This window comes from Salvelinus namaycush, chromosome 11, assembly GCF_016432855.1.
Source record: "Salvelinus namaycush isolate Seneca chromosome 11, SaNama_1.0, whole genome shotgun sequence".
NCBI lineage: Eukaryota > Metazoa > Chordata > Actinopteri > Salmoniformes > Salmonidae > Salvelinus > Salvelinus namaycush.
In genome coordinates, this window is record NC_052317.1 from 43,442,762 (window position 1) to 43,493,394 (window position 50,633).

The window sequence follows — 50,633 nt, forward strand, 5'->3', positions numbered from 1 at the left end:
TGTGTGTGTGTGTGTGTGTGTGTGTGTCTGTGTGTGTGTGGCCTCGCCTACAGCATGTAGGTGTGTGTATGAGTGATGTGTGTACGAGTGGTGTGTGTATAAGTGGTGTGAGAGACTTGATAAACTTGCTCTTCAGCATAACGAGCATTTGAAGATCCAGTGTTAGCAGTTCAAAAGCATGACAGACTAAGCTGTATGCAGTCGGTATAAGTGCAATTCTATTAGGATAACTAAACTGATAAAATAAAGGTTAAATTAAATAAAACAAATCTCTATCCTGCTGAGAAGTCTGTGCAACCTCTCAAAACAATCAACCCCAAGACTTGCTGGCAAGTTATCAGCATATACCTGTTGTACCCAATGAAACTCTCCTGACCTGGCCCCAATCTCATCTATTTAGAATGTGTTATATGCTACACAGCAATGTTTCTTATGGGATCTTCAAGTTCTGACATAACCCACCAGTTACGTCTGCAACATTGTTTCAAGATCTAAAGCAGTCGAATGTATGTGGCTTCATCAATAATGTACATTGTATCACGTCTGAACTTGACGTGCGAGGGGAGGAGTTAGATCGCTTCAGTAAACTCCTGAAACCTTCTCAAAAAGTATGGGGGAGCAGCGAGCTCACTTCACTCTCTTCCTTCCCTGCTGCTGACAAACGCCGAGCTTTTGAAAGCACCTGTGTGTTTTGGCCAACTTCTCAATTTATGCAAACAATACTAACTTAGCCTGTCAGTTTGCTAGCAGCTATCTACATTTTATTAACAGCTAGCTACTGCCTAACGTTCTGCAACAGTGGCAGTGCAAGTAGACAGGCTCCTACTTTTTCAGGCAGTCAGTTTACTTAGTTTACTTACTAGTTTTCAACCCCCCAAACTGAGATGTTTGCATTAGTAAATGCCATTATTGTCGAGAATGACTCTTTGTTTTATTCTTCTGATTATTGCATATTTTGCTGACACACTTGACACCTTGAAGCTGCATGAGGATAACGTGATTTACTCACTCATCCTATAGTTGAAATTCATTATTGAAATCTCATTGGTCCACAGACGGGTATTATGGGCGTGGCTATCTTTGAACCTGTTCCGCTGATTGGCTACTGGACTAACAAAACAGAGTCGACTCATCGAAGTTTGCCAAAAGTTTATTGCTAGTTATGTTAGGAAAGTGGCGAATTTATAAGCACATATGGCAATAAATATAACGTTTTATTATGAAGTTGTAGAATAAAACTGAAATTGTATTTACCGTCCGAGTCGAAGTATCGAAACGGGGAATAAAATGCATTGTTCGAACTGGACTGCCTAACGTAAGTGGACTAGCTGACGTTAGCCAGCTGAGCTAACGTTAGCTACGGTTACAGGTTATAAAGGTTCTCTGGTTGTGTACCCATAGCATAGCCCTCTAGCTATAAGCTAAATAAATAGCTATATGGTTGTGGTTGTAGCTTGCACATTTGTTAGAACTGGCTTGTTGGCTACCTAGTTAGTTTTCTCAGTTGATTTGCTGATCAAATCTCTCAGTTCACTATTTGGGGAACGCCTTAGCTGTATTCGTCAAAATAAATATAATTTGTTAAATCAAAGACAGTATGTTATAGGCCTATAGCCATATCTCGTGTGTGCACAATATCTACAGTTTACTAATTTAGTTAGTTTGTTACTGTAAAATTGCTGTGTTAAATTGTCCAGTGTATTTTTCTGGGAAATCATGGTATGACTTAATCTCTTCTGGGAAATGAATAAGGGAACTAGGCAACAAAATGTGAAAGAAAACAGTAGAAGGACATTCAACTATTGATAGTAATCTATATCACGTGTATCTTAAAATCTTCGGGCTTCTCAGAGTCCCAATCCTGCTTGCTCGCCAATCTCCACACTGAATCATTTCAGGTGAGGGGTGCCTCTTTCTAGATCTGTCCCCTCTGTTTTGATGGTGATTTTCTGGCTGCATTACTGCTCTCATGCATTATTATGCTTTGGTGTTTCCGGGTTTGCTTGGTTAATGAGAGGCTGTGGACTGGTTAATGAGAGGCTGTGGACACAGAGTGAATAGACCACCCTGTGAGTACATTAAAGATGAGCTAATGATAACAGTTCTGTGTGTGTGATGTGGGAGCCAGCCTCCTGTCAAGCTGTTCTTTCAAATGACTGCTTTTGTTGCCACAGCTGCACTGTAGTCCTATATCACTTGTCCTATTAACCACTACGTCATAGTCGCAGACAGACAGCTTTGTCACCGGCTCAGACACATACAGTTGAAGTCGGCAGTTTACATACACCTTAGCCAAATAGGAGCAGACTCCTTTCTGAGAATGTAGGCTCCTCCTTTACGCCGGTGAAAAGAATCTGGGAAAAGGATCTCTGTCTATCAGTGATGAGTTTTGGGCGGATGTTTGCGACAAGGTACAGTTGAAGTCGGAAGTTTACATACACCTTAGCCAAATACATTTAAACTCAGTTTTTCACAATTCCTGACATTTAATCCTAGTAAAAATTCCCTGTTTTAGGTCAATTAGGATCACCACTTTATTTTAAGAATGTGAAATGTCAGAATAATAGTAGAGAGAATGATTTATTTCAGATTTGATTTCTTTCATCACATTCCCAGTTGGTCAGAAGTTTACATACACTCAATTAGTATTTGGTAGCATTGCCTTTAAATTGTGTAACTGGTGTAACAGAGTCAGGTTTGTATGCCTCCTTGCTCGCACATGCTTTTTCAGTTCTGCCCACACATTTTCTATGGGATTGAGGTCAAGGCTTTGTGATGGTGACTCCAATACCTTGACTTTGTTGTCCTTAAGCCATTTTGCCACAACTTTGAAGGATGCTTGGAGTCATTGTCCATTTGGAAGACCCATTTGCAACCAAGCTTTAACTTCCTGACTGATGTCCTGAGATGTTGCTTCAATATATCCACATAATTTTACTTCCTCATGGTGCCATCTATTTTGTGAAGTGCACCAGTCCCTCCTGCAGCAAAGCACCCCCACAACATGATGCTGCCACCCCTGTGCTTCACGGTTGGGATGGTGTTCCTTAGCTTGCAAGCGTCCCCCTTTTTCCTCCAAACATAACGATGGTCATTATGGCCAAATAGTTCTGTTTTTGTTTCATCAGACCAGAGGACATTTCTCTAAAAAATACAATCTTTGTCCCCATGTGCAGTTGCAAACCGTAGTCTGGCTTTTTTATGGCGGTTTTGGAGCAGTGGCTTCTTCCTTGCTGAGCGGCCTTTCAGGTTATGTCGATATAGGAATTGTTTTACTGTGGATATAGATACTTTTGTACCGGTTTTCTCCAGCATCTTCACAAGGTCCTTTGCTGTTCTGATTTGCACTTTTCGCACCAAAGTACGTTCATCTCTAGGAGACAGAACGCGAGTCCTTCCTGAGTGGTATGACGGCTATGTGGTCCCATGGTGTTTATACTTGCGTACTATTGTATGTACAAATGAACGTGGTACCTTCAGGCATTTGGAAATTGTTCCCAAGGATGAACCAGATTTGTGAAGGTCTACAATTTTTTTTCTGATGTCTTGACTGATTTCTTTTGATTTTCCCATGATGTCAAGCAAAGAGGCACTGAGTTTGAAGGTAGGCCTTGAAATACATCCACAGGTAAACCTCCAATTGACTGAAATGATGTCAATTATCCTATCAGAAGCTTCTAAAGCCATGACATCATTTTCTGGAATTTTCCAAGCTGTTTAAAGGCACAGTCAACTTAGTGTATGTAAACCTCTGACCCACTGGAATTGTGATACAGTGAATTATCAGTGAAATAATCTGTTTGTAAACAATTGTTGGATTTTTTGTTGTTGTCATGCACGAAGTAGATCTCTTAACTTCTCTGCGCTACGGATCCCTTTAGCGGGATCATTTTCATGAGCAACCGCTGAATTGCAGGGCGCAAAATATTACTAACAATATTTATAATCATGCAATCACAAGTGAAATATACCAAAACACAGCTTAGCTTGTTGTTAATCCACCTATCGTGTCAGATTTTGAAAATATGCTTTGCAGCGAAAGCAATCCAAGCTTTTGTGAGTGTATCAATCAATGCTACAACAGCTAGCCCCAAATTAGCATGGTCAAGAAAGTCAGAAAAGCAATAAAATGAATCGCTTACCTTTGATTATCTTCGGATGTTTGCACTCACGAGACTCCCAGTTACAAAACAAATGTTATTTTTGTTCGATAAATATTACTTTTATAACAAAAAAATGCCATTTGGGTTGCGCGTTATGTTCAGAAAACCAAAGCCTCGTTCCGTTCGACGAAAATTCCAAAAAGTATCCGTAATGTTCGTAGAAACATGCCAAATGTTTTTTTATAATCAATCCTCAGGTTGTTTTTAACAAACATAATCGATTAATATTTCAACCGGACCGTAACCTATTCAATAAAAGAGAGAAAGAAAATGGAGAGCTACCCCTCTCGCGCGCAGGAACTATTCAGAGGACACCTGACTAGTTTTGAAAAATCTCGCTAATTTTTCAAAATAAAAGCCTGAAACTGTCTAAAGCCTGGTCACAGCCTGAGGAAGCCATTGGAAAAGGTTTCTGGTTGATACCCCTTTTAAATGGAAGAAAGACGGGCCAGGAAACACAGATAAAATCACTTCCCGGGTTAGATTTTCTCAGGTTTTCGCCTGCAGAATCAGTTTTGTTATACTCACAGACAATATTTTGACAGTTTTGGAAACTTTGGAGTGTTTTCTATCCTAATCTGTAAATTATATGCATATTCTACGATCTGGACCTGAGAAATAGTCTGTTTACCTTGGGAACGTTATTTTAAAAACAAATAATCTGACCCCTAGCGTCAAGAGGTTAACCGACTTGCCAAAACTATATTTTGTTAACCTTTTACGGCTAGGGGTTCCGCTAGCGGAACGTTTCGACAACATCCGGTGAAATGGCAGAGAGCGAAATTCAAAAATAATTATTAGAAATATTTAACTTTCATACATTCACAAGTGCAATACACCAAATTAAAGCTTAACTTCTTGTTAATCTAGCCACCGTGTCAGATTTCAAAAAGGCTTTACGGCGATAGCAAACCATGCTATTATCTGAGGACAGTACCCCATCAAAGGTAAGGCATGAATTATATCGTTATTTCCGAGTTGTGTGTCACGCCTGGCGGGTTGAATTATGATTGTCAAAGCTTAACTTCTTGTTAATCTAGCCACCGTGTCAGATTTCAAAAAGGCTTTACGGCGATAGCAAACCATGCTATTATCTGAGGACAGTACCCCATCAAACAAGATTTGAAGATCTTCTTCTGTTGGCACTCCAATATGTCCCATAAACATCATAAATGGTCCTTTTGTTCGATAAATTCCGTCGTTATATCTCCAAAATGTCCATTTATTTGGCACGTTTGATAAAAAAAAAACACCGGCTCCAACTCGCGCAACATGACTACAAAATATCTAATAAGTTACCTGTAATCTTGATCCAAACATTTCAAACGACTTTCCTAATACAACTTTAGGTATTTTTTAACGTAAATAATCGATCAAATTTAAGACGGGATAAACTGTGTTCAATACCGGACGAAAACAAAGTGGAGCGAGCTTTCAGGTCGTGTGCCCCAACCACAACAGTACACTAGACTCGACCCTCGTTCTGAACAGCCATACTTCTTCATTACTCAAAAGAAAAACATCAACCAATTTCTAAAGACTGTTGACATCCAGTGGAAGCAATAGGAACTGCAAGCAAGTGCCTTAGTTTTCTATGTGGATCTAGATTTCTAATTGAAAACACTGTCACCTCCAAAAAAGAAATTTCCTGGATGGTTTTCGCCTGCCATTTCAGTTCTGTTATACTCAGACATTATTTTAACAGTTTAAGAAACTTTGGAGTGTTTTCTATCCAAATCTACTAATTATATGCATATCCTAGCTTCTGGGCCTGAGTAAATAGAAACAGAAACAGAAATAGCAATACAATTAATCACTTACCTTTGATGATCTTCGTATGGTTGCACTCACAAGAGTCTATGTTACACAATAAATGTTTTGTTAGATAAAGTCCCTCTTTATATCCAAAAACCTCCATTTTGTTGGCGCGTTTTGTTCAGTAATCCAATGGCTCAAGTGCGATCACAGGAGGCAGACAAATTCCAAATAGTATCCGTAAAGTTCGTAGAAACATGTCAAACAATGTTTATAATTAATCCTCAAGTTGTTTTTAGCCTAAATAATCGATAATATTTCAACCGGACAAAAGCTTCGTCAATATAAAAAGAAAAAAAGGCGTGCTCTCGGTCGTGCGCAGTAACCAGCTCTGAGGACATCACAGGGTCCACTCACTCAATGTTGTCATTATCCCTCATTTTTCAGAATAAAAGCCTGAAACAATGTCTAAAGACTGTTCACAACTAGTGGAAGCCATAGGGAATGGAATCTGGGTCCTATCCCTTTAAATGGTGGATAGGCTTTCATTGGAAAAACAGCCATTTCAAAGTAATGGCACTAACTGGATGGATTTTCCTCAGGTTTTAGCCTGCCATTTCAGTTCTGTTATATTCACAGACATTATTTTAACAGTTTTAGAAACTTGAGTTTTCTATCCAAATCTATATGCATATCATAGCTTCTGGGCCTGAGTAGCAGGCAGTTTACTTTGGGCATGCTTTTCATCCGGAAGTGAAAATAGTGCCCCCAACCCTAGTGAGGTTAAAGACTTCACACAGACTTACATGGCAGCTAAACAGCAGAGCAGATGGCCTAGTGATAACCAGTGTTTTGGTTACAATTCTGCTCATTGGCTTGGACGGACGGCTGCTAGCCGGGCCCAGCATTTAGGTCATCCACAAAGTGAGCTCTCAAACACACTTTGTGACGTCATCATGTTGTAACTGCAGTGAAATGTCCCATTGGATCTATTACTGTTAGAGGTGGCTCAGATTCTATTTTAACTTAACATAATAAATAAATAAAATCAATTTAGTCTCAAATAATGAAACATGTTCAATTTGGTTTAAATAATGCAAAAACAGTGTTTAGGAAGAAAGTAAAAGTGCAATATGTGCCATGTAAAAAAGCTAACATTTAAGTTCCTTGCTCAGAACATGAGAACATATGAAAGCTGGTGGTTCCTTTTAACATGAGTCTTCAATATTCCCAGTTAAGAAGTTTTAGGTTGTAGTTATTATAGGACTATTTCTCTCTATACCATTTGTATTTCATATACCTTTGACTATTGGATGTTCTTATAGGCACTATAGTATTGCCAGTCTAATCTCGGGAGTTGATAGGCTTCAAGTCATAAACAGCACTGTGCTTCAAGCATTGCAAAGTGCTGCTGGTAAACGCAGTAAAGTGCTGTTTGAATGAATGCTTACGAGCCTGCTGCTGCCTACCACCGCTCAGTCAGACTGCTCTATCAAATCATAGACTTAATTATAATATAATAAACACACAGAAATACGAGCCTTTGGTCGTTTATATGGTCAAATCCGGAAACGATCATTTTGAAAACAAAATGTTTATTCTTTCAGTGAAATACGGAACCGTTCCGTATTTTATCGAACGGATGGCAACCCCTAAGTCTAAATAATGCTGTTACATTGCACAACCTTCAATGTTATGTCATAATTTTGTAAAATTCTGGCAAATTAATTATGGTCTTTGTTAGGAAGAAATGGTCTTCACACAGTTTGCAACGAGCCAGGTGGCCCAAACTGCTGCATATACCCTGACGCGAATGCGCTTTTGTTAAATCATCACCAGTTTGGCGAAGTAGGCTGTGAATTGATGATAATTTAACAGGCACCGCATTGATTATATGCAATGCAGGACAAGCTAGTTAAACTAGTAATATCATCAACCATGTGTAGTTAACTAGTGATTATGTTAAGATAGTTTTTTTTATAAGATAAGTTTAATGCTAGCTAGCAACTTACCTTGGCTCCTTGCTGCACTCACGTAACAGGTGGTCAGCCTGCCACGCAGTCTCCTCGTGGATTGCAATGTAAAAGGCCATAATCGGCGTCCAAAAATACGGATTGTTATGAAACTTGAAATCGGCTCAAATTAATCGGCCATGCCGATTTATCGGTCGACCTCTAATACAATCACCTTTCGGCGAAATTCGCCATTTTGAATCCAAAAAAGGTGACTCGTGTAGATCCAATGAGAAAAGTGAGGGGGGGGGGGCTTTGGATCACTACTGGCTGTATGCGACCGAGTGATGCGTGTTTGGAGCAATACTGTCTGTATCCAAGGCTCAGCCAATCGGTCACATAACAGAATGCAGCACGCGACTGAAGAGACACCAATGTGCTAGTTGTAGCATCAGCGCGTGCTGAAAGGGAGTGGAATGAAAGTTTACCAGCTACAGCAGCGCATCCCCTGAACGATAATGAAGAGGTAGGTGAGAAGCCTGACCACGGAGACGGGGGTGAGAAGTTGATGAAGCGTACTTCATGAGCTGTAACCGAAAAACAACTGGCATTTGGAAAGTTTGAGGTGAGGGAGAAAGTGTGGTGGAACAAGTATTGTTAAGTATCTTGCTACAGTAGTTGGGTGTCGAATTCTCCGTTAGCTGGCCAGAGAAATGTTGTGCGACAATATCCAACTGAACTGATCAAATAATTGAGTTTATGGTGTGAAAATTAGCTGGCTAATGAGGTCAGACAGCTAATGTTAGCTAGCTAACGTTACAACATCAGATGAGCAAACGTTAGTAATCTAACCATTCGCTATAGTATTAACTGGTGTACGACTCCTTGCTGTTCCTCAAGTTATAACGCATTAGTTGCTTACTGGATTCTGGCAATCTAACTAGAGTATCTGTGAAGTAATGTTTTCCCTCTACAGTATGTGGTTAATTTTCAGAATGAGAGAATTAGGTGAAAACGTGGCGTTGCTTGTTAACTTCTTTGATATAGGGGGCAGCATTTTCACTTTTGGATGAATTGCGTGCCCATAGTGAACTACCTCCTACTCTGTCCCAGATGCTAATATATGCATATTATTATTACTATTGGATAGAAAACTCTGAAGTTTCTAAAACTGTTTGAATGATGTCTGTGTAAAACAGAACTCATATGGCAGGCAAGAACCTGAGAAAAAATCTAAACAGGAAGTGAAAATTCTGAGTGTGGTCGTTGTTAAAGTCATCACCTATTCAATTCCCAGTAATATATGGATCTGTTTGCACTTCATACGCCTTCCACTAGATGTCAACAGTCAGTAGAACGTGGAATAAAGCTTATGCTGTGTTGTGGGACCGGATGGGAGGGGAATGAGTCAGTGGTCTGGCAGATTGCCAGTTCTTGGTCACGCGCTTTCCTCATGTTGTCGCCTTGCGTTCCATTACTTATACAGACATGAAAGAATGCTTCGGTTGGAACGTTATTGGATATAAATGATAACAACATCCTGAAGATTGATTCTCTACAAAGTTTGACCAGTTTATTTGACCTGGAATATAATTTTTTGAAGTTTTCGTCCGACGTTTGCCTGCATCTGCGCGAGCGTTTGGACACGTACTACACATGCTAGCAAAATTAGCTAATTGGACATAAGTAATGGACATTATCGAACAAAACAACTATTTATTGTGGAACTAGGATTCCTGGCACTGCATTCTGATGAAGATAATCAAAGGTAAGGGAATATTTATGATGTAATTTTGTATTTCTGTTTACTCCAACATGGCGGAGAAATGTTGTTAAATCTGAGCGCCGTCTCAGATTATTGCATGGTGTGCTTTTTACGTAAAGTTTTTTTTAAATCTGACACAGCGGTTGCATTAAGAACAAGTGTATCTTTAATTATATGTAAAACATGTATCTTTCATCAAAGTTTATGATGAGAATTTCTGTTATTTGACGTGGCTCTCTGTAATTACTCCGGATATTTTGGAGGCATTTCTGAACATGGCGCCAATGTAAACCGAGATTTGTGGATATAAATATGCACATTATCGAACAAAACAAATGTATTGTGTAACATTATGTCCTATGAGTGTCATCTGATGAAGATGTTCAAAGGTTAGTGATTAATTTTATCTCTATTTCTGGTTTTTGTTACTACTATCTTTTGCTGGGAAAATGGCTGTGTTTTTCTGTGGCTATGTACTGAGCTAACATAATTGTTTGGTGTGCTTTCCCCGTAAATCCTTTTTGAAATCAGACATGTTGGCTGGATTCACAACATGTGTAGCTTTAATTTGGTGTCTTTCATGTGTGCTTTCATGAAAGATTGATTTTTATAGTAATATATTTGAATTTGGCGCGCTACATTTTTTCAGGATTTTGGCCAAGTGGGACGCTACCGTCCCACCTATCCTAGAGAAGTTAAACAAGTGGATTCAGGGCTCAAGTGTAGCTGGAGCTGGCTTAACCCTTGTGTTGTCTTAACCTCTCTGGGATATGTGGGACGCTTGCGTCCCACTTGGCCAATAGCCAGGGAAAATGTAGAGCGCCAAATTTAAAAAAATGATATAAAATCAAACTTTCATTAAATCACACATGTAAGATACCAAATTAAAGCTACACTCGTTGTGAATCTAGCCAACATGTCAGATTTCAAAAAGGCTTTTCGGCAAAAGCATAAGATGCTATTATCTGATGATAGCACAACAGTAAACAAAGAGTGTAGCATATTTCAACCCTGCAGGCGCAACACAAAACGCATAAATAAAATATAAACCTTTGACGAACTTCTTTTGTTGGCACTCCAATATGTCCCATAAACATCACAAATGGTCCTTTTGTTCGATTAATTCCGTCCATATATATCCAAATTGTCCATTTATTTGGCGCGTTTGATCCAGAAAAAAACAGCTTCCAATTTGCGCAACGTCACTACAAAATATCTAAAGAATTACTTCTAAACTTTGCCAAAACATTTCAAACTACTTTTGTAATACAACTTTAGGTATTTTTAAACGTTAATAATCGATCAAATTGAAGACGGGTCTATCTGTTTTCAATACAGGAGGACAACAGACTACTTTTCTAGTCTTGCGCAACTCTCAAACAGTACACATAATGTTACACTGATTCCAGATGGCCGTAGTTCTTCATTGCACAAAGGAATAACCTCAACCTATTTCCAAAGACTGGTGACATCCAGTGGAAGCGGTAGGAACTGCAAACAGGTTGATTAGAAATCTAGTATCCCAATGAAAACTAATTGAACAGACAGTGACTTAAAAAAAAAAAATCTGAATGGTTAGTCCTCGGGGTTTTGCCTGCTACATAAGTTCTGTTATACTCACAGACATGATTCAAACAGTTTTAGAAACTTCAGAGTGTTTTCTATCCAAATCTACTAATAATATGCACATCTTATATTCTGGGGATGAGTAGAAGGATGTTGAAATTGGGCACGCTATTTATCCAAAAGTGAAAATGCTGCCCCCTATCCTAGATAAGTTAAGGGTAAAAAATTACCCGATACAATGTTTAACAGCAGAGAACCGCCTAAATTATATTTTTTCAACTTGAAATTGGATGACTTCCTAGAGTGACCTCAACATTTAGAAAAAGTGAAACATCACCTTTGTTCATATTTCCATGAAAGCTGTACACCACCAGGGTACAAAGCGTACAACAAATTTTTGGCCCGGCAGTTATTATGAGAAATTGAGATTGTGTGCTACTGATTGAACTCAGCCAGCAGCTCCTGAAGAGGAAGATCACCATGGCTGGCACAGTTAGAAAGAACAAGCCTGAGCTCCCCCCTGTACTCCTCGCAACAAGGGGGAGGAGGCCTTCTCATCAAAGTTTGCCTTCACCCCCACCACCACTAGTTTCTTACCTCCCAAAGAGGAACAAGAATGTGGTCCTCCTGAGCACACTGCACAAAACAGCTGAGATCAGTGATCGTGAGGACAGGAAGCCAGCCATCATCCTGGACTACAACCACAACAAAGGAGGCGTGGTCAACCTGGACAAGGTGATTGGAACTTACAGCTGCAGGAGGATGACTGCCCACTGGCCCCTGGTCATCTTCCATAACATCATTGAAGTGTCCTCATACAATGTCTTCGTGATATGGAACAAGATCAACCCTACCTGGATGCCTGATAAGCGGAACAAGCGGAGGGTGTTCCTGGAGCAGCTGGGAAAGGCACACATTCAAAGAAGGGAGCGCCTCCTTCGCACAGCAGCCTCTGCAGCACATGTGAAAGCTGTTCAGGGGGCTGAATCTTGCCCTGATCCATCTGAGGCTGCAGCTGGGGCAGGCAAGAGGAGGAGATGCCAATTCTGCCTCCCAAAGAAGGACTGGAAAACATACTATGTGCTGAAAATGTAAATGTGAGATCTGCAAAGTCCATGCACACACACTTGCAACTCTAATTAGAGTTGATTGATTTGTTTTTCACATTTTTGTTTTGTGTCCATCTTATTTGTTTATACACCTTGTGGGTGGGGGCTATGGTTTAAAAAAATGGGAGGAGACTAGTATTTTGTAGTTGAATTCCTCATTGTACAGTATATAAGAATATATCATTATGTTGCCAAAAAATGGTTGTTTCCCTTCAATACAATGCATTCAAAACGACTCTGCACATTTCTGCTACTTTCTTAGGCTATACAAGTGCGATCTCTTGCAAAACATTTTTTTTTTTCCACCTATGCAGTACCTTTAGTAATAATAAACCTCTACTTTAGTAAAGAAAACAATTGACGTGTGTTGTAATAAAAACTAGTGTTGTCCACTGATTTAAATGCAGTCTTTCTGCATTGTGAAGAGGGAAAACCAAGATATTCAAAGTTTGATGAATGACAGGTTGTTTCTAAATGCAAAATATATTTTGGGTTTAAAATTCAATTAAGCTGCTTTATTTTAGGGGTTTAGTGAATGCGGGTCATTTTTTACCCTTAGGACAAGGAGTATACAGAATGTTAAGACTATATACAAGGGTTAAGCTGGAAGCCACTAGAGTTGAAAGGAACACCACACACTTTCCCTCTTTCTCACTTTTTCAATACAGTGGATAAAAAGGGCTATGCCAGGTGTACTCTCTGCCTGAAAGAGAGCAATTATACCAACAAAGGGTATGGTATCATGCTGTATTCACAACGCAACAAGCAGCTCGACAAAGAGGTCTGTGGTGAACCATCCCCAGGTTGAAAGTAGATTACTCCTGGATTAGAAAAGTGATGATTCACAACAACCAAGTCTTTGAATAATCTTTGTGAATGTCATTTAGTTACAGGCGTTGCGATACTACCTACCATCAGAATATGCCTCTTTCTATTATCCACCAATGAATATTAATATGCACCTGCAGCATACATTTGAATACCGCTTACTGTTTTTTATATTTGTAATAATTATGCTCTTGACACTTAGCTGGTAGTGTAATTTGGTTTCAGGAATAACCTGTTAATTAGGCCTACTCCTTCCTACTAAAACGTGACCTGTTAATTAGGCAAACTCCTTCATACTAAAACGTGACCTGTTAATTAGGCCTACTCCTTCCTACTAAAACGTGACCTGTTAATTAGGCCTACTCCTTCCTACTAAAACGTGACCTGTTAATTAGGCCTACCCCTTCCTACTAAAACGTGACCTGTTAATTAGGCCTACTCCTTCCTACTAAAACGTGCGTCTGGAAAGAGGCGGCCTACTTTATCATGTGGGAAGGAGGCAGCGTTTGGCCTTGCGCTGGTGGCGCTCCTCATCTACGACTACTAGGCTTTCTTATCACTGTACTAACAATGGATTTTCCACGCAGTCGTAACTGTGCAGGTCTTTTTTCAAACTTCTTTCATCAGCCAGGCTACTTTACCTACTGCTTGCTAAATAATAAAAGTTTAATCAATTTGCAATTATAATTATCTTTGCTATGGTGGATACATGTTCTCTTTTGTCTACCAATGATTTGCATACAGTATATTACATGTATCTCTGGTGATTGGGAAAAATCCTCTCCTGTTTGTCTGCTTGCCTAGGCTAGCTGTATCTTCACACTTAAGTAGACCCTGAGCACTGATGATTGAGTCATTGATTGACAGCTTGCGTGTGGTGAGGGGTGAACATATCCACTCCTGTCCTGCCCTGCGTGTGCACGCTGTTTAGTGGGTGTTGCCATGTTGTCGCGTGGCCAGAATGAAGCTTCACACACAGCATCTTGTGTTCTCTTCACAGAAGGCTGCCGAGGAGAGCTGTGGTGGCACTGACAAGGCAAGCCAAACTCAAACAGTAGGAGAAATGCAGCCTCGTGGACTGACTGGCAACTCTGTCTGAGGATCTCTGTCTGGGGCTGTGGTCATGTCTCTAGACAGACTAACAGTCGAAGGACAAACAACCTTACAAAAAAAGGGAATATTAGGATTTTCCAACAATTCTTGTTGTGAAGGTTCAGACCACTCCTAGGTCCATCAGATGTTTTTTGACTTTTAGTTTTTTCATTATCACAATTTTTCGGATTAACTGGGATCGTCCCACTTATGATCTTAAATGGATTCCGTTGGCTCTTTGGTTAGCATTCAAGATGAGGACCAGTCCTATCGTGTCCGATACAGGTAGGCAATACCCTCCTCATACCCCCCCCCCCCCCCCCCCAGCATTATACTGTCACTGTCTCAATCGTTGGTCAACATATTTTGTTTCATGTACGGCCTAGATTGGGTGCTTTAAACTTCCCTTCATTGAAGTGAATTTTTTTTTTTTTTGAATTGGAACAAGAATTTAACAACAATGATCATTGTGGTATTTGACACAGTAGACCATGTAGTCTAGATCTCATCCTAATGTCTCAAAAGTCTGCATGTGGGATGAGATCAGGTTTTCCAGAGCTTTCAGGTGTGAATTGGTAGGCTACATTTCTCTTCTTCCATTTTAAGTGGAGTTGTGAGAGGAAGTTCCATGTAAGTGGAGTTGAGACAGAGGGATGGTTGGACTATAGACGGACTAGTTGAGTGGTTCCTGTTCCCATGTTTGTGGCAGACTGGCAGGTCACTGACTTTCATAGGTGTCACCAAGCACCTGGCCCAAAGTAAAGGGCACCGGCAGGTGTGACCTGGGAAAAAACAGCAAAAACTGCTCCAGGCTTCTCAATCAATATTTAACAAGCCTCTGAAACATTCATGATGATTTGCTTTGTATTTCTAGTTTCCAAATTAGATGATTCAACTTCTTTTGAAAGGAGTGGAGGGACATCTGTTTGGTAGAAGGCACCATGGTTGTATGTTCAACCATGTTCATCTCCGCCTATAGGATTTATAGGCATTTTCCTGGTCAACCATTTTTAAAATGCATTTGAGCATTAACGCGGAGGTGACAATTATGGCATATGTTCTCAAACGATTCAATGTTAGTGTTGAAGGTAGGCCTAACTCCTAGTCAAACCTTGTACGTTTTAATTGAATAACTTAAACCTCCCATTAGAGCTGGCACGATAAACTGAAAATGATCGACAACGACCATACTGAGCACTTATCGCAAGTATTTTGTTGATATTGTTCATTAGGATAAGTAGCCTATACTAGAGAAGTGTGAAATGACAAGTTTGCTAATATGGGTGATTGTTAATGGGACAATTGATGGCTACAACCATGAACTAGAAGTAGTAGTTTTAAAGGAAATGTTTGTTATAAACCCTATCGTTCTATTTATGGTTATTACATCAATTCAAGCAAATGATCGCGATATGGATTTTTATCGCTATATCCATTTTGCCCAGTTTTACCTCCTAGCCAGCTGAATCTCAGACAAAGCTCTCTGATGCTGCCCAGCAGCTTTGTAGACAGGGCCTGTATAATCACTGTAGGACCCACTGTAGTAATTCCAGCCAGGTGATGAGGCCAGAGAGAGACAAGTAGATTACCTCATGTAACGCTGACAGTAGATTTTCCCCTTTTATCCTTAGGGTTAGCCTACTTTATTGCAACCGTAGTGTGCGGCATGCAAAGAAATATGGTCGTTGGTGACTTGTGGGAATGGAAGGAGATCTTTTTCAATGTTTTGGTAAAATAATCTCAGTGAGACATTGAAGAGTGTAGGCTACCTCAGCCCTTGTGTTTAGCTCTCGACTGTTACACAGGAATCCTCTTTAAACCCAGTGGAAGCCTCTTTAGATGCCACTCAGATGTACCATGTGCTGTTGTAGGAGAAAGAAACCCAGGTATGGTTGGTGTGTGTGGTTAAAATAACCACATTAGGTCAAATTCAGTATCTGTCACTGTACAGTACAATCATTTGTCATTTTACCTGCAAGACTGACACCAGCTCATTGTAACATTGTTCAGTCTGTAAACAGTAAAACACATTTGATTTAAATACAGTAAACAAAAACAAAACTATAGATGTTTTCCCTTCAGTATCAATGTTATAACCCTTTATAAAGTTTCATAATGCATAAAACGTGTTTTAGTAGGTCAGGTGTAATGTCAGTCAGTATTCTGTGAGAGCTTTCTAAACAGAACACTGGGTGGGTGGGGAGCACTTGATATAAGAGGGGAAACTTGAAGTAAAAAAACATGAATACAGTTCATCTCTAACAAAGTGATGGGTGTTTTTGCAGGAGAAAACATGCATGAATACAGTTCATATCTAACAAAGTGATGGGTGTTTTTGCAGGAGAAAACATGCATGAATACAGTTCATATCTAACAAAGTGATGGGTGTTTTTGCAGGAGAAAACATGCATGAATACAGTTCATCTCTAACAAAGTGATGGGTGTTTTTGCAGGAGAACACACAAGATGGTAAAGAGACTGTGTAACAATTGAAGCCAGGCTGCATGAATATCACTAATCTGCTCCTAATCTGTTAATCCACCTGCATCTGTGGATGCTCCTCTCTGACCCTGTCTGGGGTTAAAGTGACCGAAACACCCAGAATGTTACAGCACCCTGAGTGTGGCAGATCCAATGTCTTGCTCAATCCCTATTCTACACAGCAGAGAACCATGCCTGTAGACAATACACTTCTGTCTGAATGTTCTGTAAACATTGAGCCCACTGAATAGCCCAGTCCTCAGCGGAGCTGTCTGCCAGATTGCTGCATATTGTACTGTAGTGACCACGTAGAGAGGAAGTCAGCCCTAACCATAACAAACAAACCCTGATAAACCAAGGCTATTGTCCTCAGGACTATGAAGGAAGTAGCCAAACAAACTCCACATTCACAGTCTGATGGCGAGTGAGAGGGATGCTAGTCATACGTTTTTTCTGCTTCTATAACTTGAACATTTAGGCTAATGGGTGGCTTTGGTTTCTGGTTGATTTGAACTGTGGCAACTTTGGGACGTTTAGGCTCAATAAACTTGGGTTGTTTTGAAAAATACTATTTTCTCCCGTCTGGGCCTACTGAACGCCACCGTGGACCTCTAATCCTATCTTCTACCTAAACCGTTTCTGCTGCCCCCTGTAGGATGGAGGCGTCTTGTCTGGAGCTGGCCCTGGAGGGGGAGCGGCTCTGTAAGGTGGACGACTACAGCGCAGGGGTGTCCTTCTTCGAGGCGGCCATCCAGGTTGGCACTGAGGACCTGCAGGTGCTGAGTGCCATCTATAGCCAGCTGGGCAACGCCTACTTCCACCTGCATGATTACGGCAAGGCCTTGGAGTTCCACCATCATGACCTCACCTTGACCAGGTAGGAACACCCCTATCACCAGGCAGGAAAGAATACGCCCTTCACCAGGCAGGAAAGAATACGCCCTTCACCAGGCAGGAAAGACTACGCCCTTCACCAGGCAGGAAAGACTACGCCCTTCACCAGGCAGGAAAGACTACGCCCTTCACCAGGCAGGAAAGAATACGCCCGTCACCAGGCAGGAAAGAATACGCCCGTCACCAGGCAGGAAAGAATACGCCCTTCACCAGGCAGGAAAGAATACGCCCTTCCCCAGGCAGGAAAGACTACGCCCTTCCCCAGGCAGGAAAGACTACGCCCTTCCCCAGGCAGGAAAGACTACGCCCTTCACCAGGCAGGAAAGACTACGCCCTTCACCAGGCAGGAAAGACTACGCCCGTCACCAGGCAGGAAAGAATACGCCCGTCACCAGGCAGGAAAGAATACGCCCTTCACCAGGCAGGAAAGAATACGCCCTTCACCAGGCAGGAAAGAATACGCCCTTCACCAGGCAGGAAAGAATACGCCCGTCACCAGGCAGGAAAGAATACGCCCTTCACCAGGCAGGAAAGAATACGCCCGTCACCAGGCAGGAAAGAATACGCCCGTCACCAGGCAGGAAAGAATACGCCCGTCACCAGGCAGGAAAGAATACGCCCGTCACCAGGCAGGAAAGAATACGCCCGTCACCAGGCAGGAAAGAATACGCCCGTCACCAGGCAGGAAAGAATACGCCCGTCACCAGGCAGGAAAGAATACGCCCGTCACCAGGCAGGAAAGAATACGCCCGTCACCAGGCAGGAAAGAATACGCCCGTCACCAGGCAGGAAAGAATACGCCCGTCACCAGGCAGGAAAGAATACGCCCTTCACCAGGCAGGAAAGAATACGCCCTTCACCAGGCAGGAAAGAATACGCCCTTCACCAGGCAGGAAAGAATACGCCCTTCACCAGGCAGGAAAGAATACGCCCTTCACCAGGCAGGAAAGAATACGCCCTTCACCAGGCAGGAAAGAATACGCCCTTCACCAGGCAGGAAAGAATACGCCCTTCACCAGGCAGGAAAGAATACGCCCGTCACCAGGCAGGAAAGAATACGCCCGTCACCAGGCAGGAAAGACTACGCCCGTCACCAGGCAGGAAAGAATACGCCCGTCACCAGGCAGGAAAGAATACGCCCGTCACCAGGCAGGAAAGAATACGCCCGTCACCAGGCAGGAAAGACTACGCCCGTCCCCAGGCAGGAAAGACTACGCCCGTCCCCAGGCAGGAAAGACTACGCCCGTCCCCAGGCAGGAAAGACTACGCCCGTCCCCAGGCAGGAAAGACTACGCCCGTCCCCAGGCAGGAAAGACTACGCCCGTCCCCAGGCAGGAAAGACTACGCCCGTCCCCAGGCAGGAAAGACTACGCCCGTCCCCAGGCAGGAAAGACTACGCCCGTCCCCAGGCAGGAAAGACTACGCCCGTCCCCAGGCAGGAAAGACTACGCCCGTCCCCAGGCAGGAAAGACTACGCCCGTCCCCAGGCAGGAAAGACTACGCCCGTCCCCAGGCAGGAAAGACTACGCCCGTCCCCAGGCAGGAAAGACTACGCCCGTCCCCAGGCAGGAAAGACTACGCCCGTCCCCAGGCAGGAAAGACTACGCCCGTCCCCAGGCAGGAAAGACTACGCCCGTCCCCAGGCAGGAAAGACTACGCCCGTCCCCAGGCAGGAAAGACTACGCCCGTCCCCAGGCAGGAAAGACTACGCCCGTCCCCAGGCAGGAAAGACTACGCCCGTCCCCAGGCAGGAAAGACTACGCCCGTCCCCAGGCAGGAAAGACTACGCCCGTCCCCAGGCAGGAAAGACTACGCCCGTCCCCAGGCAGGAAAGACTACGCCCGTCCCCAGGCAGGAAAGACTACGCCCGTCCCCAGGCAGGAAAGACTACGCCCGTCCCCAGGCAGGAAAGACTACGCCCGTCCCCAGGCAGGAAAGACTACGCCCGTCCCCAGGCAGGAAAGACTACGCCCGTCCCCAGGCAGGAAAGACTACGCCCGTCCCCAGGCAGGAAAGACTACGCCCGTCCCCAGGCAGGAAAGACTACGCCCGTCCCCAGGCAGGAAAGACTACGCCCGTCCCCAGGCAGGAAAGACTACGCCCGTCCCCAGGCAGGAAAGACTACGCCCGTCCCCAGGCAGGAAAGACTACGCCCGTCCCCAGGCAGGAAAGACTACGCCCGTCCCCAGGCAGGAAAGACTACGCCCGTCCCCAGGCAGGAAAGACTACGCCCGTCCCCAGGCAGGAAAGAATACGCCCGTCACCAGGCAGGAAAGAATACGCCCGTCACCAGGCAGGAAAGAATACGCCCGTCACCAGGCAGGAAAGAATACGCCCTTCACCAGGCAGGAAAGAATACGCCCTTCACCAGGCAGGAAAGAATACGCCCGTCACCAGGCAGGAAAGAATACGCCCGTCACCAGGCAGGAAAGAATACGCCCGTCACCAGGCAGGAAAGAATACGCCCTTCACCAGGCAGGAAAGACTACGCCCTTCACCAGGCAGGAAAGACTACGCCCGTCACCAGGCAGGAAAGAATACGCCCGTCACCAGGCAGGAAAGAATACGCCCGTCACCAGGCAGGAAAGAATACGCCCGTCCCCAGGCAGGAAAGAATACGCCCGTCCCCAGGCAGGAAAGACTACGCCCGTCCCCAGGCAGGAAAGACTACGCCCGTCCCCAGGCAGGAAAGACTACGCCCGTCCCCAGGCAGGAAAGACTACGCCCGTCCCCAGGCAGGAAAGACTACGCCCGTCCCCAGGCAGGAAAGACTACGCCCGTCCCCAGGCAGGAAAGACTACGCCCGTCCCCAGGCAGGAAAGACTACGCCCGTCACCAGGCAGGAAAGAATACGCCCGTCACCAGGCAGGAAAGAATACGCCCGTCACCAGGCAGGAAAGAATACGCCCGTCACCAGGCAGGAAAGAATACGCCCTTCACCAGGCAGGAAAGAATACGCCCTTCACCAGGCAGGAAAGAATACGCCCTTCACCAGGGCCGTATTAATAAAGCTTCTCGGAGTAAGACCAGGTCATTGTTCCCTTTATCAGCATGACCTCGCCACATAATTCCGCTGTTTGGACGTAAGCATTTTGCAATTTAAAGTAGATGGGCTTTTCCTTCCCATGATGACATTTTACTCTCCCATTCTCAGGACCATCAGGGACCAGCAGGGAGAGGCGAAAGCCAGTGGTAATCTAGGCAACACGCTAAAGGTGTTGGGTAGATTTGATGAGGCTTTGGTCTGCTGTCAGAGGCACTTAGACATCGCCGTGGACCTGCACGACAAGGTGAGATTAACTCATTTGCGCTTTTTTCCGGTATTTAAATTCAGCGTTTTTTAACGGTTTTGGAATTGACATTACCTCTGTTCTTCTGTCTCTTCGTTAGGTGGGGCAGGCGAGGGCGCTGTATAACTTTGGGAACGTGTATCATGCCAAAGGCAAGGCCATCTGTTGGAGTGGAGCGGAGCCCGGAGAGTTCCCTGAGGAGGTCATGACTGCACTTAGGAAAGCAGCGGAATACTATGAGTGAGTTGGTGTGTTCATGTGCCTTACATCTAGTACTGTAGAGTAGAAATAAAGGGCATATTGTCATACTATATATATATATATATACAGTGGGGAGAACAACTATTTGAATACACTGCCGATTTTGCAGGTTTTCCTACTTACAAAGCATGTAGAGGTCTGTAATTTTTATCATAGGTACACTTCAACTGTGAGAGACGGAATCTAAAACAAAAATCCAGAAAATCACATTGTATGATTTTTAAGTAATTAATTTGCATTTTATTTCATATATATATTATACACACACATTTCAATTAACAGGTATGCTATCACTATTTTACAATGTAGAAAATAGTTAAAATAAAGAAAAACCCTTGAATGAGTTGGTGTCAACTTTTGAATGGTACTGTATTTTTAAACAATGTTTATTTTCAACGGTTTGTCTGTATTGTCAGAGCAAACTTATCCATAGTGAAGGAGCTTGGAGATTGTGCCGCCCAGGGCCGAACATACGGTAACCTTGGCAACACACACTACCTGTTAGGAGACTTCCGGAATGCAGTGGCCTCACATGAACAGGTAATTATAATCGGATCAAAGTTTATAACCTATCATTAAGTGCTGGATTCAATCAAAACTCTACTGCTGTAGCATATAAAACACACACTTACCCTATGGCCAAACAGAATAGTGTGGGTTTACGTACTGTAGTAGAAATACCAGTTAGACTCCCTTCACTGGAAGATGAGCAGTAGTTTGTACACAAAGGAACTCCAGAAACATTACTAAGGCAGTTTTGATTAAGTCCAGCCATTAGCCTTTTGTCAGATATATTTCTGTTTTCAATGGTGCTCTGCAGTTCATTATAATGTCCTGTATAGCTCATTTCAATCCAGAATGACTGGAGGTAAACATATGACACAATGGAAGACTAGAGTCGCTGGATGTACTGAGACCAAGGTGTTGTAATTGTGTGTGTGTGTTCACCCATTTCTTTCCCAGCGCCTCCAGATTGCCAAGGAGTTTGGCGACCGCTCGGCAGAGAGAAGGGCCTACTGCAACCTGGGGAACGCCTATGTCTTTCTGGGGGAATTTGAAGTGGCAGCCGAGCATTACAAGTGAGCCAAACCCCCAGCCCAACCATTCATCTTCTCTTAATGAAGTTCACTCCCCCTGAGAAAACAACACTTCTTTCAGTCTGGAGGGTGTAACACTGTTAGAACGCCGTAGGGTTTCAGGAGAGAGATGGCAGCAGCCATGCCTCAAAGGACACAATGTCAAGAGAGCCAGAAAACAGATTAGTTTGTGTGTGTCTGCATGTGTGCATTCATATACTAAACAAAATTTCAGGAACAGAGTAGCCTTTGGGGTGTGTGTCACTATGAATGAGAGCCAGTGATCTGTTGTGGTTGTCAGGAGGACTCTGCAGCTGGCCAGACTGCTGAAGGACCGGGCTGTAGAGGCTCAGGCCTGTTACAGTCTGGGAAACACCTACACATTGCTCCAGGACTACGATAGGGCCATAGACTACCACCTCAAACACCTCATCATCGCACAGGACCTCAGCGACAGGATCGGTGAGGGCCGGGCGTGTTGGAGTTTAGGGAACGCTCACACAGCCCTGGGGAACCATGACCAAGCCATGCACTTTGCTGAGAAACACCTGGAGATCTCCAAAGAGGTAGACTACATTATCATAAAGTATCATGAGTAGGGCTGTTGCGGTGACCGTATGACCGCCCCCCCCGGCAGTCACGAGTCATGAAGGCAGTCAAATTCCATGTGACCGTTTAGTCAAGGTAATTAGGCTTCTCCAAGCTCTGGTGCTGCTGATGGTCATTAGTAGCATACCAAACTTGCTAACTGCCTGGTACTCAGAACTCTATTGTCCCTCTAATCATTCTGACATCAATGCAAAAACTTTTTTTTCTAATAAAACACTAAATGAGAGTCCATGAGCTCAGGTTGCGCAACATTTCTATAGGCTATGCAATTGGCGAGAAAACAGTAATGGCCTCTACTAAAAAGAGGAGGATTCCATGATTTCTATAGGCTAGGCCTACTATATTTATTTCTCAACTTTCCTAATATTAAGCACATTGCTTCTCTTTACAACAGAAGCCTACCTGGCTTGCATGAAAATGAACTATTTAAGTGCATAGATGACATGTATTTTCTCTCACTGCTCCTGTTTTGAGACCGGTGCATGATAATGGTCCATTCTACACTGCTCAAAAAAATAAAGGGAACACTTAAACAACACAATGTAACTCCAAGTCAATCACACTTCTGTGAAATCAAACTGTCCAATTAGGAAGCAACACTGATTGACAATAAATTTCACATGCTGTTGTGCAAATGGAATAGACAAAAGGTGGAAATTATAGGCAATTAGCAAGACACCCCCAAAAAAGGAGTGATTCTGCAGGTGGTGACCACAGACAACTTCTCAGTTCCTATGCTTCCTGGCTGATGTTTTGGTCACTTTTGAATGCTGGCGGTGCTCTCACTCTAGTGGTAGCATGAGACGGAGTCTACAACCCACACAAGTGGCTCAGGTAGTGCAGTTCATCCAGGATGGCACATCAATGCGAGCTGTGGCAAAAAGGTTTGCTGTGTCTGTCAGCGTAGTGTCCAGAGCATGGAGGCGCTACCAGGAGACAGGCCAGTACATCAGGAGACGTGGAGGAGGCCGTAGGAGGGCAACAACCCAGCAGCAGGACCGCTACCTCCGTCTTTGTGCCAGGAGGTGCACTGCCAGAGCCCTGCAAAATGACCTCCAGCAGGCCACAAATGTGCATATGTCTGCTCAAACGGTCAGAAACAGACTCCATGAGGGTGGTATGAGGGCCCGACGTCCACAGGTGGGGGTTGTGCTTACAGCCCAGCACCGTGCAGGACGTTTGGCATTTGCCAGAGAACACCAAGATTGGCAAATTCGCCACTGGCGCCCTGTGCTCTTCACAGATGAAAGCAGGTTCACACTGAGCACATGAGCACATGTGACAGACGTGACAGAGTCTGGAGACGCCGTGGAGAACGTTCTGCTGCCTGCAACATCCTCCAGCATGACCGGTTTGGCGGTGGGTCAGTCATGGTGTGGGGTGGCATTTCTTTGTGGGGCGGCACAGCCCTCCATGTGCTCGCCAGAGGTAGCCTGACTGCCATTAGGTACCGAGATGAGATCCTCAGACCCCTTGTGAGACCATATGCTGACACATGCACATTTGTGGCCTGCTGGAGGTCATTTTGCAGGGCTCTGGCAGTGCACCTCCTTGCACAAAGACGGAGGTAGCGGTCCTGCTGCTGGGTTGTTGCCCTCCTACGGCCTCCTCCACGTCTCCTGATGTACTGGCCTGTCTCCTGGTAGCGCCTCCATGCTCTGGACACTACGCTGACAGACACAGCAAACCTTTTTGCCACAGCTCGCATTGATGTGCCATCCTGGATGAACTGCACTACCTGAGCCACTTGTGTGGGTTGTAGACTCCGTCTCATGCTACCACTAGAGTGAGAGCACCGCCAGCATTCAAAAGTGACCAAAACATCAGCCAGGAAGCATAGGAACTGAGAAGTGGTCTGTGGTCACCACCTGCAGAATCACTCCTTTTTTGGGGGTGTCTTGCTAATTGCCTATAATTTCCACCTTTTGTCTATTCCATTTGCACAACAGCATGTGAAATTTATTGTCAATCAGTGTTGCTTCCTAAGTGGACAGTTTGATTTCATAGAAGTGTGATTGACTTGGAGTTACATTGTGTTGTTTAAGTGTTCCCTTAATTTTTTTGAGCAGTGTATATCAAAACAAAATGTCACACATAAACTCAGCAAAAAAATAAACATCCCCTTTTCAGGACTCTGTCTTTCAAAGATAATTTGTAAAAAACCAAATAACTTCACAGATCTTAATTGTTAAGGGTTTAAACACTGTTTTCCCATGCTTGTTCAATGAACATGCACCTGTGGAACGGTCATTAAGACACTTAACAGCTTACAGACGGTAGGAAATTAAGGTCACAGTTAAGAAAACTTAGGACACTTAAGAGGCCTTTCTACTGACTCTGAAAAACACTAAAAGAAAGATGCCCGGGGTCCCTGCTCATCTGCATGAACGTGCCATAGGCATGCTGCAAGGAGGCATGAGGACTGCAGATGTGGCCAGGGCAATAAATTGTGGTCTGCACTGTGAGACGCCTAAGTCGGAGCTACAGAAAGGAACAGCTGATCGTCCTCGCAGTTGCAGACCACGTGTAACAACACCTGCACAGAATCGGTACATCTGAACATCACACCTGCGGGGCAGGTACAGGATGGCAACAACAACTGCCCGAGTTACACTAGGAACACACAATCCCTCCATCAGTGCTCAGACTGTCCGCAATAGGCTGAGAGAGGCTAGACTGAGGGCTTGTGTAAGCCTGTTGTAAGGCAGGTCCTCACCAGACATCACAGTTGCACAAACCTACCGTCGCTAGACCAGACAGGACTGGCAAAAAGTGATCTTCACTGACGAGTCGCGGTTTTGTCTCACCAGGGGTGATGGTCGGATTCGCGTTTATTGTCGAAGGAAGGTGGAGGGTGGAGGGTCCGTCATGGTCTGGGGCGGTGTGTCACAGCATCATCGGACTGAGCTTGTTGTCATTCCAGGCAATCTCATCACTGTGTGTTACAGGGAAGACATCCTCCTCCCTCGTGTGGTGGTACCCTTCCTGCAGGCTCATCCTGACATGACCCTCCAGCATGACAATGCCACCAGCCATACTGCTTGTTCTGTGTGTGATTTCCTTCAAGACAGGAATGTCAGTGTTCTGCCATGGCCAGCGAAGAACCCGGATCTCAATCCCATTGAGCACATCTAGGACCTGTTGGATCGGAGGGTGAGGGCTAGGGCCATTCCCCCCAGAAATGTCCGGGAACTTGCAGGTGCCTTGGTGGAAGAGTTGGGTAACATCTCACAGCAAGAACTGGAAAATCTGGTGCAGTCCATTAGGAGGAGATGCACTGTAGTACTTAATGTAGCTGGTGGCCACACCAGATACTGACTGTTACTTTTGATTTTGACCCCCCCCCCCCCCTTTGTTCAGGGACACATTATTCAATTTCTGTGGAACCTGTTCAGTTTATGTCTTAGTTGTTGAATCTTGTTATGTTCATACAAATATTTGCACATGTTAAGTTTGCTGAAATTAAACACAGTTGAGAGTGAGAGGATGTTTCTTTTTTTGCTGAGTTTATTATTCAATTTGGGATCTATCACATCCCACAACCGTCCCAGACTATGTTTGGAATATTTATTTCTCGCACATTATTGAATAGGTTGACTTTTGTACTATGGGGGATAGTAGATTGACATAGTGCTTTTGTTGTTCGTTAGGCATACATATCTTGTTGGTTGATTAAAGTAAATGTGGACAGTTCTTCCAGTATCTTTTAATATGCACCTCGGAATTGGATAAGGACTGCGCAGTTGCGTCCCCGATGTGTCTGTCTTCACTTGTAGCCTGTGAGAAGTACCCGATCACGTGATGAAGAGCCATGTGAGTGAGAGGTCCTTCGGAGTGTGCAGCGCTCACAGGCTGACCATACCGCTCGTGTTGCAAAATAAATTAAGAAATCTATGTTATTCAATTATTGCACACACACTGCTCGCGCGCGCTAACGAGCGTCTGCGTTGCCAAGGGCTAAAATAGAAATCAGTTATATTTCTGATGCAGATCGCGCTGCAAGTCCCGCCTCTCCCATCTCATTGGTTTATAGAAGCGGGTACCCACGTGCCATCTCTATACCCACGTGGGTGACTGTAAGACGACGATGTCAGTGTCGGTAATGCATCTAATTTATGAAAGTTGCCAATCGCAATATAAAGTCAAGAGAAGAAAAAGCCTGGAAGGAAGAGATGACTAGAAACGATTCGGTTGACCGTTTTATGTGTGGATTAATTGGTGGAGTAGAGGACCTTGTGCAGTTCAGGTAAAATAACAACTCAATGTTTATATCTCAGGACAAATTAGCTAGCAACAGCAAGCTAGCTAAATAGGACAAATTAGCTAGCAAGTGCAAGCTAACTAGCTAAATTGACATAAATGTTTAATGCTTTTCGACCTGTCCCCAAATTAATATAATTGGTTCAGAGTTTGTTTTGCTATTTTAACCTGCGTGTCGTGATCGCGTTTGGTGTGGGGGAACAAAATATATTTATGCACGATGGTGCACGCGCGCAGCTGGTTAAGGTTTCGTGTCAGGGAGAAGGGCACAACGCAGCACTCTGGGCTAAGGGGACAACGGCCACTGGACGCAAAAGGCATGGATTTTTTGGGGGTGCATTACGGCCACAAAGGGGATGCCACCGTGAAATTCAAGGCATTATCAAGTGCTTGTCAAATTGTGAATGAGAGACCTGATGAAGTGTGTACAGCCTGCACAAAAAACAAAGCAGAGCTCATGCCTTTCAAGTTACTTTTTTCAAGTCATCATTAGTCTCATCATGCAGGCTTAGAATGTATTAAAAATCTAAACGTATAGCCCATTGTTTGTAGAACAACTAAAGTTACATTAATAACTCTAAATTAAGCATATAGGAGTACCTATTTCTTTGTTAACCGCTCAACACAGATTACCAAATGTGCGCACTTCCTCAAATCGTTTGGAGAAAATACACTTTCTATTTTAAAAAAGAAAGTAGGACCCAGCCACTCTTCATATAATTATCGCTGCATGACCTTCGTCAGAGTACAAAGAAATGATAATACAATGTCCTCTTAAGCAGCTTTTTCCAATCATTCCTGATTTGAAGAGGGAGTGGTTACAGCATTCATTGGACAACACCTAGTATGCAATACTATACACATTAAAAAGTGAAATACTGTAGATATGTTATCAAAAATGTAACTCCAAGCTAGACGCATCAGAACCCCTAGAAAGGTAGTTCAACCTTGAATAGGAAAGCCATCTATTCCATAGTACCCTAAAACACCTAGTGAACATTTTTCTCTATTGCCCTGAGCTATGTTTTGGACTGTTGTCTGTTTGCTGTGTTCTATGGAATAGATGGCTTTCCTCTTCTTGGTACTTTGCCCAGTCATATTTAAGGTTAGAACTTCCTTTCTAGGTGTTCTAGCTTTTGAATTTACTTTTTTGATTAGATATTAAAAAGTGAAATACTGTAGATATGTTTAGTATTGCTTACTCTGTGTTGTCTAATGAATTTTGTAACCACTCCATCTTCAAATCAGGGCTGATTGGAAAAAGCTGTTCAAGAGAGGACATTGTCAGGGAGTTCAAATAAATGATAATACAAAGGCCATGCAGCCGAAACGCGGCAGAGTTTTAAAACTTTTTGTTTCCATCTAACATGCCATACCAATAAAGGCATTGTAATTAATTATATGAAGAGTGCCTGGGTCCTCCATTCTTTTTGATAACCAATTGACCCTTTTTACCAAAGAGCACCTTCTGTCTACCAACATCTACTATTGTGTACCTTAGCAGCCCTTCTCTTTCTATTTTGTTCAGCTTCGTTCAATTGTATTCTTCATACTATAAAATAATGGCACGGAATTCTAAGCAAATCTTGTCTGCTAAATTAACTAGTGTAGCCCACAGCCATTTGGCATAGCCAAATCAGGGCCTAACATAAGGACAACTCAGAGTATGCTATTCTGCTCTTCTGAAATGGACTACATTTTCTTAATTTCATGTTTCTTTAGACCTGTCTAAAATAAATAATGGATTGATTGTGAAGGTGTAGGCTATATTATTATTTTATTTTTAAATGTAGATGTTCCAAAGGTCTGCATCCGTGGCTTGTAGGAAGCAAGGAGATGCTAATTACGGTCAATTACCATGAGACTGACAGTTATTTGCTTGACAATCACCGGCTGATGAAATTGTGTGACCGCCACAGCCCTAATCATCAGACCCACCTCGTGAGTAGGACCACAATTTTATACTGAATCCTACATTTGTGGTCAGCTAAAACTCATGGTCGTAGAAACCCTATCCATGTAAAAAAGTATCTGATTACAGCAAGGTCGATCCTAATTTAGTGTGTGTTTCAGACTGGGGACCGGAGTGGAGAGCTCACAGCCCGTATGAACGTGTCAGACCTGCAGATGGTCCTGGGGCTGAGCTATAGAACCAACGACTCCACCCTGTCTGAGAACCCCATCAAGGACATCGACTACAACCTGCACGGGGCCAGGCCCAGGATGGGCAGACGGCACAGCATGGAAAACCTGGAGCTTATGAAACTCACCCCAGACAAGATCAACGTAAGTTACTGGGTTCAAAGGTGCAATCTGTAACTTTCTATTCCCTAGGCTTAGTGGCAATTCAAAGTGCACTATTGGCCTGAAATGAGTGAAATTACACATTGCATCTTTCAAATGTTTTGTATGTATAACGTCAATTCTCTATTTGAGGTGTTTGTGATGTGTATTCACAAAGTGTGTCTCCCCTCTTGTCTCCAGGCTCAGAAGTGGACCAGTGACATCCTGACCAAGCAGTCTAAACCCACCCTGGCTAAGAGCTCCTCTAAGCTGTTCTTCGTCAGCCGTCTGCGGAGCAAGAAGCACAAGGCTGGGGGCTCCAGTAAAGTCCTGCAGGACACCAGTAACACCTCACAGACCCCCGCACAGGGACCACAGAAGGTTAGAGGAAAAACATGATTTATCTAGTCCTAAAGTAACTCTTAGCCGTTAACCATTCTCCTAGTTCTGAAACTACTACTACTTATACTCTACTGACTACTTCTACTACTATACTCTACTACTACTATATTCAGACTACTACTATACTTTACTACTGATACTCCACTGACTACTTCTACTACTATACTCTACTACTGATACTCTTCTACTACTATACTGACTACTTCTACTACTGATACTCTTCTACTACTATATCCGGACTACTACTATACTTTACTACTGATACTCTGACTACTTCTACTACTGATACTCTTCTACTACTATACTGACTACTTCTACTACTGATACTCTTCTACTACTATATCCGGACTACTACTATACTTTACTACTGATACTCTGACTACTTCTACTACTGATACTCTTCTGCTACTATGCTCTACTACTAATACTATTCTACTACCATACTCCACTGACTACTTCTACTACTATAATCTACTACTGACTACTTATTCTACTATACTCATGATACTCTTCTACTACGACGATCTACTGACTACTTTTACTACTGTACTACTGATACTCTTCTACTACTATATTCTACTACTGATACTCTTCTACTAATATACTCTACTACTGATACTCTTCTGCTATACTCTACTGACTACTTCTACTACTGATACACTACCACTGACTACTTCCACTACGATACTCTACTGACTACTTCCACTACGATACTCTACTGACTACTTCCACTACGATACTCTACTGACTACTTCTACTACTATACTCTACTACTATACTCTACTACTGACTACTTCTACTACTATACTCTACTACTGATACTCTTCTACCATGATACTCTACTGACTACTACTACTATACTCTGACTACTACTGATACTCTACTGACTACTCTACTACTGATACTCTACTACTGATACTCTTCTACTACTATACTCTACTACTGATACTCTTCTACCATGATACTCTACTGACTACTACCACTATACTCTGACTACTACTGATACTCTACTACGATACTCTACTGACTACTTCTACTATTATACTACCGATACTCTTCTGCTACTATGCTCTACTACTGATACTCTTCTAGGACTGACACTCTTCTATCTACTACTATACTCTTCTACTACTATACTCCTGACTACTTCTACTACTATACTCCTGATACTCTTCTACTCCTGATAATATTCTACTACTGATACTCTACTGACTACGTCTACCACTATACTATACTACTGATACTCTTCTACTACTATACTCTACTACTGCCACTCTTCTACTACTGATACTCTACTACTGATACTCTACTGACTACTTCACTCTACTACTGACTACTTCTACTGATACTCTTCTACTACTGTATTCTACTGACTACTTCTACTACTATACTACTGATACTCTTCTGCTACTATTCTCTACTACTATACTTTTCTACTACTGGTACTCTACTACTATACTCTTCTACTACTGATACTCTACTACGATACCCTACTGACTACGTCTACTACTATACTCTACTACTGATACTCTTCTACGGTACTCTACTGACTACTTCTACTACCGATACTCTACTACTGATACTCTTCTGTATTCTACTGCCTACTTCTACTACTATACTCCTGATACTCTTCTACTACGGTATTCTACTGACTACTTCTACCACTATACTCTGACTACTACTATACTCTACTGACTACTGATACTCTACTAATGATACTCTACTACTGTATTCTACTGACTACTTCTACTATACTCATGATACTCTTCTACTACGGTAGTCTACCGACCACTTCTACCACTATACTCTGACTACTACTGATACTCTACTACTATACTCTACTGACCACTGATACTCTACTGACTACTATACTCTGCTACTATGCTCTACTACTATACTCTGCTACTATGCTCTACTACTCTACTCTTCTACTATACTCTACTGACTACTTCTACTACTATATTCTACTGATATCCGTCTACTACTGACATTTGTCTACTACTATACTCTACTACTGATATTCTTCTACTATACTCAACTGATACTCTTCTACTTCTATACTGACTAATTCTACTACTGAAACTCTGACTACTCTTCTGCTACTATACTCTTCTACTACTATACACTACTGATATTCTTCTACTACTATACGTTTCTACTACTATACTCTACTGACTACTTCTACTATACACTACTGATACTCTTCTACTGATATACTCTACTGACAACTTCTACACTCTACTACTGATACTCTTCTGCTACTATGCTCTACTACGGTATTCTTCTACTACACTTCTACTATACTCTACTGACTACTTCTACTACTGATATTATTCTACTACTATACTCTACTTCTACTACTGATGCTCTTCTACTATACTCTGACTAATTTTACTACTGATACTCTACTGACTACTTCTACTCTACTACTGATTCTCTTCTGCTACTATACTCTTCTACTACTGATACTCTACTACTACACTCTACTGACTACTTCTACTACTATACTCTACTACTGACTAATTCTACTACTATACTCCTGATACTCTACTACGATACTCTTCTACTATCCTCTACTGCTATACTCTACCACTGATATTCTACTACTACTATACTCTACTGCTGATACTCTTCTACTACTGATAATCTTATATTATACTCTACTGACTACTTCAACTACTGATACTCTACTGACTACTACTTCTACTGATACTCTTACTGACACTCTACTGACCTCTACTACTTCTACTATAGTCTACTGATCTGTACTACTACTAAACTCTACTACTACTCTACCATGCTGCTACTACTACCAATACTACACTACTATCACTACTATACTCTACTACTGATACTACTAGTACTCTACTACCAATAATACGTCTACACCTCTACTACTTATAGCTTATTAAAGTGTGGCTATTATGCTTACCCCCACTTTTCATTGTAGATCATAATAAAGTATTTAATTCTCACTCAGAGGGCCAGTCCAGACATGCTCGGGGACGAGGGCTTCTTTGACCTGCTGAGTCGTTTCCAGAGCAACAGGATGGACGACCAGCGCTGTTCCATACAGGACAAGAGCTCCTCTGACTCTCCAGCCAGAGCCATGAGGAAATGTAAGAGTAAACACACACTGTTATATGACCTTGTATGACTGTTTATACCTGCTTCCAACAAAATCCATGGCAAAAATGCGCCTTTGATCCCTCCCTCTCTCCTCCAGCTGTGTCAGAGTCAGCGGCTGTAACAGGCCTGGGTTCTGGGTCTGGTTCCCAGGGTTGCCGGTTAGAGGACGGTGGAGGTGCTGGGGGTAGTTTGCCCGTCCTTCGGGTCCACCAGAACAAAAGCCAGGCTGTCCTCAACCACCTGATGGCCAATGCAGATGACGCTGAGCCTGACGATGACTTCTTCAACATGCTCGTCAAGTGCCAGGTGTGTATTAAATACAATGGGCTCCAATACGGGCACCCCTGACTGGCAATGCACAAACAATGCTTAAACAAATATAAACAATATAATTATAGAGAAACTCAAAATACCAACATGTAAGAAATACTGTACTTTAATGTTTCAATGGAACCAAACAAAATAATTTATTGATTTAATTAAAAATCAATGTCCTCCAAATCAAGGTTTCACAATTAATGGCACCCTTAAAGATTATTGTAAATAACATCTAACAAAATTAAACCACAAATTAAATTCCACTTATTTAAGTTTATCTAAGTCTTAAGGGACTATATTGAGCCAGTACATCACTTCCTGTTTCACTAGGGTATAAAAATGAGGTAACACACATGCAATATCCCGCTGTCATCCAACACCATGAAGAAAACAAAAGAACTGGCAGTTCATAGACCTTCATAAATCTGGTAATGGCTACAAGAAGATCCACAAACGATTGAATATACCACTGAGCACTGTCAGGGCAATTATTAGAAAATGCAAAAGATATGGAACAGTTGAAAACCTCACGGGTAGAGGACGCAAATGCATTTTGCCCCCCAGGATAGGGAGAAGGATGGTAAGATAAGCAACAAAATCCCCAAGAATCACTGTGAAAGAATTGCAGGCCTTGGTGGCGTCTTGGGGTCACCAGGTTTCAAAAAGCACCATCAGACGCCACCTCCACATCCACAGGCCCTTTGGAAGGGTTGCCAGAAGAAAGCCCTTTCTGACCCCAAGACAGACGCAAGCGCTTGGAGTTTACCAAATGTCATTTAAATTATGACTGGAAGAAGGTGCTCTGGTCAGATGAGACCAAAATTGAACTATTTGGTCAGATACAGCATCGGCATGTTTGCCGTCGAAACAGAGATGCATACAAGGAGAGGCACCTCATACCCACGGTGAAATATGGAGGGGGGTCAGTGATGTTTTGGGGCTGTTTTAATTCCAGAGGTCCAGGGGCACTGGTTAAGATTGATGGCATAATGAATTCAACCAAGTATCAGGCAATTTTGTCTGACAATCTGGTTGCCTCTGCCAAGAAGGCTGGGACTTGGCCATAGGTGGACTTTCCAACAAGACAATGACCCAAAACATACCTCAAGATCCACACAAATGGTTCTGTGATAACAAAATCAATGTTCTGCCATGGCCATCTGTCGCCAGACCTCAATCCAATCGAAAACCTGTGGGCTGAGTGGAAGAGGGCAGTTGATAAGCGCAAACCCAAGAATGTGAAGGATCTTGAAAGGATCTGCATAGAAGAATGGTCCAAAATCCTTCCAAATGTGTTCCTTAACCTTGTCAAACATTACAGGAAAAGAATCCATGCTGTTATCCTTGCCAGAGGTGGTTGCACTAAGTACTAAATGAGTAGTGCCAATAATTATGAAACGTTGATTTTGGTTAAATTTATTTTGTATTAAATACTTTTGGTTGGTTCCATTGAAACATGAATAAAGTACAGTATGTCTCACATGTTGGTATTTAGAGTTTCTCTATAATGATATTGTTTATATTTTAAGTATTGTTTGTGCATTGCCAGTCAGGGGTGCCAGTAGTTTTGGAGCCCACTGTAGTCCACTTTTCATTAGGGTGGTGTTTAGTAGGTCAGGGCACATTGTAGCAAAAATTACATCTCAGTGTTTACATTGAAATTGATCCTTTTCATATAGGTAACAGTTTCTCCTATCCCTCTCTCAGGGTTCCCGTCTGGATGACCAGCGGTGTGCCCCTCCCCCGGCACGTGGCCCCACTGTCCCAGACGAGGACTTCTTCAGCCTCATCATGAGGTCCCAGGCCAAACGCATGGACGAGCAGCGGGTCACCCTGCCCTCTGCAGCACGGCCATGCTCCAACTGAGCCTTGTCCAAGGAGAGGGCCCCCGATGGCGGGGTGAAAACCCAGGAGAGTGGGCCTCTCTGGAGGTGAACAGTGTGGAAGAGGAAGGGTGTTTTGTATTTGTCCACGACATTGATGCTATTTTACATTGAAAAGTTAGTCTATGGTCTTTTCTCTACGTAGCAGAGACTGTGTTGCTGGTAATCATCGATAATCCTGCCCATGGTGGGATTCAGAAGCCTCATGTTTCCCAGTTGAAAGCACTGCTAGCATTAATGTAGGTGCCTATAGGGAACCACAGTGGAACAGTCAGGAACTCTAAAAGAAACCCACTGAAGGGTTCTGGAATATGGAACCATCTTTCCTTATGGGGAATACTCGACATGTTGTGAAACTGCACAGACAAACATGATGCCCTGAACCTACTCATCTTATGTTAATTATGTACTCCATAGAATTTTACTACCATCACCTAAAAATGTATCTTTAGATATGAGTCTTGACTGCAGTGTATTTATTCTACCATTTATTTCTAAGCTCTTGAATACTGCCATTTCACCTCACCTTGTGGTTGATTTGATTTTGCACCAGATTTTTCTGACGTAGACTAGACTGTTACAGCACTCTTTCCAGCAGGTAGCCTAGCGGTTAGAACGTTGGGCCAGTAACCTAAAGGTCGCTGGTTCGAATCCCGAGCCGACCAGGTAAAAAAAAAAAATCTGCCGATGTGCTCTTGAACAAGACACTTAACCCTAATTGCATCTGATAAATGTATTTAATTGTCTGTATGATAGAAGTTGTGGTTATGAATGGGGGGATGGGATACCTCATTTAGGTAAGGATTTACAAAAAAAGAAAATGCTCTCAGGCTTAATAATCATTGATAAAATAATGAATTTACCTGTGGATGTGTACAGTCCCTGATGCTCTTCTGTACTTCCTATGACATCAGAGGAATAAAGCTTCATTTATTTAGTATAGAAATTGTTTTGTCTTTAATGGCTCACCAAACCCAGAGTTGAGTTAGCTGGAGAGGTGTCGAAGCACAGCTTTCCACAAGGCAACTATGAAATCACCTACCAAACCATAAATCAAATTGTATTTGTCACACACATGGTTAGAAGATGTTAATGCGAGTGTAGCGAAATGCTTGTGCTTCTAGTTCTGACAATTTTTCCTAGGAACGTGAAACGAGGCGGCCATCTCTGTCGGCGCCGGAAGTATGCTTACATCTTATTCCTAAAGTTCTTGAATGATACATTTCAAACTTCAGACCTTTTTAGTGTGTACTAACTACAGTCCTATGCCATTGCATAGTATATCCTATCAGGAGATCACACTAGTTCAGTCAAGGGTCAGAGGCTTTTATTTAGATACCACAGCAGCGATCACACTTTTTCATTTCTCTCAGTCACTTTTTAAAACAAGTTTTATAAAAGCTAAATACAAGAACCACCATCTTATTTCATATCAACAGAAAATCAATAACAAATTATAAATAAATACATCTATTAGTTTGGCCTTATTTTAAAATTGATGAACAAAGCCTAAAACTCAAGCCTGCATCTTGATACGATAAGTGTCTGGTGCAAACCTAAGAAACAGAACTAACGGAAGCAATACAGGTTCATAAATGTGATGTAGAGCAATGCCATGCTTTTTGTAAGATTTCATTGTGCATAAGAATCCCTTTAAAAATGGTCAAAGACTGCCATCTAGGTAACAACCAGTAACATTGCAGAACTAAGTAAAACTATACAAGTGATTGTTGCTTACAACTTAACTGTACGCTGCATCTGGCCAAGCAGATGTAGCTGTAATTCCCTTCCATGTCGATATAAAACAAGTATTTTATTTTTCCATTTGAAAGCAAGCCAATGCAAGAAACTTGCCTGAAGACAGCATTTTGCACGAAACACTTGACATTAACGTACAAGCCCCCCCCCAAAAAAATATTTTTTTACAAAGCCAGCGACAGGCAAACTTGTACAGTAGTGTTAGACATGGGAAAGTTCCACATTAGGGGTATACTAGTAGTATTGACAACAGCTAATCAATCTATAGCTGGTTGATCGAAGCAACAGATTCAACTCGATAGTTGATATTCCACACTGATGCAATGAACCACACACACAGTCAGCAGTTTAGATCACAACATTGGTTTCTTCTCAAATAATAGCAGCATGGTAACAAGCTGTAACAAGCACACTGATGACTGTGCAAACTAATGAGGAATGTACATTTTGTTTCTGGAACGATGTCACAGATAAGTTCAACTTTGACCCCGAAATGGAGAGGACCCACGTGGGTTTCTGTATTGATAAAGCTTTCTTGTGGAAACTGGATAACTCAAGGCACCATATGAAACAATGCACTGTAGCGAAACATCTCCAGTTGGGGCACTTCCCCCATTGTACCCCACCCCCCCAGACACACCTGTTGAACCACTTCCCCCATTGTACCCCACCCCCCCAGACACACCTGTTGAACCACTTCCCCCATTGTACCCCACCCCCCCAGACACACCTGTTGAACCACTTCCCCCATTGTACCCCACCCCCCCAGACACACCTGTTGAACCACTTCCCCCATTGTACCCCACCCCCCCAGACACACCTGTTGAACCACTTCCCCCATTGTACCCCACCCCCCCAGACACACCTGTTGAACCACTTCCCCCATTGTACCCCACCCCCCCAGACACACCTGTTGAACCACTGAGTACAGTATGCATTTGCCAGAGTGAGTTGTTCCCAGAAGCAGTGAGGGGAGCCGAGCATGACATGAAATCAAACCTTAAAACGTCTAAAAGATACAACCACTCGGACTTCACTCCAGAGGGATAAACCGTCCTGTTGGTTGCAAGTGGTGAGGGAGTGTAGAGTGCGTGGGTACTAGGGGTTGTGTGTCCAGAGTGTGACGGTACGGTCAGCGGAGGAGGAGAGAAAGGACAGGTCGTGTGTGTGCCACCTGCACTGAATCACCTTGTCACCGTGCTCCCCTACCAGAGTCAGGGGCAACGGCTTCGTCAAGTCACCTGCACAGACAAAAACACATTTTTATATATTGTGTGTACAAACAGCCTAAATACATGTGCTTGGACTTGTGAGCAGGGATGGAACTCAGGCATCTGGCACACTGGCCAGATAGGCTAGCTTCAGTTCCATCCTGGATAGTGATTCCTCATAAGTCATTGAAAACAGCTAAACCAAATAAATACGTCTAGGTTTTTTTTGCTTTATGATTAGACCAACAAATCACACAAAACTCAGACTGCCAACACACAACTATCACCAGAGACTATTTAGCGACTGTCTGAAATGCCGTCCTAGTCCCTACATAGTGCATTGCTTTTGACCAGAGTTCTATGGGCCCTGGTTGACAGTAGTGCACTACAGTGCCTTCAGAAAGTATTCATACCCCTTGACTTACTCCACATTTTGTTGTGTTACAGCCTAAATTCAAAATATATATCTTTTTTTAATCAAATCTACACACACTACCCTATAATGACAAAGCGAAAACAGGTTTTTAGAAATGTTTGCAAATGTATTAAAAATAAAAAAATACCTTATTTACATAAGTATTCAAATCAAATGTTAGTCATATGAGCCGAACACAACAGATGTAGACCTTACAGTGAAATGCTTACTTACAAGCCCCTAACCAACAATGAGTTTAAAAAATAAAAGTAACAAGTAGTTAAAGAGCAGCAGTAAAATAACAATAGCAAGACTATATACAGGGGGTACCGTTAGTCAATGTGCGGGGCACCGGTGTCGAGGTAATATGTAGAGTTAAAGTGACTATGCATAGATAGAGTAGCAGCGGCGTAAGACCCTTTGCTATGAGACTAGAAATTCTGTTTCCATTGATCATCCATGATATTTACACAACTTGATTGGAGTCCACCGGTGGTAAATTCAATTGATTGGACATGATTTGGAAAGGCACACACCTGTCTATATAAGGTCCAACAGTTGACAGTGCATGTCAGAGCAAAAACCAAGTCATGAGGTCGAAGAGTTTTGTCCGTAGAGCGCCGAGACAGGATTGTGTTGAGGCACAGATCTGGGGAAAGGTACATTGAAGGTCCCCAAGAACACAGTGACCATCATTCCTAAATGGAAGAAGTTTGGAACCACCAAGTCTCTTCCTAGAGCTGGCCGGTCGGCCACACTGAGCAATCGGGGGAGAAGGGCCTTGGTCCGGGAGGTGACCAAGAACCCGATGGTCACTCTGACAGAGCTCTACAGTTGTGGCCAAAAGTTTTGAGGATGACACATATTGATTTCCACAAGGTTTGCTGCTTCAGTGTCTTTAGATATTTTTGTCAGATGTTACTATGGAATACTGAAGTATAATTACAAGCATTTCATAAGTGTCAAAGGCTTTTATTGACAATTACATGAAGTTGATGCAAAGAGTCAATATTTGCAGTGTTGACCCTTCTTTTTCAAGACCTCTGCAATCCGCCCTGGCATGCTGTCAATTAACTTCTGGGCCACATCCTGACTGATGGCAGCCCATTCTTGCATAATCAATGCTTGGAGTTTGTAGGTTTTTGTTTGTCCACCCGCCTCTTGAGGATTGACCACAAGTTCTCAATGGGATTAAAGTCTGGGGAGTTTCCTGGCCATGGACCCAAAATATCGATGTTTTGCTCCCCGAGCCACTTAGTTATCACTTTTGCCTTATGGCAAGGTGCTCCATCATGCTGGAAAAGGCATTGTTCGTCACCAAACTGTTCCTGGATGGTTGGGAGAAGTTGTTCTCGGAGGATGTGTTGGTACCATTCTCTATTCATGGCTGTGTTCTTAGGCAAAATTGTGAGTGAGCCCACTCCCTTGGCTGTGAAGCATCCCCACACATGAATGGTCTCGGGATGCTTTACTGTTGGCATGACACAGGACTGATGGTAGCGCTCACCTTCTCCGGACAAGATTTTTTCCGGATGCCCCAAACAATCAGAAAGGGGATTCATCAGAGAAAATGACTTTACCCCAGTCCTCAGCAGTCCAATCCCTGTACCTTTTGCAGAATATCAGTCTGTCCCTGATGTTTTTCCTGGAGAGAAGTGGGTTCTTTGCTGCCCTTCTTGACACCAGGCCATCCTCCGAAAGTCTTCGCCTCACTGTGCGTGCAGATGCACTCACACCTGCCTGCTGCCATTCCTGAGCAAGCTCTGTACTGGTGGTGCCCAGATCCTACAGCTGAATCAACTTTAGGAGACGATCCTGGCGCTTGCTGGACTTTCTTGGGCGCCCTGAAGCCTTCTTCACAACAATTGAACTGCTTTCCTTGAAGTTCTTGATGATCCGATAAATGGTTGATTTGGGTGCAATCTTACTGGCAGCAATATCCTTGCCTGTGAAGCCCTTTTTGTGCAAAGCAATGATGACAGCACGTGTTTCCTTGCAGGTAACCATGGTTGACAGAGGAAGAACAATGATTCCAAGCACCACCCTCCTTTTGAAGCTTCCAGTATGTTATTCGAACTCAATCAGCATGATAGAGTGATCTCCAGCCTTGTCCTCGTCAAGACTCACACCTGTGTTAACGAGAGAATCACTGACATGATGTCAGCTGGTCCTTTTGTGGCAGGGCTGAAATGCAGTGGAAATGTTTTTGGGGGATTCAGTTCATTTGCATGGCAAAGAGGGACTTTGCAATTAATTGCAATTCACCTGATCACTCTTCATAACATTCTGGAGTATAGCAGATTTTGCAGCAGATTTTGTGAAAATTAATATTTGTGTCATTCTCAAAACCTTTGGCCACAACTGTAGAGGTCCTCTGTGGAGATGGTAGAACCTTCCAGAAGGACAACCACCTCTGCAGCTCTCCACCAATCAGGATTTTATGGTAGAGGAGGCCAGATTGAAGCCACTCCTCAGTAAAAAGCACCTAAAGGACTCCGATCATGAGAAAGAAGATTCTCTGGTCTGATGAAACCAAGATTGAACTCTTTGGCCTGAATGCCAAGCGTCTCATCTGGAAGAAACCTGCAATCGCTGCCAAAGGTGCTTCAACAAAGTACTGAGTAAAGAGTCTGAATACTTATGTAAATGTGATATTTCCGTTTTGTTTTGCTTTGTCATTGTGTGTAGCTTGATGATGGAAAACCCCCCAGATTTAATCCATTTTAGAACAAGGCTGTGACGTAACAGAATGAGGAAAAAGTGTGTTTCGAACTGTGCATAGAAAATAGAATCCATTTCAGACGTAGCCACTAGATGTCTTCCTTACCTTGCAGGTTGCTGATCATGACTTTGGTGTCGTAGGAACCAGTGAGCAGGTAGTGTGCCCCGGGGGAGAACCTAACGGAGCGCACATCACTGGAGTGGGGCCGGTACGTCTGCACCATGCGTCCCCCTCTGATGTCATAAAGCATACAGCCGCTGTCCTCCTGGCCCGTCGCTAGGAGACGACCGCTAGGGTCCACCGCTACCGAGGCAACAGGACTGCCTGAGAGGACGAGGACAGAGACATATGTAAGCGAGTCAAAGAAACACGTGTGTGTGAGGTAGCAGTACTCACCTGATCCATGAAAGGCAGTGCCCACCACTCTAACGCAGCTCGGTACTCTCAGGTCCCAGAACCTCACAGTCTTGTCCTGAGAGCCTGACGCTATCATCCACCCTCCCCACGTATACAGAGACAGGATATGACCTGAGGATGAAGGCACAGATCATCAGTCTCACGTCGCTCTCTTGTGGAGGCCTTTATTTTCCATATAGGAACAAAGATGATTAAGTAAGTAGTACATGAGTGTGTGTAAATGAGTACTGTGGAGCAAATGAGTGTGTGTGTGTGTGTGTGTGTACCTGTGTGTCCACTGAGAGCGTGTAGGCCCTGTCCTCTCTGACAGTCAGTGGTGTAGATGTTACAGTCTCCGGCTCCGGCACTGATCAGAATGGCCCCTCCACTCTCTGGTCCCTCCATGAACGCCAGGTCTCTGATGGTACCGTCGTGCATACTGAACTCCAGGTCTGGACCTGAAAGAGGGACAGAAACAGGAAGTAAGACTAAAACGTAAACTAAAAGAGTTCACGAAGAGAAAATAAGACAACTGGAAGTTTCATTGTCAGTTGTACATTGGATTTTACTCAATAGTCATTTCAGGAGATCAATTAAATGGAATTGATCCTAATCTGTGTATAGAGTGGATGTAAGATGGAATAGCCTCCCAACCCTTGTATTGAGTTTACCTGTGGCGTTGCAGGTCTCTGAGCTAAAGGGCAGGACTTTGACATATTTGTCGTTGGAGCCGGTGGCTAGCAGCTGTCCACAGTGACTCCAGGCCACACAGTAGATAGAACCCTTATGGTGCTTATTCCTCTTAAAACAAACCTCCGGCTGCTTGGTCATACCTGATACCCCACTGAGGGGTGAGGGGGGGTAGAGAGAAAGGAGAGAGAGATAAATCGTAGTCTCTTAACAGCAGAATAGCTCAAAGTAGTTGAACAGTAGATAAATCATTTCAGGAATTATTAGGCTGTGTGTCTGTCCCTCATTTTGTGTGTGTGTTACCTGGTGTCCAGTGGTGCGTTTGGGTAGGCACACACGCGTAGCGTCTTAGAGTTGGAGCCCACAGCGTACAGCGCTCCCGTGGGGTGGAAGGCTACAGCGCGCACTGCCTGAGTGTCTTCCAGGGTATTCACAGCTACAAACAGGGGCTTGGGCTTGTCCCCCTGCAACACACAAAATGAACATCAGAGACCAGAATTAAAATAGCCCTCTCTCCTCAGGTACCGAGCTAGTAGAAAATATGCCAAAGTAGCCCGTCAACAGACTTAAGAACACTTAGGTCTCAGTCTCTCACAAACACAGACCTGCCCACATGCACACAGACCCGCCCACACGCACACAGACCCGCCCACACGCACACAGACCCGCCCACACGCACACAGACCTGCCCACACGCACACAGACCTGCCCACACGCACACAGACCTGCCCACACACACACAGACCTGCCCACACACACACAGACCTGCCCACACACACACAGACCTGCCCACACACACAGATACAGACCTGCCCACACACACAGATACAGACCTGCCCACACACACAGATACAGACCTGCCCACACACATACACAGACCTGCCCACACACATACACAGACCTGCCCACACACATACACAGACCTGCCCACACACAGACCTGCCCACACACATACACAGACCTGCCCACACACACACACAGACCTGCCCACACACATACACAGACCTGCCCACACACATACACAGACCTGCCCACACACACACACAGACCTGCCCACACACATACACAGACCTGCCCACACACATACACAGACCTGCCCACACACATACACAGACCTGCCCACACACACACACAGACCTGCCCACACACACAGATACAATGCCTTTGGAACGTATTCAAACCTTATTCTAAAATGGATTAAATAGTTTTTTCCCTCTCATTAAGCTACACACAATACCCCATAATGGCAAAGCAAAAAATGCTTAAGACATTTTTGCTGAATTAGAAAAAATAAACTGAAATATGAACTACTGAAACATTTACATATGAACTACTGAAACATTTACATAAGTATTCAGACCCTTTACTCGGTACTTTGTTGAAGTACCTTTGGCAGTGATTACAGCCTTGAGTCTTCTTGGGTTTGACACTACAAGCTTGGCACACCTGTATTTGGAGAGTTTCTCCCATTCTTCTCTGCAGATCCCCTCAAGCTCTGTCAGGTTGGAGGGGGAGCGTTGCTGCACAGCTATTTTCAGGTCGCTCCAGAGATGTTCGACCGGATTCAAGTCCGGGCTCTGGCTGGGCCATTCAAGGACATTCAGAGACTTGTTCCGAAGCCACTCCTGCGTTGTCTTGGCTGTTTGCATAGGGTCGTTGTCCTGTTAGGTTAACCTTCGCCCCCAGTCTGAGGTCCGGAGCACTCTGGAGCAGGTTTCAATCAAAGATCTCTCTGTACTTTGCTCGAATCATCTTTCCCTCGATCCTGACTAGTCTCCCAGTCCCTGCCACTGAAAAACATCCCCACAGCATGATGCTCCCACCACCATGCGTCACCGTAGGGATGGTGCCAGGTTTCCTCCAGACGTGACGCTTGGCATTCAGGCCAAAGAGTTCAATCTTGGTTTCATCAGACCAGAGAATCTTGTTTCTCATGGTCTGAGAGTCTTTAGGTGCCTTTTGTCAAACTCCAAGCGGGCTGTTATGTGCCTTTTACTGAGGAGTGGCTTCCGTCTGGCCACTCTACCATAAAGGCCTGATTGGTGGAGTGCTACAGAGATGGTTGTCCTTCTGGAAGGTTCTCCCATCTCCACAGAGGAACTCTAGATCTCTGTCAGTGTTACCATCTGGTTCTTGGTCACCTTCCAGACCAAGGCCCTTCTCCCCTGATTGCTCAGGTGGTTCCAAACTTATTCCATTTAAGAATGATGGAGGCCAGTGTGTTCTTGGGGACCTTCAATGTTGCAGAAATGTTTTGGTATCCTTCCCCAGATCTGTGCCTGGACACAATCCTGTCTCGGAGCTCTACGGACAATTCCTTCGACTTAATGGCTTGGTTTTTGCTCTGACATGCACTGTCAACTGTGGGACCTTTATATAGATAGGTGCCTTTCTAAATCATGTCCAATCAATTGAGTTTACCACAGGTGAACTCCAATCAAGTTGCAGAAAAATCAAGGATGATCAATGGAAACAGGATGCACCTGAGCTCAATTTCAAGTCTCATAGCAAAGGGTCTGAATACTTATGTAAATAAGGTATGTTTTTGGTTTTTAATACATTTGCAAAAATGTCTAAACCTGTTTTCGCTTTGTTATTATGGGGTATTGTTTGTAGAATGCTGAGGAAATAGATTTATTTAATCGATTTTAGAATAAGGCTGTAACGTAACAATGAGGAAAAAGTCAAGGGGTCTGAATACTTTCCAAAGGCACTGTATGGGTTTAACAGTGTCTTCAGAAATTATTCATACCCCTTGACTTTCATATTTTGTTGTGTTACAGCCTGAATTCAAAATGGATTAAATAAAACATTTTCCTCATTAATCTACACATGATGACAAAGCGAACACATGTTTTTAGACATTTCAGCAAATTGATTGAAAATGAAATGCAATGAGTCAATACTTTGTAGAAGCACATTTGGCAGTGATTACAGCTGTGAGTCTTTCTGGGTAAGTCTCTAAGAGCTTTGAGTCTTTCTGGGTAAGTCTCTAAGAGTCATTACAGCTGTGAGTCTTTCTGGGTAAGTCTCTAAGAGCTTTGCACACCTGGATTGTGCAACATTTACCCATTATTTTCTAAATTCTTCAAGCTCTGTCAAATTGATTGTTTATCACTTCTAGACAACCATTTGCACCTTGCCATAGATTTAAGTCAACACTAACTTGGGCCGCAACTCCAGTGTAGATTTGGCCTTGTGTTTAAGGTTATTGTCCTTCATCTCCGGTAACTGAGTTAGGAAGGACGCCTGTATCTTTGTAGTGACTGGGTGTATTGATACACCATCCCAAGTGTAATTAATAACTTCACCATGCTCAAAGGGATATTCAATGTCTGTTTTTTTATCTACCAATAGGTGCCCTTCCTTGTGAGGCATTGGAAAACCTCCCTGGTCTTTGTGGTTGAATCTGTGTTTGAAATTCACTGCTCAACTGAGGGACCTTACAGATAATTATATGTGTGGGGTACAGCGATGAGGTAGTCATTTAAAAATCATGTTAATCAAATTGTTACTCCTGAATTTATTTAGGCTTGCCATAACAAAGGGGTTGAATACTTATTGACTCAAGACATTTAAGCTTTTCATTTGTAAAAAATTCTAAAAACATAATTCCACTGACATTATGGGGTATTGCGTGTAGGCCAGTGAACCAACAAAAATCTCAATGTAATCCATTTTAAATTCAGGCTGTAACAACCAAACGTGTAACAAGTCAAGGGGTGTGAAGACTTTCTGAAGACACTGTAATTACCAGTATAATCTGTGTTGATCTTCTAAGCCTTACGCTATTCATGATTCTGAAATAGAGCCAACAGCTCATGTTAACATATAACAGCCTTTATCACTGCTGATTTAACTGGAATCTAATGGATGAAATCTCCACTCATCACAGGGTATAATCCAGGGTTACTGTGCATGACATCATAGTGGATACAGGATTCCTCTCCCCCCCACTGAACTGCCGGCTCCTATCCCATCCCAGAGAGAGATTCATGTCCTGCTAAGCCTACAGTGGGAGTGTAGACAGAGACTGTGTGTGTGTGTGTGTGTGAGAGTGAGAGTGAGAGTGAGAGTGAGAGAGAGAGAGAGAGAGAGAGAGAGAGAGAGAGATACACACACACCTACCTACCTACCTCTTTACTCCGGGTGAGGGCTCCTGGCGAGTCATCTAATCCAGAGGTCTGTCCAGCTACTTTCTGGGGACTAAAACACACACAGATATAGCATGAGTACATTGCTCTGTGCATACCCTGTACCAGGGTTTCCGTTAGCAGGTAAATGCCTGCCTTTGGCTGATCAGTGTAAAACCTGTTGCCTGCCATTGCAAAATAATGTTTTTATTCAATACCGGTGGATGTGCTCCAAATTCAAAGGCAAATATACTTCATAGGATAATACATCAGTGGGAGGCAGGTAGCCTAGTGGTTAGAGCACTGGGCCAGTAACCGAAAGGTTGCTGGATTGAGTCCCTGATCTGTCGTTCTGCCCCTGAACAAGGCAGTTAACCACTGTTTCATGGTAGGCAATCATTGTAAAACAATAACAATGTTTAAATGCTGAAGCTGCTGGGACATCAGTGTAGGTGTTTCTATTGTTACTCACCTTAAAGACACAAGGTCCTCATAAGAGACTTCAGCTAAGTGTCCCTCGAATGGGCAAACTTTACGAAGATTATCCCCGTTTCCAGTGTTCCCGCAGAGAGGGGATTCTTTCTCCAAAAACAGAGTAAAGATGGCCTCAAGATGGCCGCCTTCTTGAGGACAAAGTAATGAGGCTGATGTGCATCAAGCTGCTCCAAGGAGTTGGACAATTTTACTTTCCAACAGCAGCGGCTCACTTTGAGCAGGCCAAGGTCCACCGCACACCCAAGTAAGTTAGAGGCATATTATTGTGTTGGTCAGGCCCTCTCCTAGCACTTCTGCTGCCACCCCTCTGTCATGTATAGACTTGGAATGGATTGATAGACTAGAGTAATGATGTGGATCATGTGCATTTCAGTTGTTTATTCAGTAACACTTAAACTAAACATCGTTGCCAACTATTCACATCAGTTAAAATGTTGCAATCACTAGGCAGCCAACTGTCTGTAGTAGGAAACAGAGTAGTTATCAATAAGCCACGTATATCACACATGACGTGAGTCACGACTCCAAGATAGTTCAAATTATAATAAACATTTATTAACATCATCTAGTAAAACTGTAAAGAGAGATATCATTTGATCTCTGGAAATAAGCGCTTTCATAAATGCATGGCCTCGCTTCACATTAGACATCCTATTTTACAATGCTATCAATGAACCAGCCTTAACAAATGTAGTTTATTTATATATCAAATGTGATTGTCCAACATTAGTTTTATACCTTCCTCCTTTTGTGGCCGTCTAGAGTGGCCTCTTTCCCCTGCTGTGGTGCTGAATGGCAGCGGGCGTGGGGCGGACCGACCCTGGTGTTCCTCCAACACCTCTCCCCAGTTGTTATTTAAAATGCTCATGCCTAGGCTAAATTAAATTAGAGAGACCTCGATTTTATTTGAAAACAGCTGTGCTTTGTTATTTATTAATTAAAATGTTCATACAAACAGCCTATAGGACAGGTCGTTCCCAAATGATTTTATACAATATTACATTTTAAAGTTGTGTTTAATTAATGTGAAGGCGACTTGTTCTTCTAGGCTGAATTGTGTTTCTTCATGATATTAATTTATGATTTCCAGCAGGGATGAAGATACAACAGGCAGTGTTATGCTTTTCAATAAAACCTGTCGTTGGTATAAGAACATTGTTTTATTACAACTTTACAGGCCAATTTATATTCTGTTCAGATGAATTACAATAATAATAATAATGTGATTTTGAGCTTACAGTGGGTGGACACTAACGCGTTACGCAGCCAATGCATATGAATTTCTCAAATGTCTAACAGAAACCCTGCCATGTACACAAAGAAAAACACGTATACACACCCGCCATACAGACACCCCACCCACAGACACACTCCCCCGTCCCTCACACACACACACGCGTATCTCACCTCTGGGAGACCACGGGGGATTCATTAGGTGGGGGCACCTCCCGTCCCCCTGCGGTGCGTTGTGGGGTGCTGCTGACCACCCCTCCTCCCTGAGGGCGGCCCTGCTCGGGGGTCAGGGTCACAGTGGGGTCAGGGGTCAGGCCTGCGGGGTCACCGTTGTTCTCGGGGGTGGGGCCCGTGCCGTTACACTGCTGGGACAGAGACTGGACCTCCTCCCCTAGACTCTCCATCCCTACGTTCAACTCCTCCAGCTTCTGAATAGACCTGGGTAGACAGAACACACCGGGTAATACACACACACACACACAGGTGTAATATCTGCTGGTCTTGTGCCATGTCTCTTTACTAATGTAATTCATGTAAATGTCACTCTCTGATGTCAGCATAGTTAGATAATGACAGTCTGGCTCCAGACACACAGACAGAGCATAGTTAGATAATGACAGTCTGGCTCCAGACACACAGACAGAGATCATAGTTAGATAATGACAGTCTGGCTCCAGACACACAGACAGAGCATAGTTAGATAATGACAGTCTGTCTCCAGACACACAGACAGAGCATAGTTAGATAATGACAGTCTGGCTCCAGACACACAGACAGACATCATAGTTAGATAATGACAGTCTGGCTCCAGACACACAGACAGAGAGCATAGTTAGATAATGACAGTCTGTCTCCAGACACACAGACAGAGAGCATAGTTAGATAATGACAGTCTGTCTCCAGACACACAGCCAGAGAGCATAGTTAGATAATGACAGTCTGGCTCCAGACACACAGCCAGAGAGCATAGTTAGATAATGACAGTCTGGCTCCAGACACACAGACAGAGAGCATAGTTAGATAATGACAGTCTGGCTCCAGACACACAGACAGAGAGCATAGTTAGATAATGACAGTCTGGCTCCAGACACACAGACAGAGATCATAGTTAGATAATGACAGTCTGGCTCCAGACACACAGACAGAGAGCATAGTTAGATAATGACAGTCTGGCTCCAGACACACAGACATAGATCATAGTTAGATAATGACAGTCTGGCTCCAGACACACAGCCAGAGAGCATAGTTAGATAATGACAGTCTGGCTCCAGACACACAGACAGAGAGCATAGTTAGATAATGACAGTCTGGCTCCAGACACACAGACAGAGAGCATAGTTAGATAATGACAGTCTGGCTCCAGACACACAGACAGAGAGCATAGTTAGATAATGACAGTCTGGCTCCAGACACACAGACAGAGAGCATAGTTAGATAATGACAGTCTGGCTCCAGACACACAGACAGAGAGCATAGTTAGATAATGACAGTCTGGCTCCAGACACACAGACAGAGAGCATAGTTAGATAATGACAGTCTGGCTCCAGACACACAGAGAGCATAGTTAGATAATGACAGTCTGTCTCCAGACACACAGACAGAGAGCATAGTTAGATAATGACAGTCTGGCTCCAGACACACAGACAGAGAGCATAGTTAGATAATGACAGTCTGGCTCCAGACACACAGACAGAGAGCATAGTTAGATAATGACAGTCTGGCTCCAGACACACAGACAGAGAGCATAGTTAGATAATGACAGTCTGGCTCCAGACACACAGACAGAGAGCATAGTTAGATAATGACAGTCTGGCTCCAGACACACAGACAGAGAGCATAGTTAGATAATGACAGTCTGGCTCCAGACACACAGACAGAGAGCATAGTTAGATAATGACAGTCTGGCTCCAGACACACAGACAGAGCATAGTTAGATAATGACAGTCTGGCTCCAGACACACAGACAGAGAGCATAGTTAGATAATGACAGTCTGGCTCCAGACACACAGACAGAGAGCATAGTTAGATAATGACAGTCTGGCTCCAGACACACAGACAGAGATCATAGTTAGATAATGACAGTCTGGCTCCAGACACACAGACAGAGCATAGTTAGATAATGATTGTTTGGTTCCAGGCACCACAGGAGCAGCTGGTGCTCAGGGTATTAAAGATACTTCATAAAGAACAGGGGAGCATTAGTGTTAATGAGTGTGTGAGTGTGTCTGGGGGGGGGGGGGGGGGGGGTCGCTTGTGGCTTCCTCAACCACACCCCCACCTCTCCCCAGCCCAACTCCCAGGCACACCCTGCTCCATCTGGGGCTCTGTACTAAGTTCCATTATACACCTCAGACACCCACCCACCCCATAGACACCCACCCATAGACATCCACCCACCCATAGACAACCACCCGCAACAACACCCCTGAGACCACCTTCCCCAAACCAAACTCCACACACACAA

At 43.6% G+C, this 50,633-nt stretch overlaps 2 protein-coding genes across 4 annotated transcripts in view; one reads left to right on the forward strand and one right to left on the reverse strand.

Moving 5' to 3' along the window:
* The first annotated feature begins 1,122 nt into the window (after positions 1-1,122).
* Positions 1,123-36,056, forward strand: LOC120056213 (G-protein-signaling modulator 2-like). Of its 3 annotated transcripts, none has more exons than XM_039004458.1 (13): positions 1,123-1,315; positions 14,139-14,515; positions 17,367-17,588; positions 20,760-20,895; positions 20,996-21,135; positions 21,573-21,696; positions 22,120-22,235; positions 22,534-22,798; positions 29,175-29,387; positions 29,586-29,765; positions 32,767-32,905; positions 33,013-33,221; positions 34,941-36,056. In XM_039004458.1, exons 2-13 carry the CDS (start codon positions 14,451-14,453, stop codon positions 35,097-35,099), a joined length of 1,968 nt encoding a protein of 655 aa, XP_038860386.1. In that variant the 5' UTR covers positions 1,123-1,315; positions 14,139-14,450; the 3' UTR covers positions 35,100-36,056. The 3 variants fall into 3 exon arrangements, with proteins under 3 accessions (XP_038860386.1, XP_038860388.1, XP_038860389.1); XM_039004460.1 differs by having other exon boundaries at positions 14,142-14,515; XM_039004461.1 differs by lacking the exon at positions 14,139-14,515.
* Positions 36,057-37,786: 1,730 nt separating this feature from the next.
* LOC120055679 (WD repeat-containing protein 47-like) overlaps positions 37,787-50,633 on the reverse strand; it is a 25,446-nt gene continuing 12,599 nt past the window's right edge. The window contains exons 10-17 of the mRNA XM_039003572.1: positions 48,344-48,607; positions 46,445-46,514; positions 42,612-42,772; positions 42,290-42,462; positions 41,906-42,076; positions 41,619-41,750; positions 41,328-41,546; positions 37,787-38,115 (exon numbers count right to left, since the gene is read on the reverse strand). Of these exons, the coding sequence (XP_038859500.1) occupies positions 37,973-38,115; positions 41,328-41,546; positions 41,619-41,750; positions 41,906-42,076; positions 42,290-42,462; positions 42,612-42,772; positions 46,445-46,514; positions 48,344-48,607 (1,333 nt within the window). The 3' untranslated portion in view covers positions 37,787-37,972. The remainder of the gene's footprint in view (positions 38,116-41,327; positions 41,547-41,618; positions 41,751-41,905; positions 42,077-42,289; positions 42,463-42,611; positions 42,773-46,444; positions 46,515-48,343; positions 48,608-50,633) is intronic.

Coding starts and splice junctions, on each gene's coding strand:
- LOC120056213 (XM_039004458.1), top strand. CDS start 14,451: ATGGATTCCGTTGGCTCTTTGGTTAGCATTCAAGATGAGGACCAGTCC. Junction 29,388..29,585: donor TCACCCCAGACAAGATCAAC/GTAAGTTACTGG, acceptor TCTTGTCTCCAG/GCTCAGAAGTGGACCAGTGA. Junction 33,222..34,940: donor ACATGCTCGTCAAGTGCCAG/GTGTGTATTAAA, acceptor TCCCTCTCTCAG/GGTTCCCGTCTGGATGACCA.